Source organism: Leuresthes tenuis, unplaced genomic scaffold (genome assembly GCF_036924035.1).
Source record: "Leuresthes tenuis unplaced genomic scaffold, fLeuTen1.0.hap1 SCAF_15, whole genome shotgun sequence".
Taxonomy (NCBI): Eukaryota; Metazoa; Chordata; class Actinopteri; order Atheriniformes; family Atherinopsidae; genus Leuresthes; species Leuresthes tenuis.
The window spans coordinates 4983609-5038358 of NW_027325369.1; the positions used below are offsets into that span (position 1 = coordinate 4983609).

The 54750-nt window shown below is 38.4% G+C and overlaps 2 protein-coding genes across 2 annotated transcripts; both read left to right on the forward strand.

The window, feature by feature from the left end:
* Positions 1–17618: 17618 nt before the first annotated feature.
* On the forward strand, positions 17619–31014 carry LOC140270474 (uncharacterized). The gene is made up of 4 exons (XM_072365629.1): positions 17619–17707; positions 17825–17978; positions 18314–18474; positions 18516–31014. Exons 1-4 carry the CDS (start codon positions 17666–17668, stop codon positions 30048–30050), a joined length of 11892 nt encoding a protein of 3963 aa, XP_072221730.1. The 5' UTR covers positions 17619–17665; the 3' UTR covers positions 30051–31014.
* A 1437-nt stretch (positions 31015–32451) lies between these two features.
* On the forward strand, positions 32452–50062 carry LOC140270614 (protein LBH-like). The gene is made up of 4 exons (XM_072365813.1): positions 32452–32692; positions 42859–42937; positions 43583–43757; positions 49005–50062. The coding sequence occupies exons 2-4, from the start codon at positions 42860–42862 to the stop codon at positions 49070–49072; spliced, it is 321 nt and encodes a 106-aa protein (XP_072221914.1). The 5' UTR covers positions 32452–32692; position 42859; the 3' UTR covers positions 49073–50062.
* The last annotated feature ends 4688 nt before the right edge of the window (positions 50063–54750 follow it).

Here is a 54750-nt window from a genome sequence, read left to right on the forward strand (position 1 = left end):
ATATGCAAACACCCACTGCCAAAACTTGTACATGCTTAAAATCTTCCATTAGACATGACCAAATATGCCAAAATAAGGAATAAAAAGATGAAAGAATTATTATTATATACTACTGGGCCTTGCTGTGATGAAAAATTACCCTAACAAATCCCCAAAAGTTTAGTTTTTCAATCTGTTAATCTGTTTTGACCAAATTAGTTTAACCTATCTGCCAAAGCAGTAAGGGCCTTTACACAAGTGCGGTATTGTTAGGGTTGCATACTTAAACATTTCTGTTTCATGCTTCAGTATTTTTGTGTCACGGAATTACATTCATTAGACAGCTATCATCGTTTCTGCCTGCTATCAAGGGCAGAAATTCCCGATCAGAAAAAGTTAGGATGATATGCAAAATGCAAACCAAACCAACCAAAAACTGTTTGTCTTTTATTTCAGTAGTAACCTATGATATATAATGTTAATCAGCAAGGTTTTTATCATTTGTAATATTGACATTTTTGACATTGACTTTTATAACAATACCTAAAAGTTTTTGTGGCATTGAGGATACCAAAGCGATGATGAATTATTGCTATTTTGTTCCATGCTTCATGTCTTAAGGTGTGCAACAGTACGAGGTTGTCAGTGTCTTTTCTTTTCAAATCTCTGAACACGTTCTCTACTGAGGACAGGTCAGAACTGCAGGCAGGTCAGTCCAGCACCTGTACCCTCTTCATCCTCAGCCATGGCTTTGTAAAGTGGGCAGAATGTGGTTTTGCATGGTCTGGAAAAAACTGGAAAACGCCCCTGGAAAAAGATGTTGTCAAGAAAGTAGGACTTGGACTTGTTATCTGGATGGTTGTTTTGGACTTTGGTCCTCGGTACACAGTGTTGATTTCTTCCACAAAAACAAAAGAAGAAAAAAAAGATTGTTAACACTATTTGGTCTGACAACGAAACACGCTTTCACTGTGTGATGGTCCATCACAGATGCCTCAAACTCAGAGAAGCTGACACCACCTTAAGGTTAACATGAGGCTTTTTTTTTCCCAAAGTAAAGTTTAAATTGGCATTTGTGAACGCATCTCTGTATTGTAATGACTGTTTTCCCCATAGTATAGTCTTCTCCATGTGCTTATGTCCGTTTTAGATGAACAACAGTACTTGATACAGTACAATAAAATTGATTGGAGATCACAGGTGTCCGACTTAGGCTTGCGCCCTTAAACTTTACACACTGAGGTTCCTTTAGATACCTTAAAATGTTTAATCCTGTCATGCACTTCAGAGGGCATAATATTCAAATCCCTTCCAATCTTTCTTTGAGCAACATTGTTTTAAAAAAGTTTAGTGATATCATCTTACACAATTGTTGACAAACGTGACAAATGTGCAGATTCTCTGACTTTCTTTGCTACTCAAAGACTTGTAACAAATAATGAGAACAATCACCTGCTGAAATCCCCTCATTACTAGCCCTAAGTTGCCTTGTTATGGAATGCAGATCTGGAATAGAAAAATGGAAATATATAAACAAACTGGGTTCACTTGCCAGCATTTAAAAAAAAAAAATCTGTTTTCAAACAATGGAGATGATGATATACTTTGTTCAACCCTTTAGCTACAAATGTACACTTGTTAAAGCATGTAAATAAGATTTTGAATGCTAAACTTATGCTGCTACTTTTATAATGCCATGTAAATGTTTGGTTGGGAACCGCCGGCCAAAGTTGCAATGCTTCTGTGAGAAGGCAGAAAATGAATGATAAAACAAACTTCTCATTTTTCTAAACAAGATAATTGTTTTATTTCGGTTTCATACAATAAAACAGTAGAATAAGACGAGAACAATGAAAAAGTTTGAGTTCCTGAAGAGATTTAAACCATCAAACCAAATCCTCCAACCAACGGTTCAACATTTTCTTTAATAATTGACCTCAACTTGCTGTTAAAGTAATGTCACTCGATCAAAATTTGATTAATTGTTTCAGCTCTTGAATAATTTATTTTTAACTTGCCTAATGGCATACTAAGAAGATAGTTAGCCTATAGCTTGTGGGATTTATCACACTTTTGACTTGAGAATCATAAGAAATCGATATAGTTTTCATTATAACATTGTTCATGGTCATAATGATGATGATGATTATGATGAAAAGTCTTGACTGGAGAGCAGCTAAAACCCTCAAACAAAAGTGTTTCTGTACTATTAGCCTCTGCTGGCGGCATGGGTTAATCTGATTTTCACAAATGAATTAAAAATGAGTGTAATTAAAGGCAGAGCAGAAGCTGTTAGCTGTGTAGGTGAGAGACATACATGCAGCAGCTGAGCTTTCACCAGCACACACGGAGGTCTGTCGTGTGACGAGCACATGAGGCGCAGACAGATTTTTAACTAAAAAGTTTTGATTTAGTTCAAATGAATGGCAATTCAAATAACAGAGTCGAATTCAATTCACTAAAAAACTCTGTGGATGACTCTTCTGTCCAAATTTGGTATGTTGTTATGAAAATGAAGAGACTTAACTCATCCCTAACAACGCACTGTGGAAAGCATTATGTTGATAAGCTATTCAGCCTGCATGATAGCTGCATCTCTCTTAAAGAGCTACGTACTATTAATATTTCAACAGAGCTCATTGGAATTTGCACTGGTGCTCCACAACAAGCCAAAGCAACCTCAGAGCATAACAAACAACAAATAAACAAATACACACAAAAAACAATCTCAATCTAACTGTAAACCCAAAGTATAACAACCATAAACAACAAAAAAAGAACATTGATATTTCATGCTGGATGCACTGTTTGTGCAAATGCTTTTCCAACACATTCCTATAATTCCGCTGGCAAATAATAACAATCTATGTTCAATATTAGTACTTGTGCAGGACATTGAATTATAGATAATACATTTTATGTGTGCTACCATGAAAATTCAGACATTTAAAACTCACACAATACTGGGTATAGCTACATCGCATGGGAGTCAGATGATAAAAACAATCCATTAATACGTGCCATCTGCATGATTCAAAGGACTGGGGCGAACACAGCTTCTCACATACCATAGCTGCATTTTGGCTTGATGTTTTATTAAGTGAATCATGACACAGTGTAATATGTTATGAGTTGTTGTTCATCTGAGGTGGTATTAAGCTCATTTTAAGACCTGGTATGGACCAGATGATTCTATATTATGTTCTAGTAAGTAAAATCTTGCAATTAGAAAGAGGATGTGCTCTTTCTCATATGATTGTATCTGTAAGATCATAACCAGAGCAAACAGGCTTTTTTTGCATAAAAAAGGTGCACATTTTTTTTCACAACCAGAAGAATAGAACTTATTAGCACTGACTTTTCAAAACTAACAATTATGAATTGGTTGATAAAAGTTGTTTTGCAGCAGGTGTTGTCATGAAGAGCTGATAGGAACTGCCATCACCAGCAAATTATGTGTTTTTTGTATTATGGTGCTTACTATCATCAGGTAATGTGAAATTAGCAAGCAAGATCAATTTCAGCCACATTAGCAGTTCTGTTAAGCTGTACCTGCACAGTAGTGCTTTACAGCTAAGTGCTAATGGCTAATTCTAATTGTCCACAATTATAAAGTGTGTTCACAACTTTAACATGTGTTCTGCGTTAATCATGTGTTAATCATCGAGGAGAGCAGAGTTTGAGGTTAGTACATAAGTACTGTTGAATAACGGAAGCAACTGAAGTCCTGGAATGTGGAGACTGCCTTGCCCTGCAGAACCTTCACCATCAGCTGAACACTAAGCGTTTAGTGTCTCCAAATCGAAGCAAAAATCAGTGTGACCCCAGCGAATCGTATGAATCATTTACAGTCTCATCCATGCACAATCTTACAGAAACATCAAAAATGAAAAATGTGCAGAAGAACATACTGTATAAAATCTGTGGAATGTGTATGTGTGCATGTTTTGTGTGAGAGTGTTTCCATCTGTGTGCTTGTGTGTGTGCATGGTAAAGCCACAACAACATGTGATACTGGCCTGGCTTGGGGATCATCAGATCTGTATTTTACACTGTGTTGCGTGGAACTGAACACTCATCGGGTTTCACTTCTGAAATGAAATGCTCTCATACTTCTCACAAGTTTGAACATTTTTTCATAGCACGTTAACTGTAACAAATTCATTTGCAATCGTGAAGAAACACACACACACACGAACAAACAAACAAAAAACCTCCAGTAGGTTTAAATTGTTACAACCAAAATAAAAAAATTGTTTTCTTCTTCTGAAGTCAGGTTAATGTAGGGGCAAATTTATATTTGTCAGCTGTGGATGTAAATAATAAGTACTTATTCAAAAAGTAGCCTAATATATATTTTTCTCTGTAATATTTTAACGTCATGCACTCAAAAGCAGCTGCAATCTACATTTTAAAACTTGATCAAACAACAACGATACAAACGATGCAAACGATAAAAGGCCTACATCTTAGACTCTGTAATTATTACCATAAAATTCCACTATAGGCACCCCTTTCTGTGATTTTGAGCATGTCTATCTCTACATGTGACTGATTTTTCCGGATGTACCTCTTGTTAAACGCCAGCTGGGATCAACTCTCATTTTCCTGCATCTCTCTTAGTTATTAGTCAGTACATATGGATGGTTGGCTACAGAAAAGCCATGAAATTGCTGAACAATATGCAATTTTTTTTATTCTTGACACAAAAATTTACATCCATCCATTTCCTATACCCACAGGGCCACAGAGAGATGAAAGAGACACACAACCATGCTCACTCACACTCACTCCTAGAGACAATTTAGAGACACCAATTAACCTAATATGCATGTTTTTGGAGGAAGCTGGAGGACCCAGAGAGAACCCATGCATACACAGGGGGAACATGCAAACTCCACACAGAAAGAACCAGGTGCCCTCTTGCTGTGAGGCGACAGTGCAGACCACCGCTCGGCCACCACACATAAATTTGTTAACGTGCAATTGAAATTTCAGGGAATAAGCAAAAAATGCCAAAACATTTTAACACATGACTGTCATGACATGACATTCGTCCTCATAAGATCGCAAAGACACGTCTTGATCAAAACGAGCACTTTTAAACGATTCTGCTGGTCTAACTAATCGGTCAAATTAAGCTGTAACTACAGCTTGAGTCAACTATGTTTGTAACCATGCTGATAGACATTGAATAAATGAAAAATAATTTGATTAAGATGGTTGATCATTTAATACAGATGAATGAAGGTTCTTATAAAAAACAGTTGAGTCACCAACAGTCTCAAATTTAATTGACACAACCTTGATAAGACATAAATAGATACAGGAAACATTTAATTTCAATATATCTTTGAAACTCATTAAAATGGTTGAATGGACATAATGTAACTCTGCTAAGTAAAATATGTGACTATAAATTATCACTGGAATGTATTTGACCGAGAACGTTCGCTATTAATTGCATATAACTGGAATTTGTAAGGGGCAATTCCTAACATGTCATGTCTGATGCAAAATCAAACATTTTTTCTTCATTTTCTCAACCTGAATGATAACAAAAGTAACAAAAAGCCTCAATGTGGTGGTACTCCAGCCTTTTGTGTTTGCCACTTGGATGACAAAGAGGAAAATATTGTTTCATCTTCTCTCAAGCAAGAAAACTGATTTAGGTTCGGAAATGGTTTTTGAACCTGTGCCAAAAAATAAATCAATGCCATTTCGGCTGCTCAAAGCAGAAAAAAAAAAGCAAAGATGATCTCATCCGTCTGAATTTTTCCTAAAACGGATGCAGATTCAGAAATAATGATAATAAAATCATAGAATAGAAAGTTGCCATTAGCAGAAAGAGGGGGTTAGGCAAGAAACTTAAGCACTTAATTTTTGTATCAAAATGAATAACTGCATTCTGATGGGAAATTTGAAAGTGTACCTTAAATATCGGCCCTGATGATATTATTTTTGCCCTGCTGGGAAAGACACACCCTGCTGGTTCGCTTAACGCTAGAAGAATTTGGAGAGATGAAGCTGCTAAAAAAGGGGCCATAAAGACTGCATCAGAAAAAAATAACATACATGGACCCAGGTTTGAACAGCACAAGCTGACACTTCCACAGCCTGTTCCACAATAATACTGCCTTGCATTTTGCCTGTATTGATCTGAGTGCTTGCTCCAACATGGCTAAATGCACTGCCAGCTCCAAACTTCACTTAGCACTGACGATCAAACAGAAAGGCACCTTGGGAAGGTGGGAGTGCAGCAGTCTCGGCTCATATTTGTGTCAGATTCTCCAGCTGGTGTAAATAGATTTCAAATTTAATTTCTAATAAAAATGTAGACGTGTACAAAAATCTGAGGGCTGTGATCATCATTTGAAAACCTCACAAGTGGATACCGTATATTTGGGCTCTTTGATAACCTCCTCCTAAAGGTACACTGCTTTGGACAGCAGCCATATCCTAATAGCTCGGTTTTAAAAAGCTTGTCTTCTAATGTTGAGTCAGTAAAAGGGATCTCTGTTTTCACTTTGACTCACGTGCTCTGTGTCGGGGAAAAACCTGGTGCTCCATATGAGACTTTTCAGAAAAAATGTCTGCCCTGAGACCTGAGTGGTGATCTATGTTGTGTTATCATTAGTTTAATTTGACTTTTCATAAGTGATGAATACTGAGAACTATTTGTATTAAAAAATCTGCTGATCCTTTGTCAACTGAAACGATACAAGATAATTTAAATGATGACTTGCACATTTTCCTCTAGGCTCTAGGAAAGCTTTCCAGACTTGGTACAGATGTGTACACATCTGCCGCAAATCCAACAATGCAAAAACAAGAGTTTATTTTAGTGTCAGCACTTTCACAAAAGATGATCATTGTCCTTACTGTAAGTGTTAATCACTAATTTTTTCATTAGTCTGCAAAACAACAACAAAAAACAACAACAACAAAAAACAGTGATACGGGTCATTTATACGGGTCCGATTGAAGACCTAAACCCATAGTTGATGTACAATTGTAAAATATTTCAGGATTACAATTTAGAAGCCATATAAGAAAACCCTTTTATCCATGAATCGATTCTCTCTGATCCATCACTTCATGACGATTAACTACTCCAATTCTTCCACATTTGGAAAACCATGTAACTCTTTGTGATCGTCGCACAAACAGGACTCCTCTGGTGTAATTTTGACTCGTGAGTGTTCCCAGAATGATTTTTGACTAAATGTACAAAATTGAAATGACCACTGAATAACCTGTCTTGCGAATGATTCCCCTTATTGCTTCAGTCTGCAGCTTGCCAGGCTGATAAACGTTGGTTAGTTTTCTGTCCACAATGAAGGGATTTAAACTTAGTGTACACAGCATCAAATTGAGTTATGTCCCCACGTGAAAAAACTGTATCATCCCCCGTTGTTGTTGCAGACAGAAACTGACATCGTGATTGTCCATGTCAGATTAGGCAAATCAATCAGACTGACTGGATGAGCAGAGGGAGACGAGGAGGAGAAGAAAGACAACTGAGGGAAGTGTCTGTGTTTGCTGGGGAGGGGGGCAGCTCCTCCCATAATTAAGTTAGCGTGCAGTACTGGAGGTCCATGTTTATGCCACAGATGAGGGAGTTTCCTTCACTCAGTGCACGTCTCGAAGAGAGAGAAGGCAGCGGCAAGCTCTCACACTCTCCTCTGGCTCTGGTTATTTCTGCAACTCATCCCTCGCTACGCTGCGACTGACTGTCCTGCTCAGACAGGCTGCCTCAGGACGAGGTGGTGGGCAGCAGCAGCACCTGCCTAACCCTCCACTGCCATCCCTCCCTCCATCCCTTTGGCCTGCCCGTCCCAGGACCTCATCTCTGCCGCGTCTGCCGCCACCTCTTCTGCCATCATGTGTGACTGCTTCCACTTGGCGTTCCCCAACTGGCACCATGCCTCCTCAGGGACGGGTGGGCTCTTTACTCTCTCTGCTTTGTTTTTCTCCACTGTGACGATGTCTGTGTCGTTGTCCCCTGAGCAGTTTACTGATTCAGCAGCAGGGTTCAGTATTGCGATGGGAGAGACTGTGTTTGAGCGCATGTTTGAGATGCTGTGAGGCTGTGAGCGTGCTTGAGGCAGCTGGTGCTGATGCTGACCTGCAGTGAGCGCTGGGTGTGTCTGCAGAGTGCAGAGGAGTGTTTGAAGATGTCATGATGGGGGTTGTCTGCAGCTCTCCTCTATCCTTCCAGCTGTTTGTTTGAATCAAATGGCTGAAATGCAAAGACACCTTTTTCGTCTGACAGATGAGCAAAGCAGAAACCAGGCTTGCAAAACTATTGACAAAATAACATAACAATACCTATGCTGGAACCAAGCACAGATCTAAATTCTATAACTTCAAGCTTTATGTGCTTCAAGCTTGTTGTTTTTTTTAAAAAAAAAGATACATAAAATAAAATTTCAGAGCGCTTAGGGTAGACTGTACTGAACAAACAACTCATAGATGTTTTCACAAAAACAAAAAATGAATTTAACACAAAAAGGAAAATTGCTGATTTTCTTCATAAATGTTCACATTTCGACATTTCATGAAAAGAAACAGTCTGTCACTGAGTTTGAGCTATGAAGCTGTATGTAATCTTTAAATTGAGATAAGACGTCAACGTTATGGTTTTCAGTTGCTCATGACACTCACCTTTAAGCGTTCCGTGGGGAACAGTTCCTGTAGATTTCACTTACTCACCCATGTACAATCCATTCAGTCATTAAGTATAATGAACGTTTTCTGATGCATGAGCAACAATTCCATGGTCTTTACGATTGAAAATCCTTGTCCCTTAAAATGCACGTTACATGCAGGGTCAACGGAAGGTGATAAACATTTTTTGCCTCATATATTGTGATAACAGATCTTATTTGGATAAAATATTGTGCCAAACATAATTGTGATTAACAATGTTAGGACTATTCTTAGTTACTGACATGATGGTAGTTGAACAGGTAGTTCAATCCTTTCAAAGAAGCATGCATATCTGAATGTAGAAACTAAAAAAAATATCCTATATGAATAGAAAAACAAAACCACAAATTAAATAGATAGGCGCAAGTATGATCATTTTAATGATTGAGATATATGCTTTTGTTGTTACGATTTTCTGAACTTTCTGACTGGAAAATATGCTTTTTATTGAGAATACGGAATACCTGTTGGATATGTAATATATTATCCTTTGACTTCGACTGGCTCACTGTCACTGTCAGCCTGTTTTTTGTGTTTGTGTGGCGGAGCTGCCTGAGCCCTGATCAGACAGAGTGCAGATTAGAAAACAGAAGCGGCACATTCAGAAATGACAGCAAGTCATGTCTCAGCAAAAGATTTTCTATTAATTTATCAGAGACGTTTTGGATAAATATGCTGCAATCACTTAATACTAGTTAAAACCACACTGGTAACATTCAAACACACAAAAAGACAATATATATCTGTCATGGTTATATCTGACTCGAATAATAAATAAATTATTGTGACAGGCTGACCTTGTGGCTAAACTTATAGCTTCCTTGTGCTAATACTCTGAAAAGTAGTTAGGAACAGTATTATGCTTGTGATTAGTGGACATTGTTTCACACATTACATTAAATACTGATACTGTTGCTGTGTGTCTGCCACTTTGAATTACCTCAGACGTGGAGAGGTTCGTGTTGCTCTGAGAGGCTTCAGGCGATGCTCAAGGACAGAGAGCGACACAGAGGGTAGCAGGCTTGGGAATTATCAGAGTGGCAGAGAGGCTGACTTACTTGACAGTAGAGCTTGAAACAGACAATTCTGAGAAAGTTTGGACCATCGGCCTCAGACTCAGACATCCTACTCTGATATTAGTTGTACTTCAGTTCAATAGTTTCTATGTTTGGCTAGAGTCACTCCTTCTTTGAAAAGAGTCAGTCTTTGCACTAGTTGTAAGTTGCCTGAGGCATCAAGCAGGTAAACATTCCCTTATGTAGGTGATGGTTGGACAGATGTTGAGAAGGCTTTGACACCCCATCGTGACACCAGCATGTTTTTAGAGAACACTCATCATCAAACCAGGACTTCGTTCTCAATATCATGCCGGAATCTTACACAGTTGTGACACAGTTGTTTTGATAGAGCTGTCTGCAAACAGACAGACGTCACAATTTTGGTAGCTCCGTCCCTACAGCAGGTGTCTCCAGGACCACATTCTGCCACGATCTCTCTCTCTCACACACATGCACACACAATCATGTACAACATCTTTCTTGTTGTCAGGATTGGCTCCTAATTTCTGTTTTAATTCAGTGTTTTCCCATGTAATCGATTTACTTACTGGATTCTGTAAAGATCTTAAGAGACTAGCACTTTGGTTAAAAGCAGACTGAGGCTACTCTCAGAGGCCTGGAATTCATTCTTTAAAATCTATTTACATGGTCTGAGTCGAGGAAAAAGTAAGGCAGTAATTGGCAAAATAACTTATGTTTAACAAACCATGCCATTCTAGATAGTATATCAATCAGACCCTCTAATTGAGTAACTGCCCTAAATGACTGTCTTTAAATCGAAGTCACTTGGTACACTCAGTCAAAACAAACACTGTGGGGTGTTTGCAAACTTCGTTGATAGATATGAGTTATGTCTCATCTCTGTATTTTTGTGTAACTGCATGTCGTTTGAACATAGGCAGATTGAGATGCAAATTCCAGAGCTGTGAAGAAACCGGCTGTAAGTCTGCTGCAGATGAATAGATTGAAAGCATGCGCTTTTGCAGTCTCATGTTCTTATAATCCACACAGAAAATCGAATTGTTTTTTTTTCTCCTTCACCCAAATCTCATTAGGATTTGGATCCAAGCAAAGCGCCCCCGAGTGAAAGGAGCTATCTGTTAAACAAAAAATGAGCAGAATCCAAATCCAAGAGCACAAATAATGAGCTGTATGACTTTATATTAGCTTAGTGAAGAGTTGAGCCTCAGGGAGCCTTCCAGGCACTTTTACACAGGAAGCACGAACAAGAGCAGAAGGCACTTATGTAAGAGATGAGCTGAGGATAGACAACTAACTTTCAGTCAAGAACAATTCATATTTCTCAAACTGAACTTTTTCTCTTTGTAAGGTTGTATTGTTTGAATCAGCAGCGGCACAATGTTAAGTGACAGATCAGTGTGTTACCACACATGAGTTTAACACATGAGAGCCAGCCTTTAAGCTCAATATCAAGTTTGCCCAGGCACTGAGGGATGAGCTGCACCCACATATGAATCATCAGGACCTCAACTACCAACGTCTCAGCCACTGCTTGTGCTTGTAAATCTGCAGATTATTGCAACCAAAGTAAAATTACTACATCAGGACACAGCTTTATAAATATTTACACTATCTGATGATACCCCAACTAGGTAAACAGTCTCAGATCATACCATTTGAAATCAGACAGAGATCCCATCTTCTAGTTATTAATTTTTTTTTCTGGTGGAAAATTAATCTATATAACATTGAAATCCCACATACATGAACTATAGGAGTTTGCAGAGTTACTGACTGCAGATGTTTGGTCAGAGTTCTAATTTTTCACCTAAGGCTTGAAGTATCACGTTGGGTTCAGAAAGGCTGTTTAAAACACTAACTACCACTTGTTTAAATAATAAGGGAGAGATACTGTGTAGTTATTTGGATAAGGGAATTTTTAAATGACTGATATTACTAGCTGATTACTTATGAATGTATATATGTGTTTCTTCTATTTTATATTCACATGATGCACCTATTAAATACAAGCCAAAAACATGTATTTGGGTGTTATCTTTTGAATGAGATTATAAATTTCATCCCTTAGTCAATGTGGTTGTAACTTAACAAGTAATTCCCACACAGATCTAGATTTCATATTTCAGGATCAGGATCATATTCTTTTTTCATTACGCTGTATGTAGATTCTCTTTTCATAGCTCTGCTTTGTGATTTGGACATTTTGGGAGCTGTTATTGTGACCTGTACAGCAACCACATGATAAATATTTGAGAAAGGAGTTTCTACATGGTGCGGTCCCAGTAGTTTGTCTGGGACAACCCGTTCAAAATGAAGAGGTGAATAAAAAGAAATACATAATCCAATTATTTCAAAGAGGGTCTAAAACCCCAATAATGCTCACAAAGCATGTTAAAACTATGATCGATTACTACATTAGATGTCTAGTTGAGACAATTCATATGAGACTTTTTAGCCTTGTGTGACCCCGGAGCTCCAGTTAACTTAATAGATTTATATAATCATCCACAGATTAACTTCTTGAACTTCTCATTCCACAGAGGTTCAGCTGTAAACACTTAGTATCTCTGCAGAAACCTTCACACCTTAACTAACTACTTCCATTTCTAATTAGTTTTATATGACTGAAAATGAATATGAATATGACCCCATATCTATACAAAAGATCTATTTGCGTTTCAAGATTCACTTTTATGTATTTTATTGCATATATCTATAAAAGGTTGCAATGGCTTAGTGTTTTTTTCATTTTGTGTGTACCATGTCAACGAGAAGCAGACTTAGCACTACCTAGCAAACCATGCTTTTTGTCTTTCAAAACCATAATTGTAGTGCTTATCCAAAGATAAGGCACCTGTCTCAAGCATATTTGATAAGAGGCTCAAAATTATGCTAACATGATTTTAAGCAAATTCACTTTAACATGAATGCGGCAACATTTGTGTCTTGTATTAACAACTTTTTAGTGCTAAACAAAAAATGACAACTGAGGCTGATGTGAATGCTATTAGTTCGGGTGTATTTGGCATTAAGGGGTGTTCACATATGTTGGTTTACAGAGGTTCTACTGATTAGGAATGTGTTTTGTGCTTTGTTTTTTATTGGGGAACCTGAAGCCCTCATTAAAGGTTAACTGTTCAAAATTTGATCTAAATCTAAACGTAGAAGTAATCAAATATTTGTTATGTTAAAATATAGCTGTGCAATGGTGTCCTTAAAATGGAAGGAAGTTAATCCCTATTTGTGTGTTGTAATCCAAGCTTCTGTGCTCTATTTTATTGCAACTGGTTTGGTCAAAGTACCAACAGTGGAAAAAAAATGAACAAATATGACTGGCTCTCATAGGAGAGCCCAACAAGCTGCTGAACCCCTTAAAGTTTTCATTTTGGCACAGTTTGCTTTGATCTATAATCCTGGGACTGCAGTGCGGCATCCATTAGTTTCCATGGGCCCTATACTGCACTATTAAGGTTCCTTAGTATTATAAAATAAGCCAGTGATTCAGTGATTACTCTCAGTTGTTCTCAATTTGGTAATAAAAAGTACTGAACTTATTTTTGTAAAAAGATTTAAAGTGATTAAATTACAGAAACTAACTTTCCATTTTGTTTAGTGGCAAAGTCTATAAGCTGTATGATATCATCATCAACTGCAAAAAAAGAGAGTTTAAAGTAGTTGTAGTAATAGAAACAGTTCAATTTAAATAGATGTTAAAGACATCAAAGATTAAAATAATTTAATTGAAAAACATAATATAGAGATAAACCGCAATGGCATGATAACTATGAATGTTGAATAATTACTACTTTCTTGAGGTGCAAAGAGTTAAACTCCTAAGCCAAAGTCACAATGAGGACCTTTAGAAAACACTAAATTCGGTTTGGGAGTGACACAAATTCAGGCAAGGTATGACTGCAACCTAACAGTGTCCCGCCTCCTTTTATTTGAGGCTGAGCAAAACACTTAAGCCAGTTTGGCTGTCAAACACACACCACGACGGTTTAAGGGAGGATAAGATAGCATCTTACTAACACATCAGTTTACTTCCAGGCGTTAGAAAAACAGCAGCTGAAGGTAGGTGAGCAGTTGAATTGTGATTCTGCTGAATTGGCCCAAGTGAAAAAAAAAGAAAATCTGAGACGATTTTGTCAGTGAAACTAGAGAAGGATTGTTTTTTTTATGCATGATAAGGACTCTTCAACTCTTACTTGACTTAATGGTGCAGGCAGCTGGAAGGAAATTTTCTAATCATTGTGCTTTGTAGCACATCTAGACTGGTGAGGTAAGTCAGTGTGAGTTCACAGGATGAGTGGTGACGATGATACATGGAATACATTTTTTATCGGCAGGAATAAAACAGCTGAGTTGTAATACGATCTGATGATTCTTTAAGCTTTCAAATTATCAGCCTTGAGACAAAAATGCGCCCGGACAAGGTAGGAAGATTTGAAACTATCACGCTCTTGCCTTAACTTCCCTCATATGCACTTACACAAGCTGTAAGAGCTCCTCATGTGACATGCATTACTGTACAGCATAGGGTGGAGTGTGATGGTTGGTTGAAAGAGCTGTGTTGTGCAAAAGCATCTACTGCTTCATACTTTAAAGCATTGCTTGCTTTCTCAGCATTTACTGTTGACTGTTGTCCATATTTCAAAACAATCATATAATCTAGTTGTTCATTTATCTTGGTTTCAATCGTCAGTTATTTGTCACTTGAATCCTCAAAGATCTTGACAGGAATAATACCCACATATGGGTATTTATTATCTTGATTGGAGTAGAGTTCAATGTCTCAGAAGAAGACAGTTAAACTTGTCAGCTATCATGCATTATAAAAAGAACAATTAGGTGTTCAAAGACCAAACACTTAATTTTTAGTTTAATAATTTGATTCTCCTTGTAGGAATGAAAAAAAAAACTAGCATCTACTGACAGAAAAGTGTGCGAAGTCTAAACTTATTCTCAATAGGCCTTCATTTGAATTAATCTATACACTTTAGGGTTTGCTTTTTTCTTTATCTGAAACTTTTGGAACTTCATATTAGCAGGGATGCTGATACTGAGAGACCTCCCAAAATGAAACGAGTAAAACAGTATTTATAAAGTCATCAAATTAAACATAGATTAGATGTCAGAGTGGGTAATAACAATAAAAATCTGGCCAAGCAGATTTGTTCGGAGTCAGACGTACCCTTTTTGGCAACCTTGAGGGGCTGAGAGACAGTAGAGTTTAATGTGAGGATCAATAAGGATCACTTACCAGACGAATGAGGCAGTTGGTCTCTGGGGGAATTATTGCCAGGAAGAACTCTAAATAGTCTCATCATCGGCTCCAGTGTCTCTCTGAGCCTCAAAACAGGTGCCAGTAGTCAGACTGGGTGGAAGTCTGAGCTTACTGTTGAGAAAATACAAACACAGACAAACATCAGTCTAGTTTTCTCTGTTTTCTGTGGCCTCCATCTGCTTTAAGATGTAGTTTTCTACAATTAAACACAAAAATACATTCCTTTACTTGTTAAATGCATCTTAAAAGCGTCAGTTCATTTCTGGTTTCCACTCGGTGTTATCAACAGACTCAAAACAAAATTCCTTTAGATGCCACCGACTAGATCTAAAACCAATCAGAGCAAGCAAACATGTTGAGTAACAATCGGCAGTTAAAAATACAAAGTAACAACTCTGTTGTTTCTTCCTCTTTTAAAGAAAACAGCATTCTTTTTTTTTTTTTGCATTGAACTGATTCAAATAACTGTCTCACATCAGTGGCCACCATCCTAGTTGTTTATTAACTTGTCTCGAGGTTGTTCCCCCGAAAAGTAATTGAATCAAACCCAGACACATTCTGCAAGAACACATTAAACTATTCTTGTGTCCAGGCTATGACTGAATCAAGTTAAAGCTAGTTTACTTTTAGCTTCATGTAGGTAGAAAGAGTAAAAATATTTCCAAGAAAAAGTTTGTGTGTGTAGAATCTGGAGGAATGAAGCTGTACAACATCTAAAGAAATCATATGAGAGGATTTTTTGGTTGTAATGTTCTATGTTTTTGTGAACAGGAGCTGGGCGAAGGCTGCGAGCTCCAGAGCCTGCCACAGATGACGATTCAGTGAGTGGAAGTAAAATGAATGCCTGATTTAGTGTCTCTCTGTTTTGATTCTTCATCACCCACTACACATTTGTGTTGTGAATTTAATCTACAAAAACGTAATATATCAATGCTATCTAATTTAATTGTATCTGATAATTGGTGAAGGCTCTTCCAAAAACTCAATTTTGAAGCTGAGATTGTTTTTAGAATAAATCCTTTGGTAATCACGCCAGCACAAAATGTCATGGGAATATTAGAAGAATTCTTCTGGAGGTGGTTTGCTCTATACCAGTGTTTTACTGACAGACTGGCCAAAATTGCTTTCCATGGAAACACACTTCTAATAAGAGCATTAGATATCAAACATTTAAATTTGAACTCAAGTGTTTGATATTTCACAGTTTCACAATATGCATATATCTTTGAAGTGATGGCTGTTGTGATGAACTGTTTTGTTTTGGTATTAACTGATTGTGTTCATGCAGCTATGTGAAGAGCCACCTCAATTTGTAGGGGGGGAGAGACCGCGGCCGCAAGGATCATCCCCCGTCGAGGAGTATCCTGAAGCAGCAAAATACACCGACAGAGAGGTACTGTGCACAAAAATACTGCTGAGTTACACAGACATAAAAAACAGAGCAGTAAAAGAAAACAGTTTAAGGAAATAAATCAGAAAAACAGTTTGTTTGCATTTCCAAAATAAATATGACCAAGGAAACGAGTTCCTCTGGCAAAAAATGTGCTTATCTTAATTCCTCACTTCAGCGTTCACCTCAATGTTTCTTGTTAACATTGCATTTCACAAATCTGGTTACTACAGGGAGCAAAGCATAACTTGGTTACCTCATTGCATGTCCGCACACTGAGTCATTCAAATATCTATTTGTGACCTATTTTGTTCAGGCCGTAGATAAATGAAGTTAAAGGAATAAGCTTGTGACCAAGAGAGGCGAGGTTGTATATTTGGCTCAGTTATGGATGTTATGTATAACGAAGCCAAGATTATGCAAATTCCCTCATAAAGCAGAAACTGTGTCTTCAATGCCTAAAGTAAAGTCAGTGAAATCTGACTGCATTGTTATTCACATGAATTTGCATAAAATTTGTAATTTGTATTGAATTCCCTTACCTGTGTTTTAGAAAATATTCTATTAATCCCTTTTTTATAAGCCCTCTCCACTGGAAACAATCAACATAATATGTCATTGTACAGTCATGATCACAATGAGTAAAAGCAGACAGTGTAAAGTGCCGCAGCACATTGTAAAGCTGCTGTGTTTGGCTCTCATAATATAAATTCATCTTCACCCAACTCTCAACTCCTTTAATAACCTTTTTGATTAAGGTTCTGTGGTCTCTTATTGTTTCCTCAGAAGCTTGCTACTGAGAAACAAACATTTACTGCTTGGTCTTCTATGGGAAAAGCTAAATACTTAAAAAAAAAAAAGTTATTGTGTTACTCAGTGGTCACTTGGTCACTCAAATTGTGTAATTCACTCAAATTAAGGCCAAGGAATTTCACCCCCCTAAATGCTTTCACAACAGAAATATTGATGAAATGCTGATTCTCTTCTTACACTACGATATGTAGACATACTTTGATATTTAGATCATAAGTCCTGATATGCCTTAATGGACAAAATGTACAAATATTAACAACGATTGATTAAATGCAGCTACGGCAGGTTAATTAAAATCTGGTGCTTCCCTGTTTTAATTATATTTGAGTGCAGTGTTTTCATCTAGTCCAGTAACTTCAGTGACACTTTTCCTTTTAGTGTGAAGCAGAGCATGATCTCAAAAGTGGGAGTGGACACAAAACTAAAAAGTCTGGGCTTGGGTCCATGTTTGAAAAGCGCTCGACTCCAAAGATGAGTAAAGTAAAGGTGAGACATTCACACCTTCTCCTCTGTCCTGTGCCTGTGAATCCCTTCAAACAGTACTGAAGTAGAGAATAACACAGCTTACAGAAGAATGCCTCTCTCTTTTTCATGTGTGGGCAGGAAGTTGACAGCCCTGAGGCCGGGGTGATTGTGAAAACAGCCAAAGATGGATGTGCAGAGGGTCTTGTTTATGGTGGAGGTGGGAAAGAGGGGATCTTCATTAAGGAAGTGGTACCAGAGTCTCCTGCCTCGAAAAGTTTAAAAGTGAAAGAAGGTAAATTATCAGCTGGAAATGAAGCAACTGCTGAGTTTACATTAAATTTATTTTCTTTTTTATCATTCTTATTTAATTTTTTACATATGACAGTACTGATAAATGTGGGATTAATGATTAAGATGGTCACTGGGGCTACTGAATGAATTCATGGTTTTTACACTTAAAGTAATTTAAAATGAACATTCATGAAAGGAATCAAGTTTCGAACTGCAAACAGAAAGATCATGAACTATGATGTGCATAAGTTTATTTAGCCTTATCGTTTGTTTACAAAAACAGTCCAACAGTCATCTTTTCTAAAGTTTCTGTAAAATTTTCCCTGTTTTATGCAGGTGATCAGATTCTGAGCGCCACTGTGTATTTTGACAACGTGTCATATGAGGATGCCATTCAGATTCTGGAGCACGCTCAGGCTTACAAAGTGAAGCTTTGCTTGAAACGCAAACCAGACATCACAGAGACTGAAACAGCCATCGAATCTGATGCTATCCCTGTAACTAGTTTCAATTTGTCTGCTCTTACTTTTTTTGAGAGGTAATAATGGGACAAAATCTCATATCCAATATTTCTGTTGCTCAACAGGAGGAAGAGATCTATTCCACAGAGATGAGGGAGCAAGGAAAAACCAAAAGACGCGGGGATGCCCGCATTTCATGGCCGAAGTTTCCGTCCTTTGGAAAAGGACGAAAATCACGTTTTACAAGGTCTCACAGTTCTTCAGAAGCTGATGAGCAGAGAAAGCTCGAGCTTAGTCCAACTACAAGTGACACAGAGTCACCTATAAAGTCTCAGGATGCTCTGAAAGGAAAGAAGAAGCACAAGATAAAGCTCTCTGCTCTAACAAAGAGAGGCCCCATAAGTTCGTCTGAAGACCAGGACACAGACGCTCCAACAACTGGCCAAATAAGTAGTGACATTCACCAAACACAAGAATCTGATTTGCTTTCACCTGAAAGCCTTGATGGACCCTCAAGAGAAACACCAGAAGTATATGTGACTGAGGATTTGAAGGCAGAGGAGAGCTTAAGGCCTGAGCAAAACATTCAAACCCAGATTGATACTCAAACAGTTCAACACAAAGTGGAACTTATCAGTATAGATAGCACTTTGAAAACAACAGATCTAACTGTGGCTCTTGCTGATCAGGAAAGCCCATCGGGTCTCAAGTCACCTGATGGGAAGAAAAAGAAGAAAGAGAAGTCTGAATTAAAAATGAAAATTTTGGGGAAGGATAAATCACACAAGAAAGATGGGAAAGCAAAATCATCTCCAAAAAGGCTAAAAACTCTTGGAGCAAGTATTGAAAAAGAAGATCAACCTGAAAAATTAGAGTTAAACACAACACTACAGGTAGGTCAACCTGCAGTTGATGCTAATAACCAAATTATTTGCAGTGAAAGTCCAAGGGTAATCTCATCCAAATCTATGATACCACAGATAAGTTTGCCAAAGGTGGAGCTTGATATATCTGATGTTGCATTTGTGCGGAAGCATCAACAGAAAGGTGAGGAAAAAACACAGAAAGGCAAGGACACGAAACAAAAGCAAGCAACAAAGCCTGGTCCAACATTGAAAATTCCTAAAATAGGCCCAAGTGACATTACTACAGAGGAAGATATACAAATTATGAATGCTACAGTAACCACATCTAAAACTGAGCAGTTCACTACTGAGGGTGACAAAGGCAAAGAAGGTCTGTCAAAAAGTTGTGTTTTCACAACACAACTTCCCAAACGTGAAGACATTGAGATTCCAGGTATGGAGGACATGTCCATGAGCGCCACGGCCAAAAGATTTAAAGAGCCTAAAGCTGATTTCACAGGACATTATCATGAAATTCAAACTGAAACTGTTCAAATGTCAATTGATGTTGACAGTGTAAAACAGGCAGTTTCAAAATTGCCTGGATATAAACTGCCTCAACTTGACACATCTGGGATGCCTATCCCCGAAGAAGTTACTGTTATAGATGCAAATGCTCAAAGAATATCTGTAAAAACACCTACTAAAGTGGTAGCTAAACACGAGGCAGACTTGACCATGTTTGAGATGAGTGCCTCTCCAGAAATCTCCAAAACCACAGTCAAACTACCAAAGATCACACCCGTTGGATTAACATCTGAGGAACTTTTAAGTGAAACCAAGGTAGATTTAAAAATAACTAAAAAGGAACATGAAACTAAACTAAAGGACAGCCACAAAGACACTGAAACTAAGCCCTTAAAAAGAGAAGACATCATACCACTTGGAAAAGGAACTCCACAAGAAGCAACTATTCTTCAAGAACATAAATGTGAATCTGAACATGAATTGGCAGCCACAAAGGAATCACATAAGAAATCAAAAAAGACAAAGCTAACAATGCCTAGTTTTGGGATAACAACACCAGACATAAGGATACCTGACATTGGGATTGACATGCCAAAGCAAAACATCTCTCAGAAAAAAGATTTTAAGTCAAAAACTGAAACAAAGAAAGGCAAGAAGCAGACTGGAGGAATCATAAGTGATGTTAAAATATCTGAAATCAACACCACTGAAAACACTGAAGATGAGTCAGCAGCCAAAAAAGATGGTGGCCTAACAGTTTGTGATTTAACTATTGATGCAAAACCAATGGCTGACATTTACTTTCCGGAGATCAAAAGTGAAGAAAAGGCTGTAGAAGCTGAGGAGCAAAGTGAAAAATTGCTCAGTGGAGATAAGGCTATAGACATTGCTGAGGCTGGCATAAAAACTCTTGAGAAAGAAGGAAAGGGTAGCAAGTTTAAACTGCCACAACTTGGTATCTCCATCCCAAAGGTGAAAGGAACGAGAATTGATTTAAGCACTGCAAATAAAAATGTAGCTGTCACACAAGTAAAGGGTAAAGCTGAGGTCCAACTTCCAGGAGCCCCTGGGATGGACGTTACTCTTGGAAGCGCAGATGTTTATATTCAAGAGCAAAAGATGGAGGCAGAAAAACCTGAACTGGAAATCAAATCCCCAGAGTTTCAAGGTGAACTGGATGGGCAAGCAAGCAAATTGAAAATGCCAAAATTTGGAATCAAAATTCCCAAAATTAAAGGCTCTGAATTTGATGTAAGCTTGTCAAAGAAAGATGACGATGTCAAATTACCAGATGCTACAGAGGAGGTCCAAGTCCCAGAGGCCAAACCTTCAGAGGGTTATCAGACTGACTTTTCTCTTGGAAGAGTAGATGTTTCTGTCCCAGACCAAAAGATGGATGTAGGCCAACCTGAAATAGGTGTCAAACCTCTGAGTGTTGAAGGGGAACTTGATGGACATGGAAGTAAACTGAAGATGGCAAAGTTTGGAATCAAAATGCCAAGAATAAAAGGCTCTGAAGCTGAATTAAGCCTGTCAAGCAAAGACTCTGATGTCAAGATACAAGAGGCCCATGTTGAGGTCCAAATCCCAAAGGCTCCTGAGACAGATGATTCTCTTGGAGGAGCACATGCTTCCATTACAGAACAAAAGATTGATGAAGAAAAAACTGAAATGGAAATAAAAGCTTTGGGGACTCAAGTAGAACTTCAAGGACAAGGAAGCAGGTTCAAAATGCCAAAGTTTGGAATCAAAATGCCAAAATTTAAAGGCCCTGAACTTGATTTACGCTTGTCAAAGAAGGATGCAGATGACAAACTACCACAGGCTAAAGCTCAGGTCCAACTCCAAAAAACATCTGAAACTGAAGTTACTCCAGGAAACCTAGATATCTCTGTTTCAGAGCAAAAGACAGAGGTTGAAAAACCTGAAATGGAAATAAAATCTTTACACACAGAAGATGAACATGATGTACATGGAGGCAAATTCAAAATGCCAAAATTTGGGATCAAAATGCCAAAAATAAAAGGTCCTGAATTCGATATAAGTTTGTCAAAGAAAGATGCAGATGTCACACTAGTAGAGACGAAAGATGCTAGCATAGATGTGTCTATGCCAGAGCAAAAGACAGAAGTAGAAAAAGCAGAACTTGGAATCGAATCTTTACAGATTGAGGGTGAACCTGATGGACAAGAACACAAGTTCAAAATGCCAAAGTTAGGAATTTCAGTGACAAAAGTGAAAGGGCCTGAAGTAGATTTGAACCTATCACAGAAGGATGATGATGTTAGTTTACCAGACCTGGGTATGAAGCAGGTGGGCACAGCTCCCAAGATTGCAGTTCAACAGGATGTTGAAGGATCAGCATCAAAATTTAAGATGACAACATTTGAACTATCAAAACTTCAGACTGAAGGTCCAAAAATCTCTGGGGAAATACCTGACATGGACAAAGATGTGAAAATTACTATAGCTGGCATTAGTGTGCCAGAAGAGGAGTTTTCAGGTGGCATTACAGGACCCAGTATAAATGTTGAGGGCCCTTCGGTAGATCTAAAAACTACAGGACCTGAAATTGAAGCAAAAGGAAGCAAGTTTAAAATGCCACATCTAGGCTTTTCTATGCCAAAGGTAAAAGGACCTAAGATAGATCTAAGTCTGTCAAAAAAAGAAGCAGATTTCACATTACCTGAGCCCAAAGGTGATGTCAAACTTCCAAAGATTGATCTAGAAAAATCTGATGTTTCGATTCAAGAGGTCCCTGTAGACATTGAAAAACCTGAACTGGAAATGCAGGCCCTAGAGACTAAGGGTCAACATGACGGCCAAGAAGAAAAGATAAAAATGCCAAAGTTTGGTATCAAAATGCCAAAAGTAAAAGGACCTGAATTTCATCTTGGACTTTCAAAGAAAGCAGTAGATATCACAACACCAGAAGCCAAAGCAGACATCGACATCCCTGATGCTGAACCAAAAGCACCTTCTACAAAAATAGAAATCACTGCTCCCGAGAGTGAAATTGCAGCTGATGATACAGAACGATCATCTTCAGTGTTAAAAATGCCAAATATCAGTTTCTCTATGCCTAAAGTCAAAGGGCCTGATATAAATCTAAACTTACCAAAGAGAGCAACAGATACCACACGACCAGAGACTGAAGCTGATGTGGTATTCCCAGAAGCTTCTGAAATCGAAGTCAGTGTTGGAAAAGCAGAGCTTATGATGCAAGAGGGAAGAGCCGAAGCTGAAAAACCCGAAGTACAAAACAAACCATTGCAGGCTCATGTTAAAATTGAAGGACAAGGAGGCAGATTCAAAATGCCAAAGTTGGGAATTGCAAAGCCAAAAATGAAAGGGCCCGGAACTGATTTAAACTTGAAAGATGCAGATGTGACACTGGCAGAAGCAAAAACTGAAGTCAAAACGCCTGAAGATGAACTCAAAGAACTTTCTGGCAAAGTGGAAATCAAGGCCCCTGAAATCCAAGATCAGTTAAGTGTGGAACAATCGCCATCAAAGTTTAAGCTGCCAACATTCAAATTTCCAAAATTTAGAGCTGCTGTCAGTGCAGACACACCCGATATGGAAGAGATAAAAGTTGAAGAATCTACATTTGAAATGACTAAAAATGAAGCTTCAGTTGACGTTGTGGCACAAAATATTGATATTGAGGATCAATCTCTCAAGGTGAAAATGAAGTATGAAGTAACTGAAGGTGAGGGAAAAGAAAGCAAATCCAAAATGCCAAAATTTGGAATATCATTGCCAAATATTCATGGGCCTGGAAAGGATTTAAGCTTATCAAAGAAAGATGCAAATGTAAAATTACCAAAGGGTAAAGCTGATGTTCAACTCCCAAAAGTCCCTGAATGCGATGTTAATCTTGGAAAGGTGGATGTTTCAATTCCAGACGTCAATATAGAGATTAAAAAACCTGATATGAAAATGGAACTCCAGCAATCCAAGGGGGGATCTGATGGAAAGGTTATCCAGTTTGAAACGCCAACATTAGGAAAGTTGGAGTCAAAAGTAGAAGGACCTCAAGTTGATTTTGGCTTATCAAAGACAGGAATAGACATCACACTACCAGAGGCCAAAGCAGCTGATTTAAAAGATCCTTCAGCTATAGAGGACATCAAAGCTGCTCAGATTGAGCCTCCATCAACCAGTGTAAAAGGATCGCCATCAAAATTTAAATTGCCAACATTCAAATTTCCAAAGTTTGGTGTCACAACACCAAATGTCATTGCTGAAGTACCTGATACAGAAAAAGGATTCAAAATTGATGGAGCTAACATACAGGCGTCTATGCCAAGTGCAGATTTGACGAAAGTTAGAGCAGAGGTTCACATGCCAGAGGTTGAAGTCAAAGAGTCCTTGAGTAATATTGTGATAGAGCCACAGCAAGATGTTGATGCTGATGCAAAATTGAAAAAGACAAAGTTCTCAATGCCAAAATTTTCTTTTTCAAAACCAAGTGTTAAGGCCTCAGGAATTGATGCCAGTTTTCAGAACAAGAATGTTGAAATTCCAGAGGGTAAAATGGAAGTGAAAGGTGGATTGAAAATAGAAATGGAAGCACCAGAAATCACAATGCAAAAGGGAGCTACGCCTGAAGTAGATTTAAGTTTATCAAAGAAATATGAAGATGTGGCACTACCTGAAAGTGAAGTCAAACTCCCTCAAATTCAGCTGAAAAAACCCTTTGTTGAAATCGACACCAAATCTTCTGAGATCAAAGTTGTGACAAAGGATGCAGAGGGATCACCATCAAAATTTAAGATGCCAACATTCAAATTACCAAAATTTGGACTTGGCCCTGCTAGTTCCACTGTGGAAGTACCTGCTTTGGACAAAGATGCCAAAATAGCGGGAGCTCATGCTCAGATTTCTGAGGAGGTTCTTACAGTTACCATTGCTGCACCCAGCACTGACATCGAAGGACCATCAGTAGATATCAAAACTGCAGGAGCTGAATATGATGGAAAAGGAAGCAAGTTTAAACTGCCAAGTCTTGGTTTATCTATGCCCGAAGCAAAAGGGTCTGATTTAAGATTATCAATGAAAGATGTAGATGTGACTATACTGGAGGCCAAAGCTGAAGTCAAACTCCTGGATGCTGATGTGAAAAAACCTTCTTCTGAAAAGGAAATTGAAGCTCCTGAGATCAAAACTTTGACAAAGGACACAGAGAGATCATCTTTGAAATTTAAAATGCCAACATTTAAATTACCAAAGTTTGGAGTTGGCACCCCAAGTGCAACTTTAGGGGAATCTACGATGGACAAAGATGTAGAAATAGATGGAGCTGACATAAAGATTCCTGAAGGGGCTCGAGCAGTTAATTCTGCAGCACACTGTGTTGACACTGAGGGGCTACTAATAGATGTGAAAATTACAGAAAGTGAACATGAGGGAAAAGGAAGCAAGTTTAAATTGCCAAGCCTTGGTCTGTCTGTACCTCAAGGAAAAGGGTCTGACATTGATTTATGCCAAACAGATGTAGATGTGACACTACCAGACGCCAAAGCTGAAGTCGACCTCCCGGATGTCAAATTGAAAACAATGTCTACAGAAGTAGAAATATCAGCTCCTGAGTTTAAAGTTATTACAAAGGATGTCGAAGGATCACCGTCCAAATTCAAGATGCCGACATTCAAATTACCAAAATTTGGGCTTGGCACTCCAAGCTCGACAGTAGAAGCACCTGCTTTGGACAAAGATGTCAAAACAGGGGGAGCTGAAACTGATGAGGTTCTTACAGTTAACTTTACAGCACCCAGCATTGAAACTGAACATCCATCAGTAGATTTAAAAACCACAAAAAGTGAACAGGAGGGAAAAGGAAGCAAACTGAAATTTCCAAGTCTTGGCATCTCTGGGCAACAAGCAAAAGGCCCAGATGTTGATTTAAGCCTGCCAAAGACCGATGTAGATGTGACACTACCAGAGGTCGAAGCTGAAGTCAAACTCCCTGATCTTAAACTAAAGAAACCCTCTATTGATGTGGAAACCAAAGCTTCTGAGATCAAAGTTGATACAAAGGATGCAGAGGGATCACCGTCCAAATTCAAGATGCCAACATTTAAATTACCAAAATTTGGGTTTGGCACTCCAAGTTCCACAATAGAAGTATCTGCTTTGGACAAAGATGTCAAAACAGGGGGAGCTGAAACTGATGAGGTTCTTACAGTCAACACTGCAGCAACCAGCATTGAAACTACAGGCCCATCAGTAGATTTTAAAACTGAAGGAAGAGAACATGAAGGAAAAGGAAGCAAATTCAAACTGCCAAATCTTGGTTTCTCTGTGCAACAAGCAAAAGGCCCAGATGTTGATTTAAGCCTGCCAAAGACCGATGTAGATGTGACACTACCAGAGGTCGAAGCTGAAGTCAAACTCCCTGATATTAAACTAAAGAAACCCTCTATTGATGTGGAAACCAAAGCTTCAGAGATCAAAATTGACACAAAGAATGTGGAAGGATCACCGTCCAAATTCAAGATGCCAACATTCAAATTACCTAAATTTGGGTTTGGCACTCCAAGTTCCACAGTAGAAGTATCTGCTTTGGACAAAGATGTCAAAACAGGGGGAGCTGAAACTGATGAGGTTCTTACAGTCAACATTGCAGCAACCAGCATTGAAACTACAGGCCCATCAGTAGATTATAAAACTGAAGGAACAGAACATGAAGGGAAAGGAAGCAAACTCAAACTGCCAAGTCTTGGTTTCTCTGTGCAACAAGCAAAAGGCCCAGATGTTGATTTAAGTTTGCCAAAGACCGATGTAGATGTGACACTACCAGAGGTCGAAGCTGAAGTCAAACTCCCTGATATTAAACTAAAGAAACCCTCTATTGATGTGGAAACCAAAGCTTCAGAGATCAAAATTGACACAAAGAATGTGGAAGGATCACCGTCCAAATTCAAGATGCCAACATTCAAATTACCTAAATTTGGGCTCGGCACTCCAAGTTCCACAATAGAAGTATCTGCTTTGGACAAAGATGTCAAAACAGGGGGAGCTGAAACTGATGAGGTTCTTACAGTTACCATTACAGCACCCAGCATTGAAACTACAGGCCCATCAGTAGATTATAAAACTGAAGGAACAGAACATGAAGGAAAAGGAAGCAAATTCAAACTGCCAAGTCTTGGTTTCTCTGTGCAACAAGCAAAAGGCCCAGATGTTGATTTAAGCCTGCCAAAGACAGATGTAGATGTGACACTACCAGAGGCCAAAGTTGATGTCAAACTCCCTGATCATGAGCTAAAAAAACCTGCCGAAAGTGAAGTTCACCAAGTTGATTTTCAGGCAAGTAATGTTGAAGGGTCACCATCAAAATTTAAAACGCCGACATTCAAATTACTAAAATTTGGAGCTGATACACTTCAAACCAGTGTGGAGGGACCTGATATGAACAAAGATGTTAAAGCGGATGGAGCGGGTCTAAAAGTGGAGGAAACAAAAACCGAAGTCAAGCCTTCAGATGTTGAAATCTCTTTTTCAGTTTCTGATGCACCACTGATAGAAGGGAATGTTGAAGCGAAAAAGACAAGCTGGACGTTGCCAAGATTTTCATTTTCAAAGGGAAACAGTAAGGCCCCTGAGACTGATATCAACCTTGAAGATCACATTACAATACCAGACACGAAAACAGACTTACATCCTCCAGATATGGACATCAAAGAATCCTCAAGAACTCCAATAGATGGTGAAACTGTGACAGATCTTGATGCTAAATTGAAAAAGCCAAGGTTTTCATTACCTAGATTTTCATTTTCAAAGCAAAGTACAAAAGAACCTGAAGTTGATGACAGTTTATCAATGTGTCAAGTAGAAGGTAGCCAAGCTGAATTTGAAGTCAAGCCACCAGAAATTGAAACAGGACAAGAAAGCAAGTTTAAAATGCCAAAGTTTGGCATCACAATGCCGAAAATGAAAGATCTGAGCATGTCAAAGAAGGATGTAGATGTCACACTTCCTGAAATCAAGGCTGAAGTTCAACATCCGGATGTTGGAATTAAACAACCTTCCGCTGCAGTGGAAATTAATGCTCCGGAAATCAAAGCTCAACCAGGTAATGTTGAACTTAAATCATCAAAAGTTAAGATGCCCACCATCACATTACCCAAATTTGGAGCTGCAACTCCACAGCTTAGTGTGGAAGTACCGGCTATAAACAAAGACAAAGAAATTGATGCAGTACCTAGCATTGACACTGAGGGCTTATCTGTGGTTACAAAATCTAAAGAAGGTAAACCTGTAGATGCTAGACTACCAGAAACCAGTGCTGAAGTACAGCTTCCTAACGTTGCGGTCAAAGTAGATGAGAGTGTTGTCTCAGTACCAGATGTACCTGCAGTTGAGGTTGAGGCTGCGTTAAAACGACCATACTGGACTTTCCCAAAGATTTCATTTTCAAGAACAAGTGGTAGAGCCCCTGACGTTGATATCAACATTGAAACACCCAAACTTGATGTTACATCACCAGAGATCAAAGCAGATGTCTGTCTTCCAGATACTGATGTCAAAGAACCTTCAGGGACTATGTCAGTGGAAGAGTCTACTGCTGCAGAACTTGATACACACTTAAAAAAAACAAAATTTTCACTTCCCAGGTTTTCCTTTTCAAAGGCAAGCATTAAAGAACCTTCTGTTCCAGATGTAGGTGTAAAAGATGAACCCCATGAAATGGAAATTAAAGGTCCTGAGCTTGAAGCTGGAGATGATGGTCAAGGACCAAAAGCAAAAGGACCTGAAGCTAATTTGAATTTATCTCAGAAAGACATAGATGTCAAACTGCCAGAAGATGAAGTCAAAGATTATTCAACTGGTATAGAAATGACTGATTCTGAGATTGAAGCTAAGTCAAGAGATGCTAGAAGATCATCATTAAAATTCAAAATGCCAACACTGACAATGCCGAAATTTGGCAGTGCATCTTATGACGTTACCAGAGAAGCAAACAGTGAGGAAAAAGTGGATGAAACTGATGAAACTAAGCTGAAGGAGGATGTTACTGTCATCATCAAAGACCCAAATACACCTTATAAAATAGATGTTTCCAAAGCAGCAATATTAGATTCTGAAACACCAAAGGCAGAGACTGAATGCGTGACTCATGGATCTCCAAGTAAATTCAGACTACCATCCTTTAAAATGCCGAGGCTGAGTTTTTCAAAACCGAAACCTGAAGAAGAATATGTCCCTGTTGACAGTGAACATAAAGAAGATCAACTGGAAATGAAGGTTGACCCAAGAGGAGAGACTAAATCACCAAAATTGTCTTTAACATCCTTTGGTGAGATCCTCAAGACTATTGATGTTGAATTTGATGTTCTGAAAGTGGACAAAGACGAACAAAATCTGGAAACTTTAAAGGAAGTCCATGTAACAGATGAAAAGCATTCGGAAGCAAAGGAAAATGAAACAAAGTCAAAGCAAGACACCGCCAAAAGTCCTGAGAAGGCAGGTTGGTTTAAATTTCCAAAGTTTGGCCTATCCTCCCCATCAGAACCAGCCAATATTTCTGTAAAAGGTGAGCAAAAGGACGAGAAGAGCCCAGTAGGGGAAACCTGGGATGAGGAAATGAGTCCCACCTGTTCTGTCCAATCATCAGATGCCTTTGCTGATATAAGTTCTACAATCACAAGTGAGCATATTGGCCTGTCCTTATCTTCCCCAACAAAGGTTACTGTCAAATACACTGACCCGAGTGCTGCTGCAGGTCTTGGAGAGATTCACAGTGACATTGTTACTTCTACCACAAGGACAGAGCTGATCTCAGATGTTCCCGACTTGCCTGAGAAAATCACCATTTTATCCTCTGGAGTTTCGTCTTCATCTGAAGACACAATCAGATTGGAATCAGGAAAAATACATGTCATTACATCAAATATACACGCGACCCCAGAAACACAGCATGCCAAGCTACTGACTGCTCTCCCAATCCAGTCACCTGGAGGACAACCTTTAAAATCTGAAGCAAAGGAAGCTGCATCATGGACTGGCGGAGACTTGCAAAGTGGCAAGAGAACAGTGTTTGAGAGGCACTTACTTATGGAAACGTCAAGTGAAAGAAGTGACAGCAAAGAAACAGTTGTCATAACTAAGCAAATTACACATATATTTGGCACCCCCGAGCCCATCTCAGGAGACACAGCTTCATCCATACAACGGCTTAAAGACTCTGTACACTCTGAAAAAATGAGGTTCTTTGATGAGGCTGAGAAGTGAAACAAGATAGAAATACATATTCAAAGATCCAATTCCTCATAGCCCATCCTTCACGGTTGATGGACTTTGAATTTGATTTTGAATTTGACTCATTACGATCATGTGAGTGGAAACTGAAAGAAAAAGCATGCTGGCAAGAAGGAAAAGACCGTTGACTGGCTACACTGACCAATAACAGGAAGTGATTTATTAATGTCCGGGTATGATCACGATGATCTGAAGTCACCTTGCATGTTTACTGACTTATAAATGAATGGATTATTATAGCAAGGGGGGGCAATGTGATGGGGTTGGTAATAAGCTGTGTAAATGATTGCCTTTACTACATTATATATCAAGGCTTCACAACATATTCTTGCTTAGGCTACAGAATGTTTTGTTTTTTGCTTAAAAAAACACGTGAATCTTTTTGTCAGTTTGTAATTTGTAATGTAAAATGTTGACCAATATACTTGTAATACTTCACAGGATGGTCAACTCTGGATTCTTTTGAAAAACTTGACTGTTTTGAGACTGTTTCGATTTCACTAACAATTCAAGATGTGTATATGGGAACTTCACCATAAAGCTTACAGTAGAGAATATCTACAATAGAGCCAAGCGCCATATGAGAAAAGAGAATATGTACATGTATCATTCATATGTTGTTGTAATTGATATGTAACTAGACAAAAGCAATGCAAAACTGAAAATGAAATGTTCAATTCAGCTTGTGCACTGCTGCGACGATATTTCTAATAATTTGCTAGGTAGAATCTAATTTGCTAAAATAATGACTAAATCTGTCTAATATGTTTTATTTCAATATCTCTGTAAAAATAGGGATGTTGAACTGGCCGTGTAAATAGCTTTATAGGCCTATGAGTTATTTTTTTGGTCACTGCCCCTGTTTGTATTCTGATAGGCTTTGACTCGATGTGTTTGCAAAGTTATACACAATAAATAAATACTATCAAACGTAAAACTGTGTCCGGGGTTGATGATGACAGCTCGTATTTCATATTAACTTGTCACACCTTTGAATGTTCTTCGTCTATTTGATTTGATTGACCGAAATGGGTCCATTTGAAAATAAATAAATTATTCAAGTTCGCCTGGTTAAAAATTAAAACATTTTAGATTTGGTCAAAAAGGGCTGAGCTCCTCAAATATAAAGTCACCCTTCCATCCAAAAGAATTCTAAATTTCATAATCCCTACAAAGATTATGACGTTTGATACAACCTTGTCGGGGGAGGCATTAATAAATATGCATTTGCAACACTAGATGGAGACACAGCTCACAAGAATATTTTCCATCAACATGGTCACAGGGTAAAAATGACCAGCTAATATAGAGGGTTAATTAAGTGACACAGCGAAATCTCTTTGTGGTCGTTTAATTAGACAAAGCATGAATATTTTCCAGCTTTACGGACCTACTTTTAAACAGGTATCGATGTAAAGCCTTTCGAGAACGTTACCTTAATATTAAAAATGTAGTATATAGAAGGAAGCGACATATTCAGGTCTGTAAATCCAACTTTTACCGTTTTTATATGGCAAATTAACAGACAAATACAGCAAACTGCTGCTAACATTAGCAGTTTTTAAAATGCCCATCCACCTCTCAGCCGCTTCTTCTATAGTGCTGCCTTCACGTGCATCGGGTAAATTAAAAGTTTTAGACGAAATTAGGTCAAAATATACGCCTAAGTGAGCATTCTTATGCAGACGGTACAGGTTTTCTCATGAGTTCTGTTTCAGAAAGTAATGAGAGGGGGGTAGGAATAAACCAACCTAAGGTGTAAAATCAGAAATCATCATCAACGAGTATCTTTAAACTCCAAAATGTTAATCAAGATCCAGGTAATGGTTATCATAAGAGCTTGAATAAGGGGAATTGGACTTCTTCTTGGATCTTGAAGACGTTTCACCTCTCATCCAAAAGGCTTTCTCACATCTAAAATAGATGGTAGGGTGTATCAGCTTATAAGCAGAGAGATTTTGAATAAAAAAATCACTGAACCCCTTGATCCCTCCACTATCTAGTTTGGAAGGGAAGAAGCCTTTCGGATGAGAGGTGAAAAGGGTGAAGAAGTCCAGTTGCCCTTATCCAAGCTCTTATGGTTTAAACTTCAAAACACATCAAAGCTTTAGGTCAAAGCCACTTATGTGAACCAGAGAGAACTTTCCATCCAACCAAGATCTCGATTTGGTTCAAATGCATACTAAAAGACTGTTCCACTGCAGAAATTCAAAGCAGGGAACTGTAATCACCTCACACTTTTGATACATCTGAAAAAGGAAAATCTGATTATTTTTGGTACACTTTACTCTTCCTACTTCCTCTTCATTTCGAAATGAACTTTTTCCCGATATTCTTTTAAAGCAACACCGGTATCGCTCCATTGCGCAGGCGCTAGATACTTTACTGTGAGCAGTAACTTCACCGAAGAGCCCAGCGCGCCCCTCCGCCTGTATATCATCATCATCATCATCATCATCATCATCATCATCATCATCATCATCATCATCATCATCATCATCATCATCATCATCATCATCACCCGCTCCAGCATCGCCAACAACAGCTTCAGTGTGATGAAACAGCGGAGGACGGAGACCCTCCAGCTTTGAGACACTGGATCAGCCCGCGGACAGGTACGGATATTTCATTTGCGTTTAGAACACCCTGAAAACGTCCACTTTGCTTTATTCTTCCATTTGATTTTTTTTTTATTTGATAAAAAGTAACTGAACGACTGATCACGCTGGCGGTCTAAACTGTACGGAAATTCACAAAAGCTTTTTTGATGGAGTTTTTCTACAGTGGTGCAGCTGGTCAGAGAGTTGGATTGTGGGCAGAAAAGCACAGATCCGTCTGTGTAGTGTGTCTAAGTGTAGGTGTTTTGAATATATTACTAGTACCTGCTGCCTACCTGTTGTGCGCACACAGGTAGGCTAAACCTGTGTCCCTGACCCACACGGTCTAGACGTGTTGATTCTACACGTTATATGTGTATCAGATGCACAAAAACAAGTTTTCTGGGGCAGTTAAACTTCAGCGGATGTGAACTGGGGCAACAAACACATTAGGAATCAAACATCAAACATCAACAGGAACAGAGGAGTGGAGTCATTTCTATTGGACTCTATGGCAAAAATGGTAATACAGTGTACTAATATTTTTGGGCCTGGATTGAATTTTCCTCATGATGATTTAAAAACAGAAATAAAAAGTGTTTGAAGTAAAGCTGCGGTAGAAATGAGAGAAGAGATCGGGTCGGTTATACCTGTGACATTCTCTCAATGCCCTTTATCTGCAAAAGTGGAGTACTTAATTTAAATTTTCTGCTAAGAAAGCTCCAGAGGCTCCCACCTCGGAAAGTCTTCCCTATGATGAATCTATTGATGGACAGAAGGGAGAGGAGGATTTTTTTAAAATCTGCTTACATTATTCTTTTGAGAAGAAAAAAGAAAGGATGAAGAGGGAGACAGCAGCTGCTCACTGTGTAGTTTTCTTAAAATCAGGATTCACTCTATGTGGAAATTCTGAGGGGAGAAAAATCCCCACTATCCTTGTAGGTTTGCTACAAACATCTGGAACTCATCTGCGCAACTCCTTTGTGTTTATGTGAGTCTTGTTCTCTACAGATGATTGTAGGGCTTTGACTAATAACATTAGCCTGTAAAATAGACTAATTATTTCAAATAAATGTTAACACAAGACAAAAGAAAAGAACTGGGGATGAAAAAAAAATCTAATTCATTTTCTTAATCTGTTTTAAGTGCCTAAAGAAAAAATAATTGCAGTGGTTAATTAAAGCACCTGTTAGATAATACATCTTGTCGATCAACCTAAATCATGACAGTTTTAATGTCTCATTGTCTAAATGTGAGATCTTTTTTCAAAAACCTTTGCTGGTCACACCTCCTTGGACCTGCATTACTTTTTTTTTTTTACCAGGTTCAACCCATGTGTTTTTTTAAGGCCTGTTTTAACACAGTTTGTTCATCAAGGAGACAATGTTGGGAAGTACTTGAAAGAGATTTACATTTTCAGTGAAAAATAATTACTCCTGGAATTCCTGGAAGTCCCACCACGAACTCCAACACAACCCAAAAATGCTTTGGAATTCCTTGGTTTATTTATTTTTGAAAAACATTTATGTTTTTTTTTCTTTCTTTAAAGCAGAAACTTCAGGTAATTCCCACCTTCATCAAACAACTGTCACAGATATAACTGCCATTAATGAATAAATTATCATTTGAACTCATTTTACATCCTTTTTATTTATTGATTAGTATTGTTAGCACCTTTGACTGGGACTTTTTAGCTGCAAATCCACAAATGACTTCCTCAAAGTAATTTGAGAAGTTACATATTTCCTGTTTCATTTACACTCAAACCAAAGTGTGCTCACATTATAGTGTTTGGGTTTGCAACCTAGTCTATGATATTGTTAATGGATTCTCATTGAAATGCAGTTGGTCAAATGTTAAAGCATAATTATGTAATTATATAACAGGTAACATCTTAGCCAAAGTATCATACCTTAAAGTACATTTGTTTTAGTAATTTTGATAAAGCAGAAATGATTGAAAAATAATGATCAAATCTTGTAATTTGTCAGATGACCTTGTTGCTTCCCAGTGATAAATCCTGCATTATTAGTCACATCTAGGTCAGTGTATTATGTTTTTGTGCCGATGGACTGTGGACATGGGTAAACGCTGTACATCTGTGAGGCGATTACTTTTCACCACTTTATCATTTCATTCAATAACTTTTCAAAGGATAATATAGTACTTTTCACTGCATGACATTGATCTAAATTCTGTAACTATGATTATATCTCTGCAAATTCAGAACATGTGATTGTCTTATGATAATATCCCTGACTGTAATAGGTTTAATTACACATGGCTTATATTGCTCAACAAAATAGTTCAAGCCCAAACTCCTGACACAACATGAAATAACTAAGTTGGTCTACTGTGCAAAACACTACAGTTTCACAACAAAGCCTCAAAATGTTGTCATAGTCTGTTGGTTTTGTGTTCCGGTTTGCATTTTGTCTTTTGCTGTCTTGTTATTTTGATGCCATGTTTTCTTAGTTGTCTTAGTTTATTCTGGTCATTGCTTTTGCTGTGCATCTGTTCTATGCCTTTTCCTCATGTTCCCTATTTTGGTTTACTCTACTTCCTGTTTTATTTTGTAAAGCTTGTCTTGAGGAATTGCTTCAGTTACTTTTACACCTAAACATTTACACCACGGGTCTGTTCTACAAAGTAAGATTTCTGGCTTTGTGTGGTAACTTCAGGTTCAGCTCTGGATTTTCCAATACCATGAAACTGGTTCTCTTCTTACTGGCTTGTATCACCATGGCAACTTATCATGGAAATATAACCAGCAGGTTAGATTCTGAGATCAGAGATGAACACTGCCCCCTGACCAATCAATTCTCTTAAAAAAATAAAATATGTATCGGACTGAATACACTCTTTCACTCAGTAGCATATACGTAAGCCTGTACATTCAGATCCACATTCATTTTACATATATTTTTTGATTGTTTAAAATCACTGGACAACTAAATCCCATACTGAGGACCTGGATGACAAATTTACCATTTTGATCACATTTTATGTACATTATGTGTATGTTGAAAAGACCATTAAAAACAGTGTTATATCTGACAGAATTCAGACTAAGTCTTTGTCACATGCCTCAAGAAATCACCTGTAACACATTCTTTTGATAAAGTACGCAACCTTAAATCATTAGATCTTCTCGATCTACAAGGATCAGCTTATCCTTCCTGCTTTGGATGCAGCAGCTTGTGTTGCTTTTCTAACTGTTAGAAATATACAATTGTGATTGGTCACATGAACACACACATATCCAGTGTCGGGTAGCATGGGTTGACCTGCAGAGTTGAAAAACTTCATCGTAGTACTGCTTAGTGAGATTTCTATTGTCAGGAATAGTTAAGCCAGATAACAGAAATATACCCTGAATATGTTGAACCTGCTTCTTAGTACAGGCCCCAGGCTGATTGCTGTCTCACCTCTTGTTTATCATTAGTTCTCTCTGTATTTTCTGTCTGGTGTCTGTAGGTCTCTGTCAGATCTTTATGTGTGAGCGTCTGTGTGTCATTCCTCATGGTCTTTTTTTCTTCTTTTTCTTAAGAATCTGTTTGCTCATCACCTGCTGCCTTCTGCTTGTTGGTCTGCATTGGGGTCTTGTTGTCCATCTCCATATCACCACCTCATGATAGATTGTACAATTACTAAATTTTCTTTACTCTTTTCCATATTTAGATACAGCTTAAGTTTCAATTTGTCAATGTATTCAAAGCCATTCAATTTGTCATTATGTCCACTGTCCACCTCTTGAAGGCGCAAATCTACAAGTCCTTGCTAGTTTGAATCTCATTCTACACTCATTTCCAGTCATTCCACTATTTTACTAAACTCCCATTTGCAATTCCTTACTTTTACTGTATATTGCAGTCTCATCTGCGAATGGTTAGGGTTAGAATTAGGTATAAATATTACAAAAAACATAGTTAGATGGTTACAGAAATCTAGACATTTTTATATTCATCTGTCATGAAAATGAAATAATTCACATTTTTTTCATCGTGATGGACTGGGTTAGGGTTTGTTTAGACAAGGTATAGGGGGTTAATTACTCGTCGGATCCTCTCCCTACCCTTTCTCACAATATATCCAACTAATCCTTTTACAGATTGAAGTAAATCCTCCAATGCCCACATTTTTGTTACACTCCAAAGATTTTAGTTTCATTATCAAATCAGTAGTAGCACAAAACAGTAAACAGCTGTACATTATAATTTTCAGTAGTTTCAGATTTTGTCCTTAAATGTCCAGAGCATTTAAAAAAAATCTTATTCTTATCTATAATGGCTGCTTAGTACTTTTGATATCGATCTGCTATCTTAATGAAGGTTCTTGATAGTGTACTGGATATGAATGAATGGGACTGGATAGTGTAATGTAGTGATTGCCACCTTTCATGTGGGTGACATGGGATCAAATTCCCTGCATGAAAGGTACTACCTCCAGTAGGGGTCCTCAGGCAAGACCTGCTTACCCTGACTGCCTACCAGTGTAAGTCGCTTTGGATAAAAGCGTCCACTAAATAAATAAAAATGAAATTTTCCCTTTTGTGGCATTTACTTTAAAATGTTTCACAGTCCAAAATATAACTAGGTTCAAGCCTAAAAATCCTGAGTCACATCTTTGTAATGGCCAGGGATTTTATTGGACTAAAACACTTCATTTAAATTCAGTAACCACTTGAAACGTTTATTGCTTCAGTTTGACCCTGCCAAAAAGGTGATTAGAAAAGTGTTTTAACATTTCACGTCTCTGCAGAGGCATAAGCAAAGCAACTTCCTGTAAATGCTGACATGAACATGTGAACAACTACGTTCAGAGCTCAAACAACACGTTATTTAGCTACAAAAAGAGGCATGTCTGCAGCGTCACGCTTGGCATCAGTATTTAAAATTTTGAGTCTGTTACGTTTCACATCACCGCAGAGTAAATGCACTTTGCATGAAAATGATCAGACACAAATCATGTGCAGAGCCTTACAGGCCTCTCAAACTGCTACCTACAGAGGAGCAGAACAGAGACCAACCAGATTGACCACACTGATTCCCTCCAGAGGAAAAATATGAGCCTCTGATGAGGAATAAAGGCTGTATTGTCTCTTTGCTGAGATGATGATGAAGGGCAGAAGCAATTCCAGGTTTCACAGAGAAGTCTCATAACAACACAACCCTGTCCTGGTAGTGGTAATTGCTGCGCAACAGCACACATGAATAACCCTAAATCAGCTCTCAGCCTCGTGTGTTCAGGAAAAGTGCACTACTCAGACAATCAGAGGCATAAAATCTCAATTGCCCATCCCCATGGCAACAGCAACTGCCTGTCTGATTGTAGAAAAGTGGCATCTCTGATAACTTGTCACATGAAAAGTCTGCCTTTCATCACTGAGCATGCTGTTATTGTTAGCTGGTTTGTAGATGAAAGATGAGTAATTTATTGATATAATTTTAAAAGTGGTGGCAGTTTAATAATATACGCACTGACTGGTGTTGCATCCATTCATTGTTCTTCTAATTTGTTTACTATGACCCACTGTTGTCAAGAAGAGAAGGTACCCTGTACTGGATACCACTTAGACAGACACCAGGGCTACCACAGAGATAGACAGACATGCATGCTCACACTTATAGCTATGTCTCGTTTAGAATGACCAGTTATTTAAATTTGCATGTCTTTGCACTCAGTATCAAGTGTTTCAGTGTCAGAAAATATTGGTTGATGCATTTAAGTCATTATCCATCCCGCAGCGGGGGAAATTTTCTTGTCACAGCAGCAGCAGGATACAAGATAGCAGGTGACCAAAAGGAGACCAAAAAAATTGAAAGAAGAAAAAATTGAATAGAATGAATTAAGAAAATGTTTACAAGAGAGTAGCAATCTAAAGATAAAAAAGTAAATATTCATTATAAGCACAGATAGCTTTCTTACAGATACCATGTTACATCAGCAGTGGTTGTTGAAGGCTGATGGGATGAAAGATCTACAGAAATGTTCAATCTTACACTGTGGAAGCAGCAGTCTGTCGCTGAAAGAGCTGCTTAGAGCCCCCACAGTGTGGTGCAGGAGGTGAGAGGAGTTTTATGTGATAGATGCAAGCTTGGCCAACAGCCTCCTCTCCCCCACCTCTTTGATAGTGTTCAGGGAACAGTCGAACACTGGCCCTCCTGACCAGCTTACTCAGTCTCTTCCAGTCTCTCTCTGAGCTTCCAAAGCCCCAGCAGCAAAGAGCAGTGCAGATGCATCCACTGTTGTGACCCTTATAAAGTTGAATTCTCTGGTATCAATGAACCAATATAATTGTCTCCTGAATTTACTTTAAGTTTCCTAGAGCTTTAAATTTATTTTTAAGCTGTTAAAACTAGTGGCTAAAACATGTCTGTGTCAGTTATTTTTCGCCAACCTCAAAGTCAAAGCATTGACTGCAGCAGACTGTGGAAACATTCCCATAGATCACATGATCATGCAGGCAGATACCACCTCTTTACATTTGAAAAGTAAACAACCTCTAGTTGTCAGAAGAGAAGTGTGAAGTGTTAAAATGGCATCCATGAAAGTGAAGGTTGCATTTAAAAAAGAAGGTATTTTAGCCCTAACCATAATCTTTTTCTAACCCTAACCAAGAAGTTTTGATTTCTAACCCTAACTAAGTGATGCTATTGCCTAAACCCAAACAATAAGTGTTATAGCTTGGTCCTAACATGTCATCTTTACATGTAACCATGGCAACTGCAAAATAACATCAATAAAGGTCCTGGTTACATTGTAGAAAAATATCTTTTAGCCCTAATCGTAATTGTTTTTTTGCCCTAACCAAGTAATGCTATTGCTTAAACCCAATCAGGAAGGGATTTAGGCGTTTTAGTAAAGTGTTGTCGTCTTACAGACTGACCAAAAATCAGATGTATAAAAATAGTTGTCACATGTAGATCTCAACTGCATGTCACATGAATGAGTAAGTGTTTAAAGCAACAACAAGTTGGGAAACTTACAATTATGTGCTTTTGACTTGTTTTGAAATACACTGACTTTTGGGGGGCTGAGATTCTGTAGTCCATGGTTTCAGCCCTGCACCACACCCTTTACCTTTATGATAACTTGACATTTTTGTGGGTTTTTGATGGCGTCTTTGTGGGCCTTTCAGCGTGACAACAAATTCACAAATTTGTTTTTATGACGGTGGTGTTCCATCCGACAAATGTAGGGGGAGCCAAAGAGCAAAAATAACTTATGAATTCTTGTGTTACTTTAAAGTGACATGCATTTCTGCGACATTCCCCACCACTGTATCCTGTTTATGTGGATGTAGCAATATTCCTACTACTATGGGTTTGCCAATACAGAGACTTATGAACAGCAGTTTTTCAAGACAAATGTTTTAAAGCAGGTCACAGCAATGTGTCAACTCTAGTTGTTCTAGAGTCCTGGCACACTACTGCATATCAAGAAATAGAGTCTAATCAGAGGTTTAACGCAGCTGTGTTAATCAAACCCTCCTGACACTGCTCCCTGAACCATTGTCCTGTCTCCCCCTACAGATTAGCCAGTAAACAACACATCAACATAGCAGAATGTGTGGCTTTTTAATTGAACGACTTGATAACAGCATCTCCTCCAATGTGGAAACACTCTTATGAGTCGTATTTCCTTCCTGGCGCTCGTAGGAGTGACAATTTACAGGACAGCGGCATAGGTTGTGTGAAGGGTATGAACAGACAACCTACAGTATATGGTCATATCGATAGGTGGGCTTGTTCGGTAGTGAATGACTAGCTGCTGAACATAGTTGATCATTTGAAGGGCCAGATATTCACCTCAGGGCTTGGTGGAAACCGAAAACTTGGCTATATGCTTTGCTTAAATCTGCCCAAACTAAGAGTGAAAGTAAAAACAGTGTGTCTAAACCTAACCAAATAGGGACTGAAACCAAAAGTAACACTAGCATAAAGCAAAAAAAAAACCAAAACACAGCCACTGAACAAAATTTGTGCTCATGTCACCTCCTGCCCCAGTATTGCATTTTTGTCCAAATGAATGCCAGAGTTATTTGTGTTGTGTTTATTAACAACTTCAACTTCAAATCTGTTATTGGGTGTTTCAGTTACACTGTCTAGTCACTTTGTTTGGTCTTGTTAATGCTGTAAGCAGTAGTTATAAGTGCAAGCAACTTTCACGTTGCTATGTCACGCATCATAACTGAATCAGAAAAAACTTTATTTATCCCTGAGGGGCAGTTAAGATGCAATATCACATTGTTATTCTAAGTTTTTTAGATGATTGCTAATTTACAATTTCAAAATTGTCTGGACAGGGGCATCTTTTCCACTGTATTGCATCAGCTCGTCTTTTAAGAACACTTTGTAAGCATTTGGAATCTGCCAACAAACTCTTGTATTTCTGAGAGTGAAATGGTTTACCAATCTAAAATCTATATATATTGTTCAGTATCACTGCTAACTGCATAGATATGCAACTTATATCTGTGCCCCAGTTAGAGTTATGAAAACAATTAGTAGATACTAATCAATATTAAAAATTTGTCATTGATTAAATACTCATTTTTAACAGCATTGATACCAACACTGCTGACTTTGTCTCCTCCAGTTGACACATGGGTTCACACAGCACTGCTGCAAATAGGCAGACAGTGTCTATTTAGTCCAAACTATGACATGTCAGACATAAATATCTGAAAAAAAATAAAGTCTGTGGGAGCAGATCAGTGGACACTGAATTTTGATGATAACAGTAACCTATCACTAACGTGATGGCAAAAAAGCTTGTTGAAATGAAAAAGAAAGGTACTCTGTCTGTCAGGTGACAATGGAGGACAGAGATGCTCTGTGGAGCTAATCGTCTTTGAATGTGCTCCTGCACCGAGAACCTTCTGAAAGGAGTCCCACTTAAAATTGGCCCTTGATAAGCCTAAAAAGGCCTTAGAATCGGGCTCCCTTTCATAATGATATGTAATAATAGCTCTTACACAAGACTGTGATTTTCATCATACTGATGAGTTTGACAAATTGCATGAGACACCAGTTTCTTCTTACACCAGAGCTTTCAGACTAAGTAGAGAAAAGCTCATTCAGTTGTCAGTAAGAGTGCTCTGTTTGCCGCTCAAAATAGGCATAAAATACTACAAATACTACAAGGGGTGGGCTAATGCTGTATTGATAAAGTGGAGGTATGTTCTTATGATCTTGTTGTCATAGAAAAAGCACTAGCACCTTTCTGCCAAAGAAAAGAGCTATGTGGACATGGACCCTACACTCTGGAATCCTGAGATCTAAGTAAAACTCCCGTTTAAACAACGGTTATCAAAAATATTAACTTAGCTGGTAGCATACGTTAATGTTAGCAGTGTAACTATCAGCAGTTAGCCAATAGCCACATTAGCTGTCTCTTAAGGTATCCTTATGCTAGAAGCTTGCTGCTCAGCTTGTCTGAAATCATATATATGTATATGAAAGTATATATTTTTATATTTCACATTTTGATACATCAATTTTACACTTTTAAATTAAATACTACGTTTACGTGTTTATGAACAAATTACTGCATTCTGTATTATTTTTATTTCACACAGAACTTTCACTTATCATGTGTTTGAGTTTTTGCATTTCCAAGGAGATGAGCTTGATTTTATTGTGTTTGACAGACTAAACACATCTTCCAAAGTTACTGCCTTTTCAGTCAATTGTTCCCATGGACAGCGTTTCCTTCCTCAAATTAAGGTAATAAAACGGTATGGAAAGGACATGAGACAGGTGTGGTGGCTAAATGCATGTTAAGGCACTCGCATATTGAACTGACAGCCTGTTGCTGTTGCTCCTTAGTTTATTCAATAAATGTCTGTGATTGACCGTCATCTGCTGCTTTTGTGGTGTGTTTAGGATAACTTGCACTAATTGGCCAATATTGCTGGCTAATTAAGGTCGACTGTTTCTACAAACTTTACTGATTAGGACTGTCGTGGAAATTATTCCTGAGTAGTTGTAACGAACAACTTGAACAATGTTCTGCACCATTCCATAAGCTGTGAGTGTGATGAGTTTATGTACAAGAACCTTGAGAATGCAGAGTGTCACTTTAGCCAGTTTGAGGAAAAATAGACGAAGTGATAATGAGCAGAGAAAGAGTGTCGACAATTTTGTGACTGGTTATCATCAGCATGTGTTTTCTTCCAGGATGACTGAGGTAATGAGCTCTCTGGAGCCAGGGACAGAGGACTTCAGTGGAGGAGGAGCAGGAGGAGATCAGGGTTCAGTATCCTTCCTACTGTGTCTGTGTGTTTTACTTAAACCTGATTTAACTGAAGCAACTTTAGTTTGCCCTTTGAGATTGTGTTGGATATATGCAGAACTAATGACTTTACATAGTAGCATCATTGTTAGCAGCTAAACATTATACTGTAAGCATTTAACACACACAAACACCTGTGTGTTTTTGGATGAGTTAACGTTTAAGTTCAATATCTACTTGAAAATTTTCGTTTTGTAGACTTTTTGCACATTTTCCTGCCTGAATTCATGTGGTGTCTAAGCGTCTTCGTAACAATTAGAGCTAAAGTTGATTGAGAAGTTTTCCATTTCAGTAAATGTTCATCAATCCATCCATTTTCGATACCCGCTTAATCCATTGGTCGGGTTGTGGGAGGGCTGTTTTTTTTTCTAAATTTCTCTCTAGATTACATTCAGTTTAAACAAAAATTAAAGTGTAATATTACATATTGAGCTAAAGTGCCTGAAACACAATCAAATTCTTTAAGTTAACCATCAGAGTAATGAATGAATCCATCTGCTGCACCCAGTTGCAGTTTTTCTAATGCGCATTGTTGTACTCATATGCAGCATGTTTTAATTTCTCCAAATATTATAACTCCCCTGTTAACCTTACACAAGTTTTAAACAGATCTTCCCAGATACCCATGAAAGGTACCCAAAGCTGTCCAAGAGGCTTCCCTCTATCGTGGTGGAGCCAACAGATGCTGCAGAGGTTGAGAGTGGTGAGCTCCGCTGGCCGCCAGATGAGCCCAGCACCCCAGAAACACAGACTGAGAGACGGACTGCAGACGAACAAACTGGAGGTAAAGAGGAACAAAAGCTGGCCCTGTTCCTCTTTTGTATTTGGCTCAGTTACAGTTTATGCAGAATCAAACCAACCAATAACAAATGAACCAGATGAAGTAAACAAAGATCACATGGACTCATCAGCTACATTGTCTGTTGCTGTTTTAGGTGCATTTACTTTGAACTTTTCTTTTAAATTTCTACGCAGTCACAGTTTCCAGCCTTGGGTTTGGGACCCTTTTAAGGCTCCCAAAATATGTTTGGGTGTCCATGAAGTTGACACATTTGTTTGTCTTTGCTTTGTGGTGGAGTAGCTGTACCAATCTAAACTTGTTTAAATAATTTATATTCACTTCTTTCTAAAAAAGAAAAAAGATTAAAATCTTGGAGCATTTTGTTTGAATTCTTATTAAGTAGTGTTGACTAGTATACTGTGAACAACAGGAACAATTGTGCAGGATGTAGCTGCGCTTCAGCGGAGCCACAGTAGAGAGGTCTGATGGACCTATGCTGTGAAGGAAACATAAGGAACTATTGCTGGTGTGATCTTGTTGTTATTTAAATTGTGAGGATAAAATGAATGGATGGATGGCTGCCTAGATGGATGGCTTTATTAATCCCATGGGGAAATTGTATTGTGATAGCAGCCTGGAACACTAAACGGCAAACATAGTAATGCATTCACAATAAAGAAAGCGAAGGTGCAATACACAGTTTAGGAGAGGTTGAATTTTAGGCACAGATTATTTTAGATAAAGATACTTTGTGTTGTAAAACATTAATAAATATTGCTGTCATGCATACACAGTACAGAAAAAAGAACAATATTTGTATTTGAATGTACTGAAGTATAAAGCAGCGTAAAGAATTTCATGACTATAAGTTAATACATGTTCTTATAGCTTTCCTGTCACAACCTGCTGCTATTTGTGTCAGTTCATTTGCATATTTCACTCCTGACTGGTCATCAGAAGTTAACATCCGTTTATTCATGCTGTGTCTATAAAGGTTACTTCCTGTAATTTCTTCCTGTTACAGCTCTTTATTCTATGAGCACACTTTACTTTCATTCTCACTTGAGGAAATATTCAAGTGTAGACATCAGGTGATTTACTCCTTTTGTGATTGAAGGCATCCATGAATTGAACAATGAAAGTCAATATCAGGTATTGGAGTTATACAAGTCAGAATAAATGCAGTTTTCCAAGTAGTTGGTCATTTGAAGGCTCATGTTGCACCTCAGTATATGCCGTCCAGTGCGAATTTGCCTCTGGTTGTCTTTATTTGCATTCATGCAAATAAAGTCTATGGAGGAAGGAACAAAAAATAAATGACAGATGCATTTATAATCAATGAAAAAAAGAATGAGAAACACTTTCATGTTTACAGCCATTATGAGCATTTAAGCATAGATTTAACGAGATGTATGTTAATGCATAAAGTCTTGCAGGCTTTGAAAGCTATGTACATTTCAGAATAGAGTTGTCACGATACCAAAATAAGTAACTACTATACTATACCAGACAAAGTATCATTCCAGGTATTATCGCGATACTGCTGCCTTTTTTATTATTTTTATTTTTATGAACTGCAATGTATTTGTACAAGTTATAAATACTGTCTTTTTGAAAAATCTATTTGACAATAATGTTTCCTCTCCAACATAATAAATCATAGAGGACAACATACAATAAGAACTGATTCCCTGTGAAAACTATATTTTTATGTATTTTCTCGGTGCTTTATACTTTAACATCTTTTAACTCTTCATTCTTCAGCCTGTTTATGTTTATGTATTTATCAGACGCTTTTATCCAAAGCGACTTACAAATAAAGATATAACTAGCTATATAAAAAGCTAACAATAAACTACATAGAAGGAACCCACTAGTCCGACTCTGTCAGAGGTGACAGAGTAGAGATAGGGTGCAGGCATAGAAGGAAGTACAGAAAGATAAATTGCAGAGATAGAGGGGGTATTGAAGTACAAGGCAAGGTTCTGGTAGCACTCGGTAGGTCATTCCACCATCGTGGAAGACACATGAAAAGAGTCTGGATTGTCTTAAGCGTGGTGTAGGCACTGCTAGATGACAATCCTGTGACGAACGGAGGGACCGAGTTGTGACATAAGCCTTTGCAAGAGCATTCAAGTAGATGGGAGCCGTTTCATTAAGGACTTTGTAGGCTAACATCAGTGACTTGAATTTGATGCGGACGCTAAGGGTAGCCATGATTTAGCTGTAGCTCTGGCTTATTTTAAGGCTTCTGTCACAGCCAACAGAGCCATTTCAGTGGAGTGGCCACTGTTAAACCCAGATTGGTTTGGGTCAAGGAGGTTGTTTTGTGAGAGGTAATCAGTGACCTGCTTAAAGACCGCCCTTTCAATGGTCTTATACAGAAACAGGAGGAGAGAGACTGGCCGATAGTTCTCCACATGAGTCGGAGGGAGGGAAGCTTTCTTGAGCAGCAGTGTCACCCGAGCTTGCTTGAATGTGGTAGGAAATGTGCACGATGTCAGTGAAGCATTAATAACATATGTGACTGCTGCAGTTACAGTAGGTATGATGGATTGGAATAGATTAGATTACTAGGAACAGGGTCCAGCGGGCATGTAGTAGGACTTCTTCATGTGAGAAGTTTAGATACACAGCTCTCAGTGAAAGGGGTGAATGAAGAAAATGATGCTGTAGGACTTCTGCATGCCAAGTTTGTGGCACAAAGTTCAGGAGTGGGCAGTTCGGTAAACTGTTTGCTGCCACTTTGTCAGTAAAAAATGAGGCAAAGGTGTCTGCCGTCAGATTGGTAGCAGTTGGCGGAGGTTAAGTAGAGTTTTGAAGGTGGAAAAAAGTTTCCGGGTGTCAGTGGTACTGTGAATCTTGTCAATGTAGAAAGACTTTTTTGAATCAGTGACACTGGATGAGAACAGGGGCGCCGATTTATGTTTCTGCTGGTGGGTGCTCACCGTGCTTCGATGACTCGTTGTTATTTTTATCCGCACACACGCACACGCTCTCTTTCACAAACACACACAGTCTACACACTGGTGATGCATACGAGAAGTTAATGTCAATGTAACCTAACGCAAAAGGCTCCGATGAAGATAAAGGAAAAACAAAATCCACAATCCAACAGTGCAAACCTCACAAAATACTTAGTTTTTTGCAGCATCGTAGTCTATCCATGGGTATTTACCTTTCCAGCTAGCTTGAAAAGTCCGACCTTTTTTCTGCCTAACATCTGCACTGCTACTGTCCTCAGTCGTTGTAGCAGTGTCCTCACTGGAGTAGAGTTCTCACTGGAAGACGGTCTCGGGTCGGTGAATATTTTTGGTCTTTTTGTGACAAATTTGTCCATTTTGTTGGCTAAATCAACCACGATGCTAGTTTAACAGCAAGTTGCCATCCAGCCTTTTTGGCGGTTTATCTGACATCACAACGCAATGCTTTAAAGGGGAAGTTCGTTTTTTTTTTAAAACCTGGACCTTATTTCTGGCATAAAGTATGTTCATCTACTCACCGATAACAGTTTGTTGAAAGTCGGCATCCTTCAGAACATATTTAGATTACTCGAGATCCACGTATATCCATATACCAAATAACAGGGCAAAGACAATACAGCCTCTAAATAAGACATTATCTGTTTTTATTTCACCAATACTTTAAGATGAATGAACAAATGAACGCGTACTATTGCACTTTTAGCTCATAGCTGCCACTTTGTTGTTATCCGGGGCTATCGAGCTCCTTATAGGAGGGTTTCTACACACACGTTTAGTGGAATGACTTCATCGACGCGTGCTGCAGCAGCATAGTTTATTTACTGTTAGGATCTTTTGATTTGTGCCATTTCCTTTCGGCAGCTCTGAGGTTGGTGCGCAATGCGCGGAGAGTATCATTAAGGCAAGGGTGGGACTGGGAGGATCGAGCGGGTTTGGTGGATAGAGGACACAGACTATCCAGACATGAGATCAGTGTAGAGCAAAGGGACTCCGTGGCATCATTAACCTCAAGGGAGGAGAATGTGCTGGAGGTCGGAAGAGCGGAGGCAACAACGGAGAACAAGCGGGTGGGCGACAGGTTGTGGCTGAAGGAAACTATAGGGTTTAGAAGCAGAGGGTCTTCTCGGGAGACTCACTCTGAATTGAATGAAATAGTGGTCAGAAAAGTGTCAGATAGGGCCTCTGTGACACACTTTCTTGTGAAAACGAGATCTAGCTCTTTTCCAGCTTTATGAGTCGGAGGACTGCAAACCAGTTGTAGCTCAAATGAGTGCATTAATGTCAGAAAATCTGAAAAGTTAGGACTGTCAAGGTGGATATTCATATCACCAAGGACCATGACAGTAATGCTCAGGGATGGAAGAGAGCAAGTTGTCTAGTTCATCGAGAAAGTCACCGAGTTTGTCCTGGTGGGCAATATAGGACAACCATGTAGATTTTGACTGGTGCAGTGCCAGTTACCCAGATGGCATGTTATTCAAAGATGTTGTATTTAGCATTAGGTAGCAGTTGGTTGTATTGTCATTGGTTGGAAATGAGCAGGCCTGTTCCATCACCTCTCCCAGATGTACGAGAGGTGTGGAAGAATGTGTGGTTGGTCAAAAGTGCTCAAAGTATCAGTGAGAGCCAGGATGTCAAGTGACAGGTGGTTGAGTGTGTGGTTATTTTTCTCTACGACTACTTCCTTCCTCCCACGTAGCAATGTTATTTCCTCAGTAGCAACACATACTGTTAAAGGATTAAGATTGCACCAATTCCAGCATACCTCAAGTGCTGATCTAAATAGTTATGATACTACAGGAAAAACAAGTTATCTAATGCTGCATCAGATTATTTTTATATGAATGGTATCTTGTTTTTGTATTTCAGAAATATATCCGCCAACAACAGATATTTGTGTGCTCTTGTGCACCATGTGTGATGTACACATTAGGAGTTCTAATGAACAGCTTTGTAAATTGAGCAAACTTATTGTGTTCAGAAATGTTTGAATGCACTGGGCTGACAGTGTTGTCACTCCACTGGCTCTAGATATGCAAACACAAAGTTTTTTAAGAAAAGCATGAAAAATATGGGGTTAGAGCCTGACTCATCCTTCCTACTGTGATCTCCTTTGCTCACTTGTTGAGAGTTGAATAAGTCCTACACAGTAAAGGGTTCAAATTGTACTTTAAATCCAGTCCACTCACAAGCTTCACATTCACAGGAACAAAACAATCCACCTGATCGGTCTAAAACATAATCCACAATTTGCATGTTTTTCCAGATGAGGAGGAGGCAAATGCTGGAGTGGATGAAGAGGCGTCAGGATTGGAGATGCAGGACTCCAACTGAACCAGCTCTCCTCATGTGAAATACACTGTTACTGTGAGTGTGTCCAGGCTGGGATGAATGATAACAAGCCTAATGAAAGAGGGCCTTGTGAGGATAGACAGATTAAGGGAGACATAGGAAGGCGGGTAGAGAAACAGATTCCCAAACCCCAGCTCACGGGCTTGGAGCCAGAGTGGTGTTGACACCTTCAGAGTAAACACAGACAAGGTGTCTTTGTTTGCATGCACACATCTACGCTTGCTCTTACACATATCAGTGAATATAGATGAATGTAAGGGACTAATATTTTAATATTATATTCTGAACCTTTTTTTCCCAGATGGCTTCTTTGAAATGAACAAAAGATATAATACAGTAACTTTTGGTGGCAGACATGTTTTGATGTCAAGATTTCACTTCCAACATGACTGCTGTCACACTTCCAGCTTTGTAAATAAATTCACAAGATTGATTGAGTCTCTCTGGCTCCAAGCCCTCATTGTCCAGATGCCCATGATATTGTCTGCACATCTGGTCCTGACAGATATTTCTTAATGCTGTATGAAGTTTTTAGTGTGTGCCATACTACCACTAATGGTAGCTGCTGTATTTGTGCAGTTTTTCCATGAAATTTAGATGTAAATGACATCACTGTTAGGCATTGACTGCTGTAGTTTGGTGATCTTCGTCTCACTATTCACTTTGTTATAGTAGCTACAAGTATTTGATTAAGAACAAATCTATCTCTTATTTTGATGTTGTATAACATTCCTTGATATATTATTATATGTAAGCATTGTCTTCATACAGTAGATGTTAAAGGGAATGTAATTGTGTTGTTTTCCTTACAATATTGGAGCAATATATTCACTGGAATTTCAAGGCAGTCGGTTTTTGTTACAGACATAAAAAGAACCAGTATATTTTAGATGGGTGTTGCTTGGCACAGACATATTTTTTAAAATACTGGAAGCCTAAATCATTGCACAAGTAATAAACCTTTTGAAAATTCTTAAAGAATTATTTCCTTCCTTGTGGCTTGAACTGCAAAAGTTGCACACACTCTGACTGGTTGAGATCTCTGTCCTCTGAAAGTCTGTATGGTGCATCAAGAAACATCTGCATGCAGTAACAGCAGGGTAACACACCCTCAAATAAAATTTAAAATAGTTTAATAACAGAACCCTGATGTTATATCAGCTGTTGAGTTTCGCTCCTCTTTGTTGAGAGAAGTGTAGCCCCCCTTCTATCTACCTGAGACCTGGCAACTCATTTTTGTCCCATATAGGGGTCGTGTGTCTGAGACCTCTTCGTCAAGCAGCAAAAATGCAACGTCTTTATGTCCTGCTGTAGGGTGAAGCGAACATTGTGAGTCTTCTTTTGGGCTGACTGAGCTTTCCAAAGCCTAAGAAATGCCTGGAAACGAGTTGAAGAGGAGAGCAAGCAGGAGGAGGTTTAAACCACCGTCTCTTGATGATCATTGGGAATGTTGTCAGACTATACAGATAGTTATTTATTTAATTGATAAAAAAGTAAGATACAACAATCCTTGTTCTTACGCAATTCTAGACCAAACAAAGTTGTCAATATTATATTGCATTTCTTATGGTTAATTGGCCTGAATCTTTCACACTGAAACTTTAACCCTGAGGTCTATGATTATGCCGGCATGATCAGATCACATGACGTCATTACGGCTCAGAGCCCAGAGGGTTAAACCTACAATGAGGGATTTTCATACTTAAAACTCATCTCCATTGAAATGAAGTTTTGCTTTTTGAGGCATGAGAAAGAAAAGTCATGCAATGCCTATCAGTGATAAACAAAACATAAAGAATAACAAATAAAGGTAAGAGGAGAAAATCTCACTCATCTCAGGTGAAGAAATTTAACCCTTCTTTGGCCAACAACTCAATCAAACGCAGCAGATACATCATGTTTCAGTGTGTTATCTTTTTTATTGAACTGCACTGTTGTGTCACATTACTTTTGTAACAGATGATCTTATTGCATTCAAGATTAGAATAAGAAGAAATAGCAATCTAAAGATTTAATGTAAATTCTTTGGTCCATTTGAATGAACTCTGTGATACTTCATAATCCAAAGGATAAAAATCTCTCACGTAATCTTCTTTATTATAATGTCCAGTGTTCAAAGTATCTTCAGACATACTTGGAGGATGTCAGCGATGATCTCTTGGAAAGGAACAGAACTGCCAGTTTATGGGAAAACAGAAAACAGAAGTTCTGCAGTAAATTAATGCTTGAAATGGGTACATCTAACCATTATATAAAGAACTCTGGTATATTGTATTCATAGATGTAATCTATCAGCTACATGAGCAGCATCATAAACAGTTGTTTTAACAGGGTCGTATTAATGTTTTACTAGAATCGGCCATTAATGCAAGAGCAGTTGTTTGAAGCCTTCTCGCCTTGTGAGTCTTTAAAGAAAAAGAATGATCATCTCACTGCCAGATATCACGTGTTATTAGCATAGACTCACTGCATATGAAGATGAATGAGACGAATGACATGCATATAACTGAGGCCAGACAATTACAAAAGTGGGCACTGCTACTTCCAAACCTGTTGTCTCTGAAGGCCTCAGAGTACATTAAAATGGACTCAGATACTGAATATAAATGGCAAAGGGATTTTTGTAATTAATAATTTAATCACTTGACACAGTTTCCAATCCTACTTATTTGCAATAAGAATATATTGCACCTTATATTACAAAACTGGCATATTTTAGGCCAAAGTGAAAAGGATTTCGAAACATACCCAATCAAAAAAAACATATTAAAACAAACAAACAAAAAAAACTGAATTATGCCATAACCAACAGAACTGGCAAGCTGAGAGGAGAAACTTACTTTGATACAGTTGTCCCACTTTGACTGACATGATAAAAACAATGATCTGGTCCATACTAGTTCTCCAAATGGGCTAAATAAAATCTTAAAAGAACGGCAGAGCATGATATATTACACTGCATGATTACTTATTTAATAATCACAGCTGTAATTGATTAGCTGCTGCTAACAATTACACTTGATCAACCGATCATCAGCAAGTGTGATCCCCTGTATAAAGCAGAAATTTGGACAGTTTGCTGGTCTGGAGCATTTAAGCATGTGTAAACACAATGCCAAAAAAATAAAGACATCCGCAATGAACTTACAGAAGCAATCGTTGCTGCCAGTCAATCTTGGATTGGTTAAAAGGGCATTTACGGACACTCGGAGTCCATCATTCTACAGTGAAAAAGATTATTTCAAGAGGAAAACATTTAAGTCAGGTGTTAATCTTCCCTGGAGAGGATGTCCCAGCAAGTTCACCCCAAGGTCAGATCATCCAGTATGAAGAGAAATGGCAAAAAACCCAAGAGCTGAATCTCAGACTCGATAGGCCTAAGTTAGCATGTTAAATGGTAAAGTTCATTGTAGTACAATTGGAAAAAGACTGAACAAGTATGGCTTGTTTGGATTGCAGGAGAAAGCTTCATCTCTCTAAAAAGAACATGGCAGCACAATGTAGGTTTGCAAAGCTGCATCTAAAGCTGCATCTGTACTTTGGACAGATGGCACCAAAGTGAAGATGTTTGGTCATAATGCACAGCAGCACGTTTAGTGAAAACTAATTGCAGCCACTGGACTTGGACACCTTGCACTCATTGAGTCGACTATGAACTCCTCTGTATACCAAAGTATTCTGAGTTAAATGTGAGGCCATCTGTCTGACAGCTAAAGCTTCGTCAAAACTGGGTCATGCAGAAGGCATGCCACATTTTCTAAAGATCTAACAGAAACGTAATCAATGATCCTGGACAATATTAGAAAGATCTATTTTTTCCCAAATGTATCCTGGGCTTTTTATAATTCCAAATTTTTTGTAATTTGATTAGAAGCAGTCCCATTTACAAGAAAGGATATCACCCAACTATGCGCATCACTGTCTACAATACCTTTTTAGAAACTTGGTGAAAAGAGAAACTGCTGAAACTACAAATAATTATATGAATAATAATATCACTCTACTCAATATGTTTCCCTTGGTAAAAGAAACAGTGAAACCTACAATAGTTTTTCATCCCTGTTACTTTTCAGTGAAAGAAGCTCAGGTGTGTTTCTTCTTCTCCCTGAGCTGGTTTCTTCGACTCCATGAATCTAGACTTTGTTCTCATATCAGTCTGATTTATGATTCTTGTCTCAGTTATTTTAGAAAGTTACTCCCAACATCTGCAAACATCGTTGCTGCTGCAATTCACGTCGCAGTGGAAGACACAGGAAGCTTTTTCAAGCACCACTTATTGGAATTTCTTTAGTCAAAGTAATCTTATCAACAAATTCATCATGGTCAGAAATGGACAGATGTTTATCACGTTTTGACATAAAATTGTTTAATTTTATTTAGGACCAGTACAATCCCACATGCGGTCATTAATCATCTCAGACACTGATGAGACTGTTTTTGTTGTTAGCAGCAAGTCAGTTTTACAGCTAAATCCAATTTGTGGTAAACTGCTTAAGTTCTGTGTCATTCCGAAATACCTGCGCTTCCTCGTGGATGGCTTGTACTGTTGCCTGTAGAGACAGATTAGTTCACAGACTCCAGCTCACGCTTTTTACAAAAGTGTCACTCGCATAGCACACAACAGGTGCACAATGAGGCAAAATGACACCATAGCATACTTCACCCCAGAGGCTGTGCGTCACTTTTGAGGATGCAACAGCAATAACCATAAACTAAGATTTTATGAATGTACTGTCTGCTCAGACTAAGCTAAATTCAGCAAAGTCAATTAGAGGGCACTTCACAGTATAGATAGAAAGCAATCCAAAACATGCTGTGAAAGCAACCCATGAGTTTTGAGGGTAAAGAATTTTAAAAAATCTGCATCACATAATGTGAACCTGATCAACGCTGAGAGCAAAAGTAAAGGCAGTCCTCCCACAAAACCCATCAACATCTGAAAACAGTCCTGTCAGTAATGTCCATGGGCTCCAGTACTCAAGTGCTTTCATCAAAATATTCAAAATTTTTATTTATGCTTGTTATTTTGTCAAATACTGTAGATCTCCTGAAAAAGACACAATCCAACAAATGTTTATTCATGAACCATTCCTAAAATATTGTCTTGAATGCCTTCAAGTTAGTTAGACGATTGTCCCTTGAACAGGCTTTGGCATACAGCTGAATTAAAAATGTGTCAGTGTTAAAATATTTTCACACATGTTTGCCTTTAAAAAAATGCCGTGAGACAACAAGAACGAAAGTTGATCAAATACAAATGATCAGATAAATGCTGCAAATGCCGAGCTTTGAAAGCTTTTATCTATGTTTGTCACTGTTTTCCTCTATTTCTTTTTTCTGCCTTGTATACACACCCAGATGAACAGGCAATACAAGCACTGCTCCCACATACGCTTTGATAGCTTGTTGAAGCTGATACACTGTTAAAGGTCAGACTGGTGTCTTGATCCAGACAGCGAGATGGTTGGCAGGATCTCCATCTTATTTCTTTCATGCACTGTTCGCTTTCTAGATGTGACCTTTCAGATGACAGCCTTGTGAAGAGCACTTCAGCGGAGCAGGCTGGGTCACTCCTGGGAGAATGAAGTGCTGCAGGGAGAGAGGCTGCGAGGAGGAAAAAATGCACCGTCAATTATCTCTCAAATGTCACAAGCTGCTTT

Excerpts from the sequence above, each read along its gene's own strand:
- LOC140270474 (XM_072365629.1), top strand. The coding sequence starts at position 17,666 with ATGTTTGAAAAGCGCTCGACTCCAAAGATGAGTAAAGTAAAG. Across the intron at positions 17,979-18,313 it reads AAGTTTAAAAGTGAAAGAAG|GTGATCAGATTCTGAGCGCC; the intron begins GTAAATTATCAG and ends TGTTTTATGCAG. Across the intron at positions 18,475-18,515 it reads TCGAATCTGATGCTATCCCT|GTAATAATGGGACAAAATCT; the intron begins GTAACTAGTTTC and ends TTTTTTTGAGAG.
- LOC140270614 (XM_072365813.1), top strand. The coding sequence starts at position 42,860 with ATGACTGAGGTAATGAGCTCTCTGGAGCCAGGGACAGAGGACTTCAGT. Across the intron at positions 42,938-43,582 it reads CAGGAGGAGATCAGGGTTCA|ATCTTCCCAGATACCCATGA; the intron begins GTATCCTTCCTA and ends AGTTTTAAACAG. Across the intron at positions 43,758-49,004 it reads TGCAGACGAACAAACTGGAG|ATGAGGAGGAGGCAAATGCT; the intron begins GTAAAGAGGAAC and ends ATGTTTTTCCAG.